Source organism: Primulina eburnea, chromosome 1 (assembly GCF_022965805.1).
Source record: "Primulina eburnea isolate SZY01 chromosome 1, ASM2296580v1, whole genome shotgun sequence".
In the NCBI taxonomy this organism is placed as follows: Eukaryota; Viridiplantae; Streptophyta; class Magnoliopsida; order Lamiales; family Gesneriaceae; genus Primulina; species Primulina eburnea.
The window spans coordinates 12926747-12998835 of record NC_133101.1 but is presented as its reverse complement, the minus strand read 5'-3'; the positions used below and the strand labels follow the sequence as shown (position 1 = coordinate 12998835).

Sequence of the window (72089 nt, the reverse complement as noted above, 5' to 3'; positions counted from 1 at the left end):
GTAAATTTTCGGGGGAAAAAAAATAAAACCTGATTTGCGCGAAGATATGCAGCTCCACGTAACGCTGGAAGATCGTACCGACGAGCAAATCTTCGAAATAAATACGAAAAAATGTTAGTACAAAATTAAAAAAACGAAACTTCGAAAAATTGATAGAGTTTAACTACTACTAGAGATAGACGAAAAATCGTTTAAGAAAATGTCTTCGAACCTCGGTATATATAGAATTATAGCGACGGTTTTTAATAAAACCGTCGCTATATAGCAACGGTTCAACCAAAACCGTCACGATAATAGCGACAGTTTTGGTAAAAACTGTAACATCCCAAAAATCTGAAGGTCCACGTGAACCACGTGCAAGCAAATTATTAAATTTCTTTGGTATTTGATTAAATTATTTTAAAGAATTAAATGCATGTCTATTTCATCAATTTATGTTTAATTATTTTTATGCATTTCATGCATAATTCATGCATAGTAGAATTTAATTCATGAAATTTTAAAATTTCATGCATTAAGATTTTTTAAGTTGCATTTCACGCTCGAACGAGGAACGGAGACCGGAGAATTTTCAGGAAAATTATTTTATTACACGATTTATATTTATAAATTAATTTAAAGCGTTTGTTAGTGTATTTTTCAAAAATGGGAATTTTTGGGTATTTTTACCCGCAGGATTTTTATTTTTATCGGTACGTAAATTTTATCGAATCGGGGGACTTTTTAAGGGTTCGGCTAATATTTTCAAAATCTTTCCAACACGAAATATTTTTCGATAGCGTGTTTGGATTTAATGGGCCCACTTTTAAGCTTATTGAGCTTAATACTCTTTTAAACTTTTAATTAAATAATTGAGGGCCCATTAACCATTTGTTTATTATTTATTAAAGCTCCTAAGCACTAATTAACCCTAAAACTCGTTTAACCTAAACTAAATTCTCTCCACTCAGCCTCCCACCCCTTCCACTCATCAGCCTCCTCGTGAGTGCTACAGCAAGGGAATTCGGTTCTTCTTTGTTCTTCAAACTCAAGCTCATTCCTTCGAGAAATTTTGTACCAAGAATCTTCAGGCACGTTGTGTACCTTCATTGCTGCATCATCTACGCTAATTAATTGCTTTTATGCGTGTCGTACTTGCGTTCCTTCATGTTTTCATCGGTAGCTTCGTTTTCTTTCATGCATGCGTTTCATTTGTGCAACTCACGGTTTTGTTGTTGTGGCTTGCAAGGGCTGTCGGCTGCAGTGGTTAGGGACAGTATAAAGGTCGGGGTTTCAAGGTCAGTAAGGTGGAATCACGTTGGGGGTGGGAGCGTGCTTAGGCCGAGAGGTGTAGGATGGAAGGGTTTTCTCGCTTTTGGGTGGTGAGCGAGGGAGAGGTCGAACCAGCGGCACGAGGGCTGAACCGAGCCACGTACTAGGCCCTGGTGGGCTGAAGACACGGCTGGGAGAGGCTTGACAGCTGCTTGATCTGTTCTCATAGTGGTTCGATCAAGGTCAAGCGCTAAGGGGAGTCTCGGGTGTGATCTTTTGGTTGTGTTGCGGTTCTACACAGGATTTGTACAGCTGCCTCTCGCTTTGGTTTAGCTTAGTTTAGCAGGTCTCTTATGGTCTTAAGGGTGAGATTTTAAAGGCTGGAAATGGGTGATAAGAAGTGGACCGAGGGATTGAAGGGGGTGGAGCCATGTATAGGATGAATGATAGTGCAAGTGGGAGTGGCCGAGATTTTATTTCACTTGTTGGACCATCAGCCGTAGGTTTAATGGCATGAAGATAAGATTTTAGAATCACTATAGTGTTTTTAAAATATGATAAAAAGTTGGGAAAAATTCGGTTAAGTTTCGATTCGATTCGGGTTAAAATCGGGACCCCGGTCCAAGTTTTAAAAACGAATTAGATAAGTTATGATATGGGCTCGAATTTACTTCTAAGAATATTTTATTAATGTTTTGGGACATTTTAAGGAGTTTGGTAAGCTTCGGGTCAATTTTAGAGGACCAGGGTTAAAACGATAATTTTTTGGTTTCCAGGGGCAAAATGGTCATTTTGCACCCGGGGAGAGATTTTGGTCCTGGCAGCGCCCTGAGCACAAATCATGATATTTTTAAATGTTCATGCATCACGTTTACAATTTTTACGCTATTATAATAATTATGGTGCATGCTTGGTTTAAAGGAATTAAGAGAGAAAAAGTAAGAAAGTGAAGAGCACTCCGTCTCCGCCGCGCCGCGTCGTTATTTCGTTTGTTTTCTGTCAAAACAAACCAAGGCATGTTTATATCTTCTTTCACTCTTCAATCAAGCCATATAGGTATTTTTAAATATCGCAAGTACATGATTTTAATGCAAGAAGATCGAAATTTTTCATATTTAATGATGTTATTTAATTATATCCCGTGCAAAATATTCATTTTGAGATTTATGCGATATTGCTTGGGGTCACTTTACTATCTTGGGATTATTATTTCATCCGGTCGCCAGTTACCGGTCAGTTCAGTTCCCGGTCAGTTCAGTTACCGATTAGTTTCACCCGGTCGCCAGTTACCGGTCAGTTTCCCCGGGTCGTCAGTTACCGGCCCGGTCGTCAGTTACCGGTCTGTTCAGTTCAGGGACCACTTGCGTAGACCATAATCTCACCAAAAAAATTATTACAATTTATTTCATTACAGGGCCTTAAGGAGCAAACATTTTCACTATGATTTTCAGCTCAGTTATGCACGTATTATAATTAATCATGAAACGATATTTTACGTTTTGCCTCACGACATGATATTTTCACTTGCATGCGATTTTATTATTTATTTACTCGTTATTTACGATATATGCATGCTGAGTCTTTAGACTCACTAGACTTGATTGTTGTAGGTATTGATGATCTCAGGACCGAGGGCGGGGACCAGTGAGCCAGCTCGAGTCGGCAGTAGTTGAACCCGAGGACCTCATTTTAGCATTTATTTTTTTAATTCAAACCAAGTTTTTATGTTGCTGAATTATTTTTAAGTCATTATTTTGCAAACATTAGATTTCTTCCATTGCTATTTTGAATATCAAACATTATTTATCAGTTTAACTTGTGATTGAGACATTTTAATTATTAAAAAAGAAAATTTTAATTTTCCACAAATTTTCAAGTAAGGATTTCAGGCCTTTACAAAAACCGTCGCCGATCTAGATCGACGACGGTTGTTGCTTAACCGTCGTTATTATGGCGACGGTTTATGCCAAACCGTCGCCGATCTAGATCGGCGACTGTTTTATTAAAACCGTCACTATTATAGCGATTGTTTTCCTTAAACCGTCGCTATAATAGCGACAATTTTTAATAAAACCGTTGCTTGTCAAAATAAGAGACGGTTTCCTAAAACTGTCGCTACAAAATAATGATGGGTAGAATACAAGACCGTCGCATAATGCGACGGGTAAAAAATCCGTTGCACAAAATAACGACGAGTTTATCAAACAGTCGCAATATTAGTGATAAGTGTAAGATTTTCACTTATTTTAGATTAAATTCCATTTTGAATTATGCTTGTTTCGAACAGAATTATGCGTTTTTGGTTTGTTTTGCTTGTCATTTCAGGAATGGAGAAAATAGCGGACACAAAGCCGAGTAGAGACAAGAAGACATAGCGCCATAAAATCCTCGGACAGAGCATCGCGCGCGCCCGCGCGAGATCACGCGCAGCCGCGCGAAATGATGTGCAGGATGATCGACAGTGGTGCGCGCGCCATAGCGCGACTTCTCGCGCTACCGCGCGCGCATTAAAGCAAGAGGAAGACCCGAGAGCGTGGCGCGCCAGCGCCACTACAAGCGCTATCGCGCGCGCACACCCGAGACAAACGCGCCCTCGCACTACTTCTTGCGCGACCGCACGCGCACAAACACGGGCAGATGAGCAGCACGGCACGCGCAGCAGCGCCCGAAGTCGCGCCACCGCGCGCACGCCGCGTCCAGAAAATGTATAAATTCGCGAATCGTCTAGGTCAGAGGGGGGCAGCCGTTTTGGTAGAGAAAACACCTCGGAGGGCTGGAGAAATCAAGAGACGAAGATCCGGAACGCGAAGATCGATCGCAGATACGAAGAACGACGGATCTAGACACAGAGACGACACTTCGGATTTGTCTTTTATCTTTCGTTTTTATATTTTCGTGTAACTCAATGTCTGAATCTTCAAACATGCATTGTGTTTATTTAGATTTCGTGATGAACTAAATTCTCATTCTGGAGAATGACGTAACTCTGTTGAAACGATGATTTGACACCGTTATTTATTGATTGAATTCTGCTTTCGTTTAATTGTGTTCTCTGCGTTTACTGCACTGCAATTTACTGGCCATAAATTGTTTGTTGTTTGATTAATCTTATAACTCGGGAGAGGGACTAGGATTATAGATCATTAGAGACATATCGTTGAATGTTTATAGCGTTCGGAAGGCGTATAACTTTAGCGAGGCTTAGTAAGAACATTGTATGCGCTTATCTATGAAACGTAGATTCTGATTAGGAATAATTGAATCGAAGTTGATAGATACACTTTATTCGTCACTTGGGAAAGGGGGAATAAAACAATCTAAGTGTTCTTGGCCATTATTCGATTGGAATTCAGGATTATAAATTAAACCGTGAATAATTATCGTGGAAACTTTGTGAAGTCATGTCTCTAGATACTTTCCCTCATTTTTATTTCTCAATCCGGTGACTTAATTTATTCTTTGCTTTCAATTAATTCGTTTAAACAAACAAAACTGATTATTGACTTTTCTAAATAAATTTGAGGCTATTTTAATTACAAGAATTGATATACATTTTTATACACACTCCTCGTGGGATCGATACTTGTACTCAAAAGTACATTTTACTATAACTTGACATCGTGCGCTTGCGAGCAGTTAAGAAAACGCGCAACAAGTTTTTGGCGCCGTTGCCGGGGAGTGTCAAATTTGAATTTATATCAGTATTGTTACCAATTAGTCTAGATTTTAATTTAGAGCCTTTATTTTTATTTTATTTTATTTTATTTAGCGATTCACTCATTTTTCTCTGTGTGACAGTGCATGCGAAGATCGCAAAGCCCTGACTTACTTATCTTTGATCCAGAAATCGAAAGAACTGCACGGAGGCTAAGAAAAGCTAGAAGGGAAGAAATCCTAGACATGGCTGAGAACAGAGAGAATGACAGACATATGCCGCCAGAGGTTATACCGATCAGAGATCACTTCAGACCAGTGATCGATGCACATTATTCTGGCATTGCTCGGGGGACCATAAATGCCAACAATTTCGAGATGAAGCCTGCCCTGATCAATATGGTTCAACAAAATCAGTTCGCTGGAACTGCCACTTCTGATCCTCACGTTCATTTGAGGACATTCCTGGAGATAACAGATACGGTAAAGATTAATAATGTTCCTGATGATATTATTAGACTGCGTTTGTTTCCGTTTTCTCTCAGGGATCACGCAAGAGGATGGATCCAATCACTGCCGTTAGGAAGCATCACGACATGGCAAGAGCTGGCAACGAAGTTCCTTTCTAAATATTTTCCACCTGTGAAGTCTGCACAATTAAAGATTGAAATCAGCACTTTTAGACAGACAGACTTCGAGCAGTTGTATGAAGCTTGGGAAAGATATAAAGAGTTGTTGCGGAGGTGCCCGAATCATGGCTTTGAAGACTGGGTACAGATTGAGCTTTTCTATAATGGGTTGAATGGTCAAACTCGGACAACAGTAGATGCAGCGGCAGGTGGCACAATCTTTGCCAAATCTCCTGCTCAAGCCTATGATTTGCTTGAGCAGATGACTATTAATAGCTACCAGTGGCCGTCTGAGAGGTCAAGAGTACAAAAGACTGCTGGAGTTTATGTTGTGGATCCTATCACATCACTGACTGCACAGGTTTCGGCATTGACAGCACATATTGCAGCGATGAACAAGCCAAGCCAATCTACATCTGATGTAGCATTGGTGGCTGCTGCGGAAGAGCCAGTTGTGGAGGAAGCTCAGTACATCAATAACAATCGTGGCTATGGAGGATACCGAGGTAACCCTCCCCCTAACACTTATCACCCTGGTTTGAGAAACCATGAAAATTTTTCTTATGCAAACAATAAGAATGTGTTGAATCCTCCACCGGGGTTCATCACATCAAATGGGGAAGGGAAGCCATCATTTGAGGATTTAGTCGGAACGTTTGTTGCTGAATCTGGAAAGAGAATGTCTAGGACTGAGTCTAGGCTTGACAACCTAGAAACCCACATGGCAAGTATTGGTGCTACTTTGAAAATCCTGGAGTCCCAAGTTGGGCAAATAACGAAGCAACTCACATCTCAACCATCAGGTGCAGTGCAAAAGAATGCAGACCCAAATCTGAGAGAGGTGAATGCTATTTTTATGCAGCATGAGGAGATTGGAGTGGTAAGCAAAGAACAGAAAGTTGATCAGCCAACTCCAAGCAAAAGGAACCGAGGTAAGAAAGGTAAGAGATATGATTTTGATCAATGCGTTGATATTTCTTTACTTCCCTACCCCCAAAGATTTTTACAATTGAAGGCTGATTTTCAAAAGAAAAAGGGTCTTGAAGATCTCAAGAACCTACACTCTAACATTCAGTTTGCAGAGCAGGAAGAGGTGGCATTTAATGGAGGAGATGATAAGGAGAAGCAAGGAAATCTCCCTCAGAAGCTACAAGACCCCGGAGAATTTATAGTACCATGTGAAATAGGGGGTAAATTGGTGGAAAATGCTATCTGTGATTCAGGAGCGAGCGTGAATATAATGCCAAGTTCTCTCTACGAGAAACTTGGATTGAGCAGGATAAAGCCCACAGGACAGAGCTTGCAAATGGCAGATAAATCGGTCAGGACACCGCTGGGTGTTGTGGACGATGTTGAACTTAAGATTGATAAAATAAGGCTTCTAGCAGATTTTGTGGTACTTGATATTGAGAACAGTCAGAACGTTCATGTCATTCTAGGACGACCATTATTGGCTGCCGTTGGAGCTATTATTGACGTGAAACGAGGAAAGATGACCATGGAAGTTGAAGGTCGGCTGGTGGAAATAAAGGCATCCAAGATATCATACGATCCACCATGAACAGGATTGGTATAGTCGGGCTGGTGACGTTAAACCAAGCGCTGTGTGGGAGGCAACCCACAATTTATTTTCTTTAGCATTCATTTTGTTTTTATTATTTTATTTTATTTTACGTCCTTAGTTGTTAATTTTACCTACCACCAGATCTATCACCGCCGCAGCCCATGGAAATGGATGACTCAGATGCTGCGGACAACAACTCGAGCGCCCGAGTTTTGACACTCGTGCGCGAGGTATGTGTTGTCATGTTCTTTATTTCTATACATCGAGGACAATGCATACTTTAAGTTTGGGGGAGGGTAAAATTGTGTTGCTTGTTAGAATTTTTCTGCAAATTTTTTTTAATTTTTTTTGTTTTATCGATCAGTAGTTAGTTTGATTTTTTTATTTATTGCATGCTAGATTTGATAGGAAAAGTCATGGATAAGTAAAACGTGTGGACGATGATGATAATTGAATTGTGGTCATGAGATTTATATGTGTTCATGAGAACCTAGGAGTCACAAATATTTTGCACTGTCGTGTTTATTGATACTATTGTTTCTTAGAGACAAGTTGTATGTCTGTGATGCCAAATAGACGACAGATATCTGATTCTTGGTAATTCTTGCATGACATTGATTGACACTTTCACAAACACAGAAATGATCTAGGCAGTTTTTCACAATACCCTTCGGCCTGTGTTCTTTGTTTACTGTCAATTGTAGCCCTTTGAGCTTAAAAGTTAATTGAGATGCTTACTTTTTCTTCGTGCACCTATTTCATATATCATTTTGATTGAAAATTGCATGTAACTAGTTTGTATGAGATGATTAATGGATTGACGGTAATCTAGAAATTGTTTGAGCACTTTTTGAGGCGAAATACGGATAATATGTGACATAGGAATGATTTAGGCGATCTTTGAAACCATTGAGCCTTCGAGCCTACCAAATGAACATGGAATATCTCTAGTGTCCCAATTTGAGCTTACTAAAAATCAAGTGGTGTGTGTCAATGACATACAATTAGCCCCCACTTGTATCTATTCTACATCCCACAACAACTACCTAATGAAGCCGATACACTTATTTTCCTACCTGATTTTGAGAGAAATAAATTCATTGGTGGTGTAGTGATTCAAAAGCTCCTTGAAAAGAAAAAGAAAAAGAAAAATTGAAGTGAGCAAAGAAGGAGTTGAAAATAGACAAAAAGAAAGAGAAAAAGTTCAATCAAAGAAAATATAAGAGAGATGAAGATATGAATGAAAAGAAAACAATAAGTGGATGGTGAATGAAAAAGAAAATGAAAAAGAGTGAAATTGATGAAAAGTTGATTATTTCTCTAAAATTTTGAATTTCATACCTTTTATTGTAGCCGTGAGCCGTGGCCTAACGTTACAAGCTTACAAGACCTATTAACCTTGTCACATTTATCCAATATACTAGTGGAGAAAAGTTGTTCAAGTTAAGCCTATGGATACCTGAAAAACATAGTCATCAAGTGTAGACTTTGATCACTTGCTTGCAAGCATCTCGTTGTGTGATTTCATCTTTGGTATAATTTCGTTGAATATTCATTGAGCCAGTTAATCACCAATAAAGTCCTATGTGATCTATGAATGTGAATTTGTATTTTGATGAAGTGTGAGTTGAACTAAACAGAAGATTTCTTGATTCTGTAAGGCGAATGGGCATTATTACTCTATCTGAGCATTCGATGGGCTAAACGAACATTGACATATCACACACACACGCGACTCTTGGAAAATCGTGAAGTACATGAAATTAGATGAGTCGGAGGTCAATATTACTTTTCGCTTATCCATGACTGTAGTAGTTTGCGTTATTTTTTTTTCTCCTTCTTTATTATCTTTTATTCTATTTTGCTCGGGACTAGCAAAAGTTCAAGTTTGGGGGGTTTGATAAGTGCAAGATTTGCACTTATTTTAGATTAAATTCCATTTTGAATTATGCTTGTTTCGAACAGTATTATGCGTTTTTGGTTTGTTTTGCTTGTCATTTCAGGAATGGAGAAAATAGCGGACACAAAGCCGAGTAGAGACAAGAAGACATAGCGCCATAAAATCCTCGGACAGAGCATCGCGCGCGCCCGCGCGAGATCACGCGCAGCCGCGCAAAATGATGTGCAGGATGATCGACAGTGGTGCGCGCGCCATAGCGCGACTTCTCGCGCTACCGCGCGCGCATTAAAGCAAGAGGAAGACCCGAGAGCGTGGCGCGCCAGCGCCACTACAAGCGCTATCGCGCGCGCACACCCGAGACAAACGCGCCATCGCACTACTTCTTGCGCGACCGCGCGCGCACAAACACGGGCAGATGAGCAGCACGGCACGCGCAGCAACGCCCGAAGTCGCGCCACCGCGCGCACGCCGCGTCCAGAAAATGTATAAATTCGCGAATCGTCTAGGTCAGAGGGGGCAGCCGTTTTGGTAGAGAAAACACCTCGGAGGGCTGGAGAAATCAAGAGATGAAGATCCGGAACGCGAAGATCGATCGCAGATACGAAGAACGATGGATCTAGACACAGAGACGACACTTCGGATTTGTTTTTTATCTTTCGTTTTTATATTTTTGTGTAACTCAATGTCTGAATCTTCAAACATGCATTGTGTTTATTTAGATTTCGTGATGAACTAAATTCTCATTCTGGAGAATGACGTAACTCTGTTGAAACGATGATTTGACACCGTTATTTATTGATTGAATTCTGCTTTCGTTTAATTGTGTTCTCTGCGTTTACTGCACTGCAATTTACTGGCCATAAATTGTTTGTTGTTTGATTAATCTTATAACTCGGGAGAGGGACTAGGATTATAGATCATTAGAGACATATCGTTGAATGTTTATAGCGTTCGGAAGGCATAATAACTTTAGTGAGGCTTAGTAAGAACATTGTATGCGCTTATCTATGAAACGTAGATTCTGATTAGGAATAATTGAATCGAAATTGATAGATACACTTTATTCGTCACTTGGGAAAGGGGGAATAAAACAATCTAAGTGTTCTTGGCCATTATTCGATTGGAATTCAGGATTATAAATTAAACCGTGAATAATTATCGTGGAAACTTTGTGAAGTCATTTCTCTAGATACTTTCCCTCATTTTTATTTCTCAATCCGGTGACTTAATTTATTCTTTGCTTTCAATTAATTCGTTTAAACAAACAAAACTGATTATTGACTTTTCTAAATAAAGTTGAGGCTATTTTAATTACAATAATTGATATACATTTTTATACACACTCCTCGTGGGATCGATACTTGTACTCAAAAGTACATTTTACTATAACTTGACATCGTGCGCTTGCGAGCAGTTAAGAAAACGCGCAACAATTACCGACGGTTTATGAAAAACTTCATAAACCGTCGCTATTATAGCGACGGTTTTAATTTAACCGTCGCTTAATTTGATAAGCGATGGTTTTATTTAAAACCGTCGCTGTTCAAGAAAAACCGTCGCTATAATAGCGACGGTTTTAATAAAACCGTCGCTATGCTTTCCGATTTTTTTGTAGTGACAACCCATATCAAATATATAATATTAATTAGGAAATTGTAATTATGATCCTATTTATTTGTCTATTTTTTATTTTAGTCTTCTAAACTGTCAAATTTCCATCTTAGCATGTTATCTTAGTTTCTTTCTTCTTATTTTCTTTTTGCAATTTTAGTTTTTTTCTCACACAGTGTTAATGAAGTGTTGACGCAACGTTACATGACGATGACGTCTACATTGTCACATTAAAACTTAGTGACACAGCAAAAATATTTTTTGATCCTGAGTTGACTGATCCGATAAAAAAAATATTATCGTGTGTTCCAAAGAAAATTTCTTTGATACCTAGCATGATTTTGGTCATCATGGTTTAACATCTCGGAATTAGTTGGAGAATACTACTCACTAATCGATGAACTAGTTTTTGATTTAGAAAATGAAAACATAGCTTTCTTCTTTCTTCCTTGAACTTTCATTATAAAACCAACATGTCACGCCCGAGACCGAGGCGTATGGTATATGATTTCTTCTCGGTTTGGAATTTGACATTCTCACCCCAACAATTTACCATTGCATGAGTCTTGGCTAAACAATCCATTCTCAGAATGATGTCAAAATCCACCATTGAGAGTTGAATCGAGTCGGCATTGAACGTATGCATATTGTTACTCATTTTATAGTCTCGATGTAACTCGAAGGTTTCGATAGCCTTACTAGTAGGTGTTGCTATCCTGAAAGGTTTAACAAGCATTTTAGGTTTAACCCCTAATTTCTTAGTGAAACTCTTAGATATAAAAGAATGTGTGTCACCACAATCAAACAACACATAAGCAGGTAAATTTTTTTATTAGAATAGTAACTTCTAAAAAAAACTAGTGAAGATCCCTCTAAGTTGCTAAATCTCGAGTTCGAGGTTACTCATGGTCTTAGATTGGGTCGCCTTTTCTTGCTCAAACTTTGTCAAAATTATGTTCGAAAATGGTTGCAACATGCTCGAGATTTTAGAGAATTTATGCTTAAATCGGTGTGATCTTCTTTGTGCAAAATGGTAGGGTTACTTATATGTGAGGAAGAAAAGTTTTTAGTCACGATTCTATCCCTTAAATGCATCATTGATGAGCATAAATAGACCAAAAAGTAAGCTTGTTACCAAAAATAGAGGATGTCAAATCTGATGAGACACTGATTACGCCTATAAATTAGATTTTAGGTCGTTGATTGATGGTTAATATACTACCTCGAAAATAATTGTCAAGGATATGAATGAACTGGTCCTTTGGCAAAATTTGACATCTTATCACGTTTTGTATATTAGGATCTCAGTCAGATTATGATCATGTTGGCTCTAATATCATTTAAATGTAATGTCTCGAGACCTAGGTGTACAGACACATTCGTTTTTAAAAATCACATAATTTTAAAATAACATGCTCGTAATGCAATATATAACCAAACCAGTTTATAAAATAATCCGTCATTGTCTTTACAACATGAAAAAAATCAAATAGTGCAGAAGAGTAAAACTTAAAACGTAAAATGACAATTGAAATATGAAAATAATCTTTCTTGGAAAGTGGCTTCTTCACCAGCTCCAGACGTCTCATGATTTGTCCATCAACTTGTTTGTTGGTATTGCATAGGGAGAGAGGTAAGGGTGACTTAATTGGGAAACACTCAGCAAGTGGGGCTTGTTCGGATATATATAACAAATACATATATTTTTTCTAAACGTAACATTTCTTAACGGAAGACATAACGTATCATAATCATATCCTGAACATGAAGCATTGAAATTTCATCTAATTTCCACGATTTTACTAATATATGTCCCCTATATGTTAATACTCAAGTGACGAGGCCATACAATGATTATAATCTCATCATATAGAGGTCATATAACAGTTATAATCCTACCATATAACGGTCATATCTTATAATAGCTTTCCAAATTTTTATTGAATTATATCAATGTTTGGAACATATAAAGCTTAGACAAGACATAAACGAATAAATCATGCTCAAACAAAATTGTTCAAAAATGGAACATAAAATATCATACGTGTATAGAATATCATACGTGTATATACTTTTTTAATACATAAGCCCGATTACTTTGGTCTTTCTTGATTCCAAACGTGAATATGAGTTGCTAGATTGTAGTTCAAATATAGTATTTGGTTGCTACTAGAAATTTTACTCGAAAATGGACAGAATAATGCCACGAAATCTGCTGCTGAAAGCCTCGAATTCGGCAGTTTTTCTTCTTGAATTTTTGTGAGGTTTTCGGTGTTCTTTTATCTTGGTTTGATCTCTTACTTATAGTTTGGATCTTACTTATAGTTGGGAAGAGAGAAGTTGAGCGGATGCCTTAGTGAACGTTTTAAGGCTTTTAAGCAGCTTATTTAATGCTATAATGTAGCCATCAATTGGGTGTTACAATATGAATACGGACATGGCTTAATTTTTGAGATTTTTCATTATAGGTTGTCATCAAGTCATTGAATGGGTTCAAACTTATTGGATGTGCCCAAAATTTCGAGTTCTTGGGCTGTAGTATTTATAAATTTTTGTGTCCTTCACACAACCTATTAATGAATATATAATTCAGTCTTCGGAAAATTAATCGACAAAATATACCATCCGAGCAGATCCTATATACGGTTTCTAGCTTATACATATCATCAGCCACAATGCATCTGCTCCTATGTATGTCGATACCATACTGAACTCGCCATCTGATGACCCTCGTGTAGTCGATAAATGAGTCAAAGTCTAGCACTAGTACGTAGATCATCTATGTTGTCTCGGATCAAAATACTAATGATATAAAACCTTAACTGCAGACTAATCTACTCGATAAATAATAACCAATTGGAAAGTCGGATTGAAGGTTGTCCAGTGACTCATCATATGATCACACATCTGTATGATTGAATATCTCTATGCACATACCAATGAAACGTGACCTATAACATCACATATATGTCTCGAAATAGAGTGACCAATGTATACCTTATTTTTTAATCAAAATTGGATAATCGTTTTTTTTTTCCGACGAAATTAAGGTGTAAGACTTGTCATACAAAAGTACAAAACAAATGTTTTTTTTTTTGACTTTTACCCCATCATATATTGATATGAAGATTTCATTCCGTGGATTCATGAATGATTTCAACTTTTGTCAAATTTTTGTCTACCTTTTCCTGAACTAATAATGTTGCAAATCATTAATGAATCAAGTCTTAAAAATATTTTTTTAGAAAAAAATCATAAAGAAACTAAATATTGGGAAAAAAAATATATTATCAGTATATAGTATACATATGATTTATGAGCTAAATTATTTATATATTATATTAAATAAACACCATGTGTATGTCGGCTAGTTTAAGTGTAAAAATAAAGTTAAATCATTGGGATACTTTTGCACGCATGTGGAGATTTTGTGTGCTTACACGAATGAATCAGTTGGAATATGTGAAAAAGTCGTTTAAAGATGAGAAAGTTATTCTTTGATAGATTCGGATAAACATTAAATTATACAGTCACAAACACAAAGCATGGCAGTGGAGGTGTCACAAGGGGTTTTGTGAAAAAGTTGATTCCTTTTGATAGATTCGTAAAAACATTAAAGTATATAGTCACAAATCACAACACGTGGCAGTAGAGGTGTCACAAGGGGTTTTGTGTGACAAAGTGTGTAGTAGGTGGAGGGATGACAATGGGGTGGAGTTGGGTTTGTTATCTCCATCCTAGTCTTCGAATTACATCCCTACCCATATACCTGTCACGATCTTCGTTTTTTCGGGTTCGGGTTCGGTTCCCATTTCAAAAATATTAATGGGGCAACACGGCGTGGGTACAAGGATTCCCCGCCCCGATCCCCATTTCGAGTTTTCCCCGTAGGTCTCCAAATCCGTGGGAAAAATTTTCATCTCTAAGTAGGTGTTGGTGTTTAAATTTATGGAAAATAACTTTTTTAATCAGCCAATATTGTTTATTTTGAATTTTAGTTTATTAACATGTTAAATTTTGGTCATTGTACACTAACTATCGGTGTTCAGTTATTTTGGTTAAATTGCTGATGCGACGCTGAATATATTAACTTTTTCGACATCATATCAGCATTCTTTTTAATGTTAGTAAATTTTTTGTTCAACTTAACAATTTTCAATGTAAGATCAATATTTTTTGTTTCAATGTCACAATTTTCAATATAAAATCAATACTATAAAGATAATTTTCTCAACTAAACACATAAACTAAGCTTTACAATAATGACATTCTATTACAATTAACTATAAAAAATTGATTTTTTTAGCATTTTTATCTGCAAAGTGATAAACCAATATTTCATAAATAGATTTTTAAAATTGGAAGGGCATAAAGGCATCGTGAAAAAAATTAGATGTGCCAACTTTGAAGCTCGTCTTTGACAACACATGCAAAACCAGTAATATTTAGCAGGACAAAGTTGCATAGATACAGAACATCGGTGTAGCTTATGGGTTTGATTAACTCCATTGCCATTCTTCACTCCCGAACAAATGGCGTATTCTATTGATTCAAATGGCACAATTGCTGAACAAAAACTGCAATGTTCTTCATATTCAAAACTCTTCTCCTGTTAATAAAGCAAGAATGGAACCAGCCTTCAGCTAATAGATTGATACAGTATCTTAAGATGCTATTCTATGTATGTGTACATGAATGAACCAAAAGAAGTTCAACAAAGATAAGAACATCATGAATTACCTCTTCTTAATTTTACCAAATTTGGCAGCAAGAAATTTTAAATCATCCTCGACAATTTTCTCATGAAGTGAGATATAGTGCTCCAGTTGTGGCCATTCATCAGGACGCCAAAAGCCAACATCGCAAAAATTTGTTGGCACATCTGACAGAAGATCTAAAATGGCAGAAAAATATAAACCAACAAGTCTTCTCCGTACTTCATTTTCACAGCACAACTGCAACTCCTTCCATACATTTGTCTATTCCTCTATGGCACTACTGAATCTTTCCAAGTCTTGGTGTTTTCTACTCTCGCTCACCTCATCATTTTTAAGCACAACATGCCTGATGATTACATTGATGAGGTGCAAATTACGGGTTGAAAGAGTGGGCAAAATTTTAAATGCCGTAGACAAGAACGTAATACAAATACCAAAATTGGATCCAAAATAAGATGTCAACCATTTCTGCAGAATATGCTCTACATAGTTTGGTATCGGCTGTTTGAAAGACATGAGGGCTGCCACAATTTCCCAAATGTTCAGAAGCCCACTGAAACTCCCACACAGACTCAAAGACCATAATATGTTTTTTTCCCACCAAATTAATTCTACCTCAGGGAAACCGGAAATGATCCGAAATCAATATCAAAACATATATTGGAGGAAGTGTCCAATTGCTGCCCTCCAATCCACAGGAACTCGATAGCAGCTTTCTGAGTTCTGTAAAATTACAATAACATTTATTGGTCAATCAAACATAGGTAACTGTTTGAACAGTTAGTTCTTATTGCTTCCATTTAGCTTTGACTAAATCATCAAAATTTTCTTTTAAAGAAATGTTGGTGCTTGTTTGTTGCAAGCATCTATCCACATGGCAGTTGCTATTTCATAATTTTTTACCAGAAAATATAATTTTAAAAGTTCACCTTCCCTTGTACATAAGATTTAATAAATCAGAATCAAATCTTTGAGCCTGCAAATAACAGACACCAAACTTCTTAGAACTAGATTTAAGTACAGGGGTATCAATGACATCTATTCAGCATAAGGTAAAAGGTTACCAAGTGTAAGAAAAGGATCAAGAGATTCCATTGCTTAGAGTCATTTCAGTCAACTAAGCTCCTTTTCCTAGGTATTATTATATGACTACTGTTCCGGAGAGATGAAATTTCGATCTTTCTATTTTCCTCTTTATTTTTATTTTCAGTAATTTTCTTTATTTTTGTAAAGGGCAAGAAGCAAGATATTGATCAATCTCATCTATTAAGTAAAAATTCAATTTTTTGGATGGTATGTTATCTAAGAGTTTTCTCAAAATGCTATGAATAGAATTCAGTTTTTTCTTCAAATCTTGAATCGCTACATCGAGTGAGTTTATTATTTTGACTTAAAATTTGATAAGAGAGAAAAACTAGTACAATATTCAGGATAAGTTCATGGACATTCCAACTATAAGAGAATGGACGGATGAAATATGATACCACAGCAATTGCCAAGCTCCCATGAGATACTGCCAGACCAAAGCAAGAATCATATACATATGGAACCTGCAGAGAAAATCTAGAGTCTATTGGAAACAAATATGCAAATTTAAAACATAAGTAAACATGAAAAATTAATGCATACATCCAGGGAGCTATTCAAACCAGGAGTATTTGAAGGAATGTGTATTTCCCTTAGTGCTTTCCCGACTAAATTCCACGCTTTCATAGAGTTGTCCTGTAATACATGAACTGATCAAATAATCTGGAGGGCTACCAAGCTTTTCAACCTCAAGGCTTTCTGCTTGAGGCATTACTTGATAACAAAAGCAATTAACATGGATTTTTTAATTTTTAATATCTGTTGAACTAACACTCCCTTAATACTAAAATTCATATTTATATCAATAAAAAACTTCCTTCAATATTTATTACCTGGCTGCAGCTGTACAAGCAGAGTCCATCAAAAGCCCAAGCTAAACCAGTGACCTGATTGTTATTTTACAAGATAAATCATATGCCATTCCATATGCCAAAAAAGGTGTTGAGAACTTACAATGTGGTCATGCGCACTATAACAGCCAATTATTTCAAATTCATGGCTGGTCATATTCATGGTCCACACTTCAAATGATCCGGATCCTTTACCAATAGCCAGGAAAAAATTTAGTGGTGTTTGCAGGGGGGCAGTAAATGAAAGTATGGAGACAGGTGCTGAATCAACAGTAATAACTTAATTACACGAGCAATCACAAGTTCCAAAATAAGATATAATCAAAGTAGATGGTCTAAATTTGAAAGGATAAGTAGCAGACTTTTAGCAGGATATGCTGACCTCCCTTAGCAAAGAAAATGAAGCATGAACAGTTTCAAATGACTTCAGCAGTTCCTTAATATTCACCTGCCAAATCTTCACTCTATAAACAAAAAGAAGAGGATAGTCACAAAATTAAATGTTATAATCAAATAAAAGGTAAACCTTATATGTATGTGTGTGTATAATTCAGTAGTTCTAACCCATGTCAAGCAAATGTGCTAGACTTTTGGCTTCGAAAACAGAAAAAGGTTAATTAGTTACTTACTTCCCTTTAAAACTTCCCGTCGCTAAAAGAAGTTGAGGTTTTGAAATTTCAGAGCCATATAAAGCCCAGCAAATAGATGTGATGCATGTATCATGTGCCTTGAGAAAGCCACCATTTGATGATTTGCATGGGAGTTCAGGGGTAATAATGGAATAACTCTCTGGTGCATCAATTCTCCAGAATGAAATTAGACCACATTTCAATCCAGTAGCAAGAATAGAGCAGCAGCCCGATGAGTTATGAGGAATAGAAACCCAATCTTCAGATGTCCTCAGAATCGATGACCAAGCCACAATAAGGGGTGTTAGCATTGCATTGCGAGAAGCATATTGTTGTGCCGTTATTAGTTGAACATTGCATTCTTTGATCTTCAGAGGTGTCCCTTCAGAAACAGATATGGGAATAATTTCCCATGTATTGTTTTCTTTTACATTGTCAAGTTTTTTTGCAGCAACCTAATAAAAATATCAACACATTCAATGTAATGGCATATATCAAATGCACAACTTTTCAAATTGAAATCACATCATGTAGCTGCATTGAAGCTGATTTAGTAAGTATGGAGGTTCATGTCATGGAATAAAATGATAAAACTAAATCAGATAGTGAATGCAGTGCGCAGTACATTAGTTTCATTCTGTCTCCTTCCTTTTCTTTCTTTTCTTAAACTAGATACAAGTGGCTCATTAGGGCATTCAGATTCAGCATTATCTCGACTCCCTATCACCTGTATAAAGAAAAAACACAAAGAATAGTTGGAATTCATATCAGTACCCAGCATTGCTAGCAAGACCTACAGGAGACCAGGAAATTGACCTAACACATGGCCGTGTATCCCGCGACACATGCATTGGCAACAAGCAACCAGAGAGAAAATCTATCCCTGTGACAAAATGAAAACAAAATCAAATGCAGTGACCTGAGAAAATAAAAAGTACTTGAAACCTCAACTCAAAATTAATTTTCATTTGCACTGTAAAACCACAAACCCAGAAATCCAAATGGCATCCAAATTGTGTACATACATACATACAACGAGCTCATTCAAAACTATGAAATTCATTTTTTAATATGATTCTACGTACCTCCAGCATTTATGACACCAAAAAAAAACACTTGCTTGGGAGAACAGAAATTACACGTCGACATCCAGATCCAGAAGGTTTAGTAGGATTCTAACCAAGTGAACAACAAGCATATACCAGTGATTCGAAGGCTAAATCAAACAGTATAAAATTAAATCCTAATTTGAAAAAACAAATAAAAAGTAAGGTAATATGAATTATATAGACCAACTACTATAAGATTCTCTATCAAATTCAAATCAGACCCTGTATTGAACTCCAACATAAAACAGCTTCCAGACCAGTTATGAAGATCAGGTAGATTAAAATGTAAGCATAAATTTGGCGTTTAAAATTCAATAACAATGCAAAAATCTTCGGCTAAAAAATAAGCATGCTATTCAGAAATATTATTACATTATATGCAATCAATTGATTTAGTAGTTGTCTTTCCTAAGTCATGGGATCAGATCCCATCAGGTGGATCACAGAATACTGGACTCAGAATCAGTGGTCATTGATTCTTGTTCATGTCAGTGCATGGTTAATAATGTCATCTGCATAATCCTCACACTAACAGAATCACTTGACAGCCCAAAATTCTTGATCAACTAAAAACTCAGCTAGAACAGATTGAATGTCAGGATACTTCTGAACTTGAGCAATTTCAATATTGAGACTCAAATGCTAGACATCGTATCAGTAAAATTTCATCAAATCAATTCAATACTAAAATCAGCAAACTTTTAAAAGTTAACAATTACCAGGATCGTAACGAGGCTACCAGAAGCGACCGCCACCAGATTCTCTTCGGACCAAGCAACAGCGTTCGGATAACAAAGCGCTGATACGAGCACCGCTGCTTGGAAGCGGGAAGACATTGTTGAAGAGAATTGAAACAGAAAGCAGAGCGGTGTTTGATAATTTTGGAGTGAAGCGGATTCGATGCTTCGACCTAATTTGTGAAACAGCTCGAATAGTCCAAATCGAATTATACCATATAACCTACATGTATTTGTATTTCCTAGACTAGACTAGAAGACTAAAAAAAATCTTCTATTTTATATTATTAGAAAAAATAAAAATATTTATTTTTATGTGGATTTATGGATTTCTCGCTTAGAGGGAAAAAACAATGGATATTGAGGAAGCAACAAGCATTAAAGAAATGAAGTTGAAACATTAGTCAATCTCATGCATTACCCAATTTAGGGGTGAGTAGAAACCAAAGCCAAATCAAATAGTTGGTTTTGTTTTTAGTCGATCGATTTATATTGGTTTTAAAATTAATCATATCGAAAAAATTGGTTTTGTTCAAAGTTTTGGTGAAAAATCCTAACCGAACCAATTTTATAAATATATAATATTTTTAGTTATATACATATTATTTTATTTTATGTCATATAATTGATATTATGAAAGTTTGATGATTGGTATTGGTGGCACATTTTATAAAGCTAAAAAAAATTGACCATTATCCCGTTCAATCTTCACAAGTATTTATTGATCTTCATTAATTTTTTGGAAAAAGTTAAAAACTTCGAGCAAGAAATCTTGGATGCGAGTGAATTTACTCTTACCAAATACCCAAGTTGGATAAACATAAAAGATAAATGTCTTTCTTTCTTTAAAGTGTGATAATGGATGATATTAAAGCTATTTCTAAAAGTTGAACTATTGAAAACTTATATTTATCTATTTATTTTGAAAATTTAAATTATGATTATAAAAAGTCAAAATATTTTATTTAAACGAAATTAAAATTTAAAATTGAACATCCAATGGTTCGCGACGGTATTGAAAAAGTCGTCGCTATATTAAGCGACGGAATTGAAAAAGCCTTTGCTATATTAAACGGCGATTATTTTAAAAAAACCGCCGTTTAAGAAGCGACGGTTTGTAACCATAAAATGCATAAAAAAACTACTACGCAAAAATTAAAATTATGTAGTAAACTTTCGGGGAAAAAAAAAATTAAAACCTGATTTGCAGCTCCACGTACGCTGGAAGATCGTACCGACTAGCAAATCTACGAAATAAATACGAAAAAATGTTAGTACAAAATTAAAAAAACGAAACTTCGAAAAATTGATAGAGTTTAACTACTACTAGAGATAGACGAAAAATCGTTTAAGAAAATGTCTGCGAACCTCGGTATATATAGAATTATAGCGTCGGTTTTTAATAAAACCGTCGCTATATAGCAACGGTTCAACCAAAACCGTCGCGATAATAGAGACAGTTTTGGTAAAAACCGTATAGATCGGCGACGGTTGTTGCATAACTGTCGCTATTATGGCGACGGTTTTGCAAAAACCGTGCAAAACCGTCGCCGATGTAGATCGGCGACTGTTTTTTAAAACCGTCGCTATTATAGCGATGGTTTTCCTTAAACCGTCGCTATAATAGCGACAGTTTTTAATAAAACCGTCGCTTGTCAAATTAAGAGATGGTTTCCTAAAACCGTCGCTACAAAATAACGACGGGTAGAATACCCGTCGCACAAAATAACGACGGGTTTATCAAACAGTCGCAATATTAGCGACAGTTTTTCTTGAACCGTCACTATTCTAGCGATGGTTTTAATTTAACCGTAGCTTAATTTGATAAGCGACGGTTTTATTTAAAATCATCGCTATATAGCGACGGTTCAAGAAAAACCCTCGCTATGCTTTCCGTTTTTTTGTAGTGACAACCCATATCAAATATATAATATTAATTAGGAAATTGTAATTATGATCCTATTTATTTGTCTATTTTTAATTTTAGTCTTCTAAATTGTCAAATTTCCATCTTAGCATGTTATCTTAGTTTCTTTCTTCTTATTTTCTTTTTGAAATTTTAGTTTTTTTCTCACACGGTGTTAATGAAGTGTTGACGCAACGTTACATGACGATGACGTGTACATTGTCACATTAAAACTTAGAGACACAGCAAAAATATTTTTTGATCCTGAGCTGACTGATCCGATAAAAAAATATTATCGTGGGTTCCAAAGAAAACTTCTTTGATACCTAGCAGGATGTTGGTAATCATGGTTTAAGATATCGGAATTAGTTGGAGAATACTACTCACAAATCGATGTACTAGTTTTCGATTTAGAAAATGAAAACATAGCTTTCTTCTTTCTTCCTTGAACTTTCATTATAAAACCAACATGTCACGCCCCGAGACCGAGGCGTATGATATATGATTTCTTCTCGGTTTGGAATTTGACATTCTCACCCCAACAATTTACCATTGCATGAGTCTTGGCTAAACAATCCATTCTCAGAATGATGTCAAAATCCACCATTGAGAGTTGAATCGAGTCGGCATTGAACATATGCATATTGTTACTGATTTTATAGTCTCGATGTAACTCGAAGGTTTCGATAGCCTTACTAGTAGGTGTTGCTATCCTGAAAGGTTTAACAAGCATTTTAGGTTTAACCCCTAATTTCTTAGTGAACCTCTTAGATATAAAAGAATGTGTGTCACCACAATCAAACAACACATAAGCAGGTAAATTTTTTTATTAGAATAGTAACTTCTAAAAAAAACTAGTGAAGGTCCCTCTAAGTTGCTAAATCTCGAGTTCGAGGTTACTCATGGTCTTAGATTGGGTCGCCTTTTCTTGCTCAAACTTTGTCAAAATTATGTTCGAAAATGGTTGCAACATGCTCGAGATTTTAGAGAATTTATGCTTAAATCGGTGTGATCTTCTTTGTGCAAAATGGTAGGGTTACTTATATGTGAGGAAGAAAAGTTTTTAGTCACGATTCTATCCCTTAAATGCATCATTGATGAGCATAAATAGACCAAAAAGTAAGCTTGTTACAAAAAATAGAGGATGTCAAATCTGATGAGACACTGATTACGCCTATAAATTAGATTTTAGGTCGTTGATTGATGGTTAATATACTACCTCGAAAATAATTGTCAAGGATATGAATGAACTGGTCCTTTGGCAAAATTTGACATCTTATCACGTTTTGTATATTAGGATCTCAGTCAGATTATGATCATGCTGGCTCTAATATCATTTAAATGTAATGTCCTGAGACCTAGGTGTACAGACACATTCGTTTTTAAAAATCACATAATTTTAAAATAACATGCTCGTAATGCAATATATAACCAAACCAGTTTATAAAATAATCCGTCATTGTCTTTACAACATGAAAGAAATCAAATAGTGCAGAAGAGTAAAACTTAAAACATAAAATGACAATTGAAATATGAAAATAATCTTTCTTGGAAAGTGGCTTCTTCACCAGCTCCAGACGTCTAATGATTTGTCCATCAACTTGTTTGTTGGTATTGTATAGGGAGAGAGGTAAGGGTCACTTAATTGGGAAACACTCAGCAAGTGTGGATTGTTCGGATATATATAACAAATACATATATTTTTTCTAAACGTAACATTTCTTAACGGAAGACATAACGTATCATAATTGTAATAGCCGAGCCCGGTGTACGGTACGGTTTAAGCTTTATTTGTTATTGGGTTTTATGATTAGATGTTCTTAGTTGTGTTTTTGGGCTATAGTATGGTTGATTATTATTATCTTGAGGTGTTAGTTGGTGTTGATTGTTCGTTTCAGAGTTTCGGATCGATTTTAGTTTGTTGAGTTTTGATCATTGCCGTGACCAGAGTGCACCCGCGCTCTTAGAGGAGTGCCCCCGCGGTGTACTATTCATGATTTTGGAGTTAGGAAGCCGTGGCACGACCGCACCCGCGGTAGTGTAGGGACCGCACCCGCGGTGAGACCGCACCCGCGGTATTTGCAGCGCCGCACCCGCGGTCATCGTGAATGGATTTTATTTTGGTTGGCCGAAGGCAGAGCGCACCCGCGGTGCTTGTGGCAGCGCACCCGCGGTCTAGGTATGGGCGAGTTTTTAAGTTACTTTTTGGAGTTGTTGGCCATACCTTATCCTTACCTTTCCTCCATTTTCGAGATTTCTCTCTAGAAACAAGGGTTTCCTTCATTTCATTTCATTTCCTACCTTTGATTCTTGGATTTGTTTGGATTTCCGAGTTGAGATCGAGCTTCTACGTGGTGAGAGGAATCTAAAGTAAGTTTTTGGTAGTGTTTTCTTTTGTTTTGGGAAAGAGATGATTTGGGAGTGTTGTTTTGGCTTGATTATTGGATTATAGAGTTGATGTTGGTGTTATTTATGGATTATTGTTGTAGGTGGTGAACCAAGAGTATAGTTTGGAGGTGTTCTATTGGTTTGTAAGTGGAATTTCATCCCTTTGCTCACATGATGTTATATGTATTGTATTTCAAAGGTTTCAAAGTGTTATTCCCTTCGATTGATTCATTGTTATGTATTGATTCCATTGTATATCTATTGGAGGCATTGTATGTCTCATTCATTGAAAAGGGAATACAAGAGAAAAGATAGATTTCCAAAGTGATTGTTTAAATGCTATAGAGAGTTCAAATGTTTTATTGGATTGATAGAAACATAGTCAGAGAATTGCATGCAATTAGTTGATCAACGCCCATAGGCTTATATCCCTCAGAGTTATCGGTTTATATCGATTTGGGATACGAGCACCACAGTCAGAGATACTATTGATATCAATCCAACCAGAGTAAAGAGAAATACCATCTTATTGCTATGTTATTGCTATAGTTATTGCCACAGTATTCATGTTTCAGAGTTGATGGTATTTGTGATTTAAAAAATCATGTTTTACAGAGTATACTATGTATCATTGTTATGTAAGAGTTCCACTTGCTGAGTTTTATACTCATTTCAGTTATTTTCATGTGATGCAGATAAGAGCGACGGACCAGGACGTTGGCTGTGGTCTGAGGTCATATGCATACGAAGATTGGAAGGATGATGTTTTGCAAGCATTTTGGGACATGATCATAGGAATGATTGATTTGCATTTTTGTTAAATCATTTGAATGATCATGTATTTATTTTGTAAACGTTTTATGAAATGTATTTTGAAACTCCTTCAATTTGATAGAAAATTTTAAATTCCGCTGTATTTTAATCGTAACGGGTCAGGGTGTCACATTTAGTGGTATCAGAGCACCGGTTCTTCAGACCAATGCATATGACTTCGTCTACTTTCAACTGTCCGGGTATGTTTTCTTTGCATCTATCTATTCATTGTTATTTGTTGATTGGTGTCTTGTGAGCAAATTGTAGTGTATGCCACCTAAGAGGAAAGCAGTAGAGGGTGAGGATAGTTCTTCCTCAAGAGTTGTCGATGAGTTCGGCAAGTTGCTTAAGGAGCAGGCTAAGGTCCATAGCGAGCAGATTCAGCAGCTCCTTCGATTGCAAGGTACAGGACAGGGTAGAGGACAAGGTAGAGTTCCAGTAGCTCAGGCAGTTGGCACTGATGCTGTCTTTTCTGCTTTCAAGAGAATGGATCCGCCAAAATTTTTAGGGAGCACCGATCCTTTAGTTGCTGTAGAGTGGATCAAGGCTTTAGAAGCGATCTTCGATCATCTCCAGTACGAGGACAAAGACAGGATCAGCTGTTCAGTTTTCATGTTGGTTAAGGCTGCCCGCATTTGGTGGAATGCGACGAAGGTCGGTGTCAATGTTTCGACACTGAAGTGGTCAGAGTTTACAGATTTGTTCTACGACAAGTATTTCCCCGACGCACTTAGAGCGAGGAAGGTTACGGAGTTCTTGGAGCTTCGTCAGGGTGGTATGAACTTTGATGAGTATATTCTCAAGTTCGAGGAGGGTTGTCTATTTGCTCCGTATATTGCTTCGAACGACAAGGATAAAGGTGCTCATTTCATTCGAGGCCTTAGAGCGGAGATTCGACGAGATATCAACATGTCCAAGGCTGTGACTTTCAAGGAGATTGTGTCCAAGACATTGTTGGCTGAGCAGGATGAGAAGGACATCACCAGAGAGAGGCAAGAGAGGCACCAAGCTGTTGTTCAGAGAGGCCAGGGCTCGAATCAGAGGGGCAAGGATCGTTTCAGAGGCAAGGGCAAGATGGAGTCGAGTCCTAGACCACAGCCAGTTCCAGTTGATCCCGAGAAGCCGCTGTGTCCTAAGTGTGGCAAGCATCATCGAGGAGAGTGCAGATTTGGCACTCATTCTTGCTATCGTTGTGGCACTGCAGGCCACATTGCCAGAGATTGTCCTCTCTAGTACTATTTTGATTTCAGGCAGAGTAGCTACGACATTGATAGATACTGGTGCTACTCATTCTTTTATGTCTGAATTGTTTTTGAGATCGTTGGGTATAGTTCCTTCTGTTCTTCCCCTCCAGCTTAGTGTTATTTTGCCTTCGGGGGACGTGTTGTACCCGACATCAATTGTGTATGCGTGCCCTGTTCGTATTGAGGAGCGAGTTGTCTTCGCTGATTTGATTGTTATCCCTATGGTTGCCTTTGATGTTATTCTTGGCATGGATTGGCTTTCGACTTACCGTGCAGTTATCGATTGTGTTGCTAAGACAGTAGCTTTTGCAGATGATGGTCAGGGAGGAGTTCTCGCCAGCACAGGTACTTCGCTGGTCCTTCCTTTTATTTCTTGTCTTGAGGCTGAGAAGTTGATGTGTAGTGGTTGTGATGTATTTCTGGCTTCTATTGTGGATATTGATTTACTGATTAAGTTGAATATAGATGATATTGATGTTGTGAGGGAGTTTGCTGATGTATTCGAGGATGATGTTCCGGGTTTGCCGCCGGACAGGGATGTTGAGTTTGTCATTGATCTAGCTCCAGGTACCATTCCTATTTCTAAGGCTCCGTACAGGATGGCCCCTACCGAGATGAAGGAGTTGAAGACTCAGTTGCAGGATCTTTTAGACAAGGGTTTTATTCGTCCGAGTTCTTCGCCTTGGGGAGCTCCGGTTCTTTTTGTTAAGAAGAAGGATGGTTCTTTGCGGCTGTGTATCGACTACAGGGAGCTCAACAAAGTGACTGTCAAGAATAAGTATCCGTTGCCACGGATAGATGATTTGTTTGATCAGCTTCATGGTGCTACTGTGTTCTCGAAGATTGATCTTCGGTCTGGCTACTATCAGTTGAAGGTTAGGGAGTCTGATATCCCTAAGACAGCGTTCCGGACCAGGTACGGTCATTACGAGTTTCTTGTTATGTCTTTTGGCCTGACCAATGCTCCTTCAGTCTTCATGGATTTGATGAACCGTGTGTTCAAGCCTTATCTGGATAGCTTCGTCATTGTCTTCATCGATGATATCTTGATCTACTCCAAGACCAGAGAGCTTCATGCCGAGCATCTCCGAGTTGTTCTTCAGTTGTTGCGAGAGAAGAGGTTGTTTGCCAAGCTGAAGAAGTGTGAGTTTTGGCTGGATCAGATTTCTTTTCTAGGCCATGTGGTTTCGGAAGATGGCATTGCTGTTGATCCGTTGAAGATAGAGACGATTCAGAATTGGCCTATTCCTACCACTGTATCAGAGGTACGCAGTTTCCTTGGTTTGGCGGGTTATTATCGTCGTTTCATTTCAGATTTCTCCAAGATTGCCCTGCCATTGTCCAATTTGACGAGGAAGACTGTGAAGTTCGAATGGTCCATTGATTGCCAGAGTGCATTTCAAGAGTTGAAGGACAGGTTGACGACAGCTCCTGTTCTTTCATTGCCCAGTGGTTCAGAGGATTTTTTTGTCTATACTGATGCGTCGAAGAAGGGTCTCGGTGCAGTGCTGATGCAGCGAGGTAAGGTTATTGCCTATGCTTCTCGCCAGTTGAAGGATTATGAGAATAATTATCCGACGCACGATTTAGAGCTTGCAGCTGTGGTTTTCGCCCTGAAGATATGGAGACATTATCTGTATGGCGAAAAGTGTGAGATCTTCACAGATCACAAGAGCTTGAAGTATCTGTTCTCTCAGAAAGAGCTCAACATGCGGCAGAGGAGGTGGTTAGAGCTTGTTAAAGATTATGATGTGACGATCAGTTACCACCCGGGGAAAGCGAATGTAGTGGCTGATGCTTTGAGCCGGAAGTCGAGTGCTTCATTGAGTTCTTTCATTCAGAGGCCATTGATGATGGATTTGCAGAGAGAGGAGATTGATTTGGTAGTTCCGGGGACCATTGCTCGCCTTTTAGCGTTGGTCATTCGAGCTACATTGACGGACATGATCCGTAGAGAGCAGACTGTTGATGTTCAGTTGACAGAGTTGAGAGCTAGAGCCGAGGAGAGAGGGAACTCAGAGTTTGGTTTGAATGGAGATGGTTTGGTGACTTTCAGAGGCCGTATTTGTGTTCCTATTGGCGACGATATTCGTAGAGACGTCTTGACAGAGGCTCATACCGCACCTTATTCGATTCATCCAGGCAGCACGAAGATGTATCAGGATCTTCGTCGACTTTACTGGTGGCCAGGTATGGAGAGAGATATCGCTTTGTTCATTTCTCAGTGCCTTACTTGTCAGCAGGTGAAGATTGAGCATCAGAGACCTGCTGGGACATTGCTTTCTTTGCCGATTCCTCAGTGGAAGTGGGAGCATATTACTATGGATTTCGTGACTGGTCTTCCCAGAACGCAGAAAGGTTTTAATTCCATTTGGGTTATTGTCGATCGATTGACCAAGTCAGCCCATTTTCTCCCAGTCAAGACGACGTACTCGATGAATCAGTATGCCGAGGATTACATAGCAGAGATTGTTAGACTTCATGGGGTTCCTGTGTCGATCGTGTCTGATCGTGACCCTAGATTTACCTCAGAGTTCTGGAAGAGTTTGCATAGAGCTATGGGTTCGCGGTTAGCGTTTATTACAGCTTATCACCCTCAGAGCGACGGTCAGTCAGAGAGAGTCATTCAGATTCTTGAGGATATGCTCAGAGCCTGTACTATTGATTATTCTGGTAGCTGGGATTCTAAATTGCCTCTTGTGGAGTTCACGTATAATAACAGTTACCAGGCGACGATTGGCATGGCACCGTATGAGGCACTTTATGGCAGGAAGTGTAGATCCCCTTTGTTTTGGGATGATTTTGGTGAGAGGAAGATGTTGGGACCAGAGTTGGTCCAGCAGACAGCCGATGTTGTTGCAGTTATCAGTGAGCGTATGAATACTGCTCAGTCGAGGCAGAAGAGCTATGCAGATGTTCGTCGTAGACCTTTGCAGTTTGAGGTTGACGATCACGTGTTTCTGAAGATAGCACCTCTCAAGGGTGTGATGCGTTTTGGCAAGAAGGGCAAGTTGAGTTCGAGATTTATTGGTCCCTTTGAGATCTTAGACAGAGTCGGTGACCGAGCCTACAGATTAGCCCTACCGCCAGATCTTGACAGAGTCCATAATGTTTTTCACGTATCGATGCTCAGGAAGTATATTTCAGATCCTTCCCATGTTCTTCGCCACGAGCCATTGGACTTGACGCCGAATTTGACGTACCAAGAGATTCCGGTCCAGATTTTGGATCGCAGAGTTAGAGTTTTGAGGAACAAAGAGATCGGCATCGTTAAAGTCCTTTGGAGGAACCATTTGATCGAAGAGGCTACGTTGGAACCCGAAGATGAGATGAGAGAGAGGTATCCTGAGTTGTTCGTGCTGTGACGTCAATTTCGAGGACAAAATTCCCTTAAGGAGGGGAGATTGTAATAGCCGATCCCGGTGTACGGTACGGTTTAAGCTTTATTTGTTATTGGGTTTTATGATTAGATGTTCTTAGTTGTGTTTTTGGGCTATATTATGGTTGATTATTATTATCTTGAGGTGTTAGTTGGTGTTGATTGTTCGTTTCAGAGTTTCGGATCGATTTTAGTTGGTTGAGTTTTGATCATTGCCGTGACCAGAGTGCACCCGCGCTCTTAGAGGAGTGCCCCGCGGTGTACTACTCATGATTTTGGAGTTGGGAAGCCGTGGCATGACCGCACCCGCGGTAGTGTAGGGACCGCACCCGCGGTATTTGCAGCGCCGCACCCGCGGTCATCGTGCATGGATTTTATTTTGGTTGGCCGAAGGCATAGCGCACCCGCGGTGCTTGTGGCAGCGCACCCGCGGTCTAGGTATGGACGAGTTTTTAAGTTACTTTTTGGAGTTGTTGGCCATACCTTATCCTTACCTTTCCTCCATTTTCGAGATTTCTCTCTAGAAACAAGGGTTTCCTTCATTTCATTTCATTTCCTACCTTTGATTCTTGGATTTGTTTGGATTTCCGAGTTGAGATCGAGCTTCTACGTGGTGAGAGGAATCTAAAGTAAGTTTTTGGTATTGTTTTCTCTTGTTTTGGGAAAGAGATGATTTGGGAGTGTTGTTTTGGCTTGATTATTGGATTATAGAGTTGATGTTGGTGTTATTTATGGATTATTGTTGTAGGTGGTGTACCAAGAGTATAGTTTGGAGGTGTTCTATTGGTTTGTAAGTGGAATTTCATCCCTTTGCTCACATGATGTTATATGTATTGTATTTCAAAGGTTTCAAAGTGTTATTCCCTTCGATTGATTCATTGTTATGTATTGATTCCATTGTATATCTATTGGAGGCATTGTATGTCTCATTCATTGAAAAGGGAATACAAGAGAAAAGATAGATTTCCAAAGTGATTGTTTAAATGCTATAGAGAGTTCAAATGTTTTATTGGATTGATAGAAACATAGTCAGAGAATTGCATGCAATTAGTTGATCAACGCCCATAGGCTTATATCCCTCAGAGTTATCGGTTTATATCGATTTGGGATACGAGCACCACAGTCAGAGATACTATTGATATCAATCCAACCAGAGTAAAGAGAAATACCATCGTATTGCTATGTTATTGCTATAGTTATTGCCACAGTATTCATGTTTCAGAGTTGATTGTATTTGTGATTAAAAAATCATGTTTTACAGAGTATACTATGTATCATTGCTATGTAAGAGTTCCACTTGCTGAGTTTTATACTCATTTCAGTTATTTTCATGTGATGCAGATAAGAGCAACGGACCAGGACGTTGACTGTGGTCTGAGGTCATATGCATACGAAGATTGGAAGGATGATGTTTTGCAAGCATTTTGGGACAGATCATCGGAATGATTGATTTGCATTTTTGTTAAATCATTTGAATGATCATGTATTTATTTTGTAAACGTTTTATGAAATCTATTTTGAAACTCCTTCCATTTGATAGAAAATTTTAAATTCCGCTGTATTTTAATCGTAACGGGTCAGGGTGTCACAATAATCATATCCTGAACATGAAGCATTGAAATTTCATCTAATTTCCACGATTTTACTAATATATGTCCCCTATATGTTAATACTCAAGTGACGAGGCCATACAATGATTATAATCTCATCATATAGAGGTCATATAACAGTTATAATCCTACCATACAGCGGTCATATCTTATAATAGCTCTCCAAATTTTTATTGAATTATATCAATGTTTGGAACATATAAAGCTTAGACAAGACATAAACGAATAAATCATGCTCAAACGAAATTGTTCAAAAATGGAACATAGAATATCATACGTGTATATACTTTTTTAATACATAAGCCCGATTACTTTGGTCTTTCTTGATTCCAAACGTGAATATGAGCTGCTAGATTGTAGTTCAAATATAGTATTTGGTTGCTACTAGAAATTTTACTCGAAAATGGACAGAATAATGCCACGAAATCTGCTGCTGAAAGCCTCGAATTTGGCAGTTTTTCTTCTTGAATTTTTGTGAGGTTTTCGGTGTTCTTTTATCTTGGTTTGATCTCTTACTTATAGTTTGGATCTTACTTATAGTTTGGAAGAGAGAAGTTGAGCTGATGCCTTAGTGAACGTTTTAAGGCTTTTAAGAAGCTTATTTAATGCTATAATGTAGCCATCAATTTGCTGTTACAATATGAATACAGACATGGCTTAATTTTTGAGATTTGTCATTATAGGTTGTCATCAAGTCATTGAATGAGTTCAAACTTATTGGATGTGCCAAAATTTCGAGTTCTTGGGCTGTAGTATTTATAAATTTTTGTGGCCTTCACACAACCTATTAATGAATATATAATTCAGTCTTCGGAAAATTAATCGACAAATTATACCATCCGAGCAGATCCTATATACGGTTTCTAGCTTATACATATCATCAACCATAATGCATCTGCTCCTATGTATGTCGATACCATACTGAACCTCGCCATCTGATGACCCTCGTGGAGTCGATAAATGAGTCAAAGTCTAGCACTAGTACGTAGATCATCTATGTTGTCTCAGATCAAAATACTAATGATATAAAACTTTAACTACAGACTAATCTACTCGATAAATAATAACCAATTGGAAAGTTGGATGGAAGGCTGTCCAGTGACTCATCATATGATCACACATCTGTATGATTGAATATCTCTATGCACATACCAATGAAACGTGACCTATAACATCACATATATGTCTCGAAATAGAGTGACCAATGTATACCTTATTTTTTAATCAAAATTGGATAATCGTTTTTTTTTCCGACGAAATTAAGGTGTAAGACTTGTCATACAAAAGTACAATACAAATGTTTTTTTTTTTTTTGACTTTTACCCCATCATATATTGATATGAAGATTTCATTCCGTGGATTCATGAATGATTTCAACTTTTGTCAAATTTTTTTCTACCTTTTCCTGAACTAATAATGTTGCAAATCATTAATTAATCAAGTCTTAAAAATATTTTTTTAGAAAAAAATCATAAAGAAACTAAATATTTGGAAAAAAAATATATTATCAATATATAGTATACATATGATTTATGAGCTAAATTATTTATATATTATATTAAATAAACACCATGTGTATGTCGGCTAGTTTAAGTGTAAGATAAAGTTAAATCATTGGGATACTTTTGCAAGTGTGTGGAGATTTTGTGTGCTTACACGAATGAATCAGTTGGAATATGTGAAAAAGTCGTTTAAAGATGAAAAAGTTGATTCTTTGATAGATTCGGATAAATATTAAATTATACAGTCACAAACACAAAGCATGGCAGTGGAGGTGTCACAAGGGGTTTTTTGAAAGAGTTGATTCCTTTTGATAGATTCGTAAAAACATTAAAGTATATAGTCACAAATCACAACACGTGGCAGTAGAGGTGTCACAAGGGGTTTTGTGTGACAAAGTGTGTAGTAGGTGGAGGGATGACAATGGGGTGGAGTTGGGTTTGTTATCTCCATCCTAGTCTTCGAATTACATCCCTACCCCTATACCTGTCACGATCTTCGTTTTTCGGGTTCGGGTTCGGTTCCCATTTCAAAAATATTAATGGGGCAACACGGCGTGGGTACAGTGATTCCCCGCCCCGATCCCCGTTTCGAGTTTTCCCCGTGGGTCTCCAAATCTGTGGAAAAATTATCTCTAAGTAGGTGTTGGTGTTTAAATTTATGGAAAATAACTTTTTTAATCAGCTAATATTGTTTATTTTGAATTTTAGTTTATTAACAGGTTAAATTTTGGTAATTGTACACTAACTATCAGTGTTCGGTTATTTTGGTTAAATTGCTGATGCGACGCTGAATATATTAACTTTTTCGACATCATAGCAGCATTCTTTTTAATGCTAGTAAATTTTTGGTTCAACTTAACAATTTTCAATGTAAGATCAATATTTTTTGTTTCAATGTCACAATTTTCAATGTAAAATCAATACTATAAAGATAATTTTCTTAACTAAACACATAAACTAAGCTTTACAATAATGACATTCTATTACAATTAACTATAAAAAAATTGATTTTTTAGCATTTTTATTTGCAAAGTGATCAACCAATATTTCATAAATAGATTTTATTAGAACTCATTGATGTTGCGGAATATCACGAACCGGAACCTTCTTGTGCATTCCAAAAACTTCTAAATAGGTGCTCTGTAGAGGTTCAAGAACTTCTAAAACATTCTCCATATTTCATCAATTAAGAGTTTTCGTGAAATCTTTTGTGTATAGAATAATCATTTAGAATAGTGTAGAATGGAATTAACTAGAATAGTCACTAGTTGAAAAATCGCTTTTTACTTCGCGTATTCAATGAAGTAATAAGGTAGTTAATTGCCGAAATATATGGACGTGAAGTAATAGATGTACCTTTTACTTCACATAATAACCGAAGTTGTATGATTGAAAATACTGAAGTCTTTTACCGATTTTCGAAGGAAAACCGGTCCAGAATTGGACCGGTGCCGAAGTAAGAAATGTGTTTTACTTCATCGATTATTGTAACTAATGAAGTAATATATTATATATAACTTCGTCTTAATTATTATTTAGCGAAGTAGTTTATAATATTTTACTTCATTATTTACAATAATCGACGAAGTAATTCATCTGAAAGACTTCGTAGTTATGTATTTTGATGAGGTAGTAGACACAAACAACTTCACAATTTATCCTATTTATCGAAGTAAATATGATCTATAACTTCAGCATTTATCCTATTTGTTGAAGTATTTTATATTATGTTACTTCACAATTTACATTTAGTGACGAAGTAAGTGGTTCGAAATACTTCAGTAATTTGTATTTTGGTGAAGTAATTGCGCAAAACAACTTCGTTTTTACAGAACAATGTTGAAGTAAATTAATTCTATCACTTCGTCTGATTTCTTATTGACGAAGTATTTAATATTATGTTACTTCACAATTTGCAAATAACAACGAAGTAATTTACCTGTTACACTTCATTATATTTTATTTTGATGAAGTAATTGTTAAAAAAAGACTTCGCAATATATGACTTAATACACTAATATAATTAAATTCATAAATTATCCATCTAAAAATGATTAATATCCACGAATCCACAATTACATATTCATCAATCCACAAATAACCCAAAAATGTATCCACAAAACAAAAAGTATATCCAAAAATCCACAATGACAAACAAAATATTTATCCCAACATACACCATCCATCTAAGCACCTACATAGGAGTAAACAAATTCACTCCATTCACTTCTGACCTCGTCATATTGACATTGGGTGTAATATTTGTTCTTGATGCATCCTGCAAACTGAAATTTGAAAAAGAAAATACATTAGATTCTTCTATTTCAAATAAAAATTGATAGATATAAAATATATCAGTACTGATAGAGACAGGTTTTATTTGAAAGTACGAACTTATTTCATTTGAATCTTGAAATAACACCGGATAAAAATTCATAACATGTCACCACTCTCCAAGCTGAGATAGCGCCTGTTGTTTCCATCTAGTCTACATCCATTACAGATTACCCCAAGTGCATGAAGACAATTGCACTTACTAAACCAGAGATCTTAATCTCTGTTGAAGCCAACACAAGAAAGAGATTGGAAAAGAATAATGCAGCTCACGAAAAAACATATTACAGAAATCAGAAGGAAAATTGTCAAACGACAGCTGTATTGTTTTATTCTACACCAACATGAATCAAATTAGGCACTTCGAAACCTTAAAAAAAAAATTTCCAGCATATTTATTACAATGGAACCTACACCTTCAAGATGGTTATTTGCATTTACATTTGCGCGAGGACAGATATAGACCAAAAAAACAGGAAAAGACAACCAGATCACCTTAAACTCCAACAAAATCTGAATCAACCCAACTTCTTGTTTCAAGAAGCAAAATCAACTTAAAAGTAAGAACAGGTTGAATTTGTGCCACTTGGAAATGATACAAGAATCTTGAAAAAAAGACAACACTTACAGTCCAGAATCATACTCCCGTATATGATTTCCGAGCTTCAAATTTCTTGATAAAACCAACAACCCACCAAATAAAACAAATGAAAAGAAAGTATTTTAACCAAAACATATATCAGCAATAAACAGAATAAACATAAAAGCTTAAGATTACAACACAGAAGATATGAAAATCAGGAACAAAATTTCCTTTTTTTATCACTAATATAAAATATATCACAATGACAACAATTCATCTCAAGCAATTATCTCAACAATAAAATATATCCCAATTGCAACACATTATCTCAACAATAAAATATATCACAATGGCAACACATTATCTCAATCAATCAACAAATTTATCCCAAGAAGAAACTCACCATCTTCTCCAACTGTGGATCATCGCAATCGACTATCTCTTTCATGTACCTCATCACACAATATCCACATTCAACCGAACCACTTTGTTTCAGATTACCCTATAATGGAATTGAAAAGTTAATGCAACAATCACAATCTAATTAATAACCACTACCAATTCATGTATTCATAAATAAGTACGATACATACCGTCAATATTTTAAAACCTGGCCCTTTAAAAATACCCTTGGAGGCATTGTACATCTTCACCCCACTAAATTTTAAAAAGTAAGAAGTTAATTTTTTGCATATTTATAAGTTAATGTATTCAAAATCAACATAAGCTACTACCTACTTTGTCACAATAATAATTTTGTGATATGATAGGTCGCACTATACGATACATTTACACTTACCTGCGAGGCGGGAATCTCGAATTTTGATTTTGTTATAGTCTCGTACAAGAGGATATACCTTTAATCATCAAGCGCACCGTTTTCGTATTGAATTATATAAAATAAAGATCGACAAAATATGGAAATTATAATACCGCCAAGCCAATTCAGAAACGAGTTCTTCGGGTGCTTCGGGCAGGACCTAAGAATGTTCCCAGAGTTATATTCAACAGGGAAAAAAAAGAAGAGAAATAAGCATATTTATATATTGAGTAATTTACCTCATCTTCATAAGGGTTGCAGTGATCTCTAAACCACAGCCTCAAATATTCCTACCAAAGATTTAGAAAATAAAATTATAATGGACATAAGGATGTAATGGCTCTAAATCAGGTCACCATCATGAACCTTGTCGATGTTTTCAGGCTTTAGACCATTTCGAAACCGCTCCTCGTATGAATCAGCGATCCAATACCTACTTGAGTCAGGTGTATGAACCTAATGTTTGACAAATTAAAAAGATACATTATTCAGTGAATGCATGCCATTGATTGAGCATTGACATACATCTATTTCAGGTACAAGCATAAGACAAATAACCTCATCAATCAAAACCACTGAACCATCAGATCCCTTTCCAAATTCATATTTGGTATCAACCAAGATCAGACCATGTTCCAAGGCAATGCGCTGCCATACCAAAAACATAAACTTTATGGACGATTAAAATATTATGAACAATAAAACACCCAGTGCATGAGCGAAAACCTGCTATAAAATGAGACTATTATGTTTAGATGATGCTTAATTGCAAGTCAATCTCAATAAGCAACAAAAACGTAGGAATTGCGTGAAGGAAAAAACATGAAAATTTCAAAAATAAGCATCTGCCCATACTTAAATAGCTTTAATGCAGCCTCGCTTGCTTCATCATAGTCAGCTTGAGTCATCATTCCCCGCTGAACAATCTGTCACGCAAATCACGAACATGAGCAAATGTACACGAACAGGCATAATTAGATGTTTTAAGTTTGTATGAATGGCAGGCTTGGTACAAATCAGCCTCTTTCATTTTGAAAATAAGGAGATGCTTCTAACTAGAAGTCCTTTCCCACAATATTGCTTGTAATTAAACAAGGAGAATGGTTGAACCTTCATGGATCCCTCCCTACAAGGATCTTCTTATGCTATGGACGACATTTAAGCATCTCCATATGCCAAAATTTGGCACAATCCGGTATTCATTTTTTTCTTTTTTTTTTTAGCATCAATTCAGTATGTTTTGGCACAAAAGTTTGATAAGATTTGACTTTTGTTCAAGCATACACAACTAAAAGAAGTCCCTTGTCTTTCAGTTTCAATCAAAGAATTATTTGTTTGTAATTCTCTTCACGAACAAAGCAAGCGATTGAATTCCACGGTTAGAGATGCTCTTATTTACCTAAAACACTATTTTTTGAATGTCGCCCCCTCAAAACCGTCAATCCATCGGATGACAAATCATCTGCATGATATTTTTTGGGGAAGTGACATTGTCTCGGTGTTGCACGGAAAAAAGTACATTGAAATACATAAAGGTCCTAAGAGCGGGATAGTTTGTGGATCTAGACATTCAAGAAATATAAAAATATTGAGGGATATTGGAAGCACACAAGCATAATTAATTAAAGTTAGAAACGATTAAACAATTTACTAAAAGAAGAATATAAACAGTTCAAGACATGCAAACCTCTTTGGGAGTTGTGGGAACATCATGATCTACGTCTTTAGTGGTCGGTGTGAGTATATTTGCTGGCAACTTTTGGTTTTTCACCAAATCTATAATAGATAAATGCAGAAGTGTCAGTTAAAAAATTAGATTAAATCGTCTATTCAATCCCAAGCCTCACCATCAGGAAGAGCATTTCCGCAGTAGTTCCGAATGCCTTTCTGGTAGACAGTCCAAAGTGATGTATCGGTACTTCCAGTCACATAGCCTCTAACTATGAACAAGAAGCATTGTCAATTGGCATTCCAGGTAGATAATCCAAGATAAAAAGAGAGGTATAATAACTCTATTTCGTGCAAGGAATAGGGCTCTGCAAAAGGCTTATAACTCACCCCCAAACACTGGCTGCTACAAGAAAAAGAACATTAATTGAATTACTCACCAACAAATTCAACAGGAAATACAACACATTTTTTTTTTGCAATAATGACGTTTCTATCTGGAGATGAAACAACTGCATTAGGAATTATGTGCCGAGTTTCATTAAAACCACCACAAACTTGTTTCATTGAGCACCTGCAGATATCAATAGGCAATAAAAACCTAAAATAACCTTGTTACTGACTTAAAGCTCAGTGCAGACAAAACATAAGGCATGGACTCGATCACACTAGGCACTACAATTACCTGACCCTTGAAAGGGATTGAAGCAAGAACCCTATCGAAAGCACTTTGCCTGTCAGTTGTGACAAGTATAAGATAGTCTCCACAGTCATAAATATCTCTAACCTTCAAAGATTACATTTTTCTGTTCAGCAAGAATCATTTCTCAATGGGTCCTGTGGAGAAATACGAAACAGTAAATTCACCTTGCCTCTGGTCTTGGATTGAATACCAGGAACTGTTAAATGGAAATGAGTCTCGGACAGGCAGCTGGAAAGCGAATCTTTGATCGCATTCATCAACTGATTCTTCCGATCGATACTGGTCAAGGCTTCAAAAGAGCACGGCGGCTGGCCTTCCATTGATGATGCAGATAACTTAAAACTTTTGAGTAAAATTTTTCGATTTGCAGATGATGATGATAGGAATCTTGATGAATCAAAGTTACTTTGGAGAAAGGGGTTTTTTGCGGCTAGGTTCATGCATTGACACTCGGCCATTCTTTTGCGCTTATGTTGGTGTTGGTGGTTCGAAACGAACGGCGGTGAGTGGAACGGCGGTGGTGTTAGGGTTAATTTTGAAGGAAAACGTGGATCGATCGAATGAGCTTGCATACGTCTCTGATCGAAGGATATATGATATAAACGATATTAAATATTTAATTAAACTTATCGGTTCATCTTATTACTTCAGTATGAACTTATTTTCCTTATTTTTTACTTCATCAAAATTGATATACCGAAGTAAAATATAATAAAAAAATATAGTGAAGCCCGTGTTTTTAAACATCCGAAGTAAAATATATTATTTTACTTCGCTTGTGTTATTACTGAAGTTATTGGTAATGTATTACTTCGTAATTTATTATTGTCGAAGTAACGCCTGCCGAAGTAAAATCCGATTTTTCTACTAGTGAGTGTAGATCTTAGAACCTCCTAGAGAGTTGATATGTATCGCTTTCATTGTAGAAAGCTACTAGTATAAATAGGATTAATATAAATAGGGTGAAGCTCTTATTGTAAACTACAAAGTTTTCAAGCAATATAGCATTTTCTTTCAAAGTTTTCTAGAAGCATTTTTACTTAAGTCACTTGCACACAAGCACCAAAGGACTTTATCTATGCAGCTTACATGGGTAAACAGATAAAGTAAATATCATAATTGTACAAAACTGTAAAATATTATTAAAATAAAGATCGTTTTACATTAGAGCCAATAAAAACCCAAGCCACAAGTTGGCTCGCTGGACACCTACTCTAACAAATACAAAATACTAGGAAATTCAAATATCCAACCATATTTTTCCTACCAATTAATAGAATAAACATCCTTCCATGGTAGTTATTATGTATAGGACATATCAGTGGATTTTCACAGAAGCACCGCAGAAGGAAAAATTGGAAACACAGACCTGCTGACGGAGATAGAGGCCTGTCATAAATCATAGATTGTAAGGGGCTGCTGACTGAGGATTTCAGTCGAGAGGGCGGACTTTTCATTGACAGTTTTTAAAGAGGAATTTCGTTATACTGGAGATGGGGAGAGTAAATATTCAGGCTGTAATCTTTGTAGAAGTATCCCACATAAGGGACAACATGGTGAGAAAGATTTCTTGAAGGCTGAAGATTCGAATAAATATTTAAAATTGGAAGGGTAAAAAGGCATCGTGAAAAAAATTAGAGGTGCCAACTTTGAAGCTCGTCTTTGACAACACATGCAAAACCAGGAATATTTAGCAGGGCAAAGTTGCATAGATACATAACAACGGTGTAGCTTATGGCTTTGATCAACTCCATTGCCATTCTTCCCTCCCGAACAAATGGCGTATTCTATTGATTCAAATGGCACAATTGCTGAACAAAAACTGCAATGTTCTTCATATTCAAAACTCTCTCTCCTGTTAATAAAGCAAGAATGGAACCATCCTTCAGCTAATAGATTGATACAGTATCTTAAGATGCTATTCTATGTATGTGTGCATGAATGAACCAAAAGAAGTTCAACAAAGATAAGAACATCATGAATTACCTCTTCTTAATTTTACCAACTTTGGCAGCAAGAAATTTTAAATCATCCTCGACAATTTTCTCATGAAGTGAGATATAGTGCTCCAGTTGTGGCCATTCATCAGGACGCCAAAAGCCAACATCGCAAAAATTTGTTGGCACATCTGACAGAAGATCTAAAATGGCCGAAAAATATAAACCAACAAGTCTTCTCCGTACTTCATTTTCACAGCACAACTGCAACTCCTTCCATACATTTGTCTGTTCCTCTATGGCACTACTGAATCTTTCCAAGTCTTGGTGTTTTCTACTCTCGCTCACCTCATCATTTTTAAGCACAACATGCCTGATGATTACATTGATGAGGTGCAAATTAAGGGTTAAAAGAGTGGGCAAAATTTTAAATGCCGTAGACAAGAACGTAGTACAAATGCCAAAATTGGATCCAAAATAAGATGTCAACCATTTCTGCAGAATATGCTCTACATAGTTTGGTATCGACTGTTTGAAAGACGTGAGGGCTGCCACAATATCCCAAATGTTCAGAAGCCCACTGAAACTCCCACACAGAATCAAAGACCATGATATGTTTTTTTCCCACCAAATTAATTCTACCTCAGGGAAACCAGGAAATGATCCGAAATCAATATCAAAACATATATTGGAGGAAGTGTCCAATTGCTGCCCTCCAATCCAAAGGAACTCGATAGCAGCTTTCTGAGTTCTGTAAAATTACAATAACATTTATTGGTAAATCAAACATAGGTAACTGTTTGAACGGTTAGTTCTTATAGCTTCCATTCAGCTTTTGACTAAATCATCAAAATTTTCTTTTAAAGAAATGTGGGTGCTTGTTTGTTGGAAGCATCTATCCACATGGCAGTTGCTATTTCATAATTTGTTACCAGAAAATATAATTTTAAAAGTTCACCTTTCCTGGTACATGGGATTTAATAAATCAGAATCAAATATTCGAGCCTGCAAATAACAGACACCAAACTTCTTAGAACTAGATTCAAGTACAGGGGTATCAATGACATCTATTCAGCATAAGGTAAAAGGTGACCAAGTGCAAGAAACGGATCAAGAGATTCCATTGCTTAGAGTCATTTCAGTCAACTAAGCTCCTTTTCCTAGGTATTATTATATGACTACTGTTCCGGAGAGATGAAATTTCGATCTTTCTATTTTCCTCTTTATTGTTATTTTCAGTAAATTTTCTTTATTTTTGTAAAGGGCAAGAAGCAAGATATTGACCAATCTCATCTGAAACATAATATGAGAGAAGTAAAAATTCAATTTTTGGATGGTATGTTATCTAAGAGTTTTCTCAAAATGTTATGAATAGAATTCAGTTTTTTCTTCAAATCTTGAATCGCTACATCGAGTGAGTTTATTATTTTGACTTAAAATTTGATAAAATAGAAAAACTAGTACAATATTCAGGATAAGTTCATGGACATTCCAACTATAAGAGAATGGACGGATGGAATATGATACCAAAGCAATTGCCAAGCTCCCATGAGATACTGCCAAACCAAAGCAAGAATCATATACATATGGAACCTGCAGGGAAAATCTAGAGTCTATTGGAAACAAATATGAAAATTTAAAACATAAGTAAACATGAAAAATTAATGCATACATCCGGGGAGCTATTCAAACCAGGAGTATTTGAAGGAATGTGTATTTCCCTTAGTGCTTTCCCAACTAAATTCCACGCTTTCATAGAGTTGTCCTGTAATACATGAACTGATCAAATAATCTGGAGGGTTACCAAGCTTTTCAACCTCAAGGCTTTCTGCTTGAGGCATTACTTGATAACAAAAGCAATTAACATGGATTTTATAATTTTTAATATATGTTGTACTAACACTCCCTTAATACTAAAATTCATATTTATATCAATAAAACACTTCCTTCAATATTTATTACCTGTTTGCAGCTGTACAAGCAGAGTCCATCAAAAGCCCAAGCTAAACCAGTGACCTGATTGTTATTTTACAAGATAAATCATATGCCATTCCATATGCCAAAAAAGGTGTTGAGAACTTACAATGTGGTCATGCGCACTATAACAGCCAATTATTTCAAATTCATGGCTGGTCATATTCATGGTCCACACTTCAAATGATCCGGATCCTTTACCAATAGCCAAGAACAAATTTAGTGGTGTTTGTAGGGGGCAGTAAATGAAAGTATAAAGACAGGTGCTGAATCAACAGTAATAACCTAATTACACGAGCAATCACAAGTTCCAAAATAAGATATAATCAAAGTAGCTGGTCTAAATTTTGAAAGGATAAGTAGCAGACTTTTAGCAGGATATGCTGACCTCCCTCAGCAAAGAAAATGAAGCATGAACAGTTTCAGATGACTTCAGCAGTTCCTTAATATTCACTGCCCAATCTTCACTCTATAAACAAAAAGAAGAGGAAAGTCACAAAATTAAATGTTATAATCAAATAAAAGGTAAACCTTATATGTATGTGTGTGTATAATTCAATAGTTCTAACCCATGTCAAGCAAATGTGCTAGACTTTTGGCTTCGAAAACAGAAAAAGGTTAATTAGTTACTCACCTCCCATTAGAACTTCCCGTCGCTAAAAGAAGTTGAGGTTTTGAAATTTCAGAGCCATATAAAGCCCAGCAAATAGATGTGATGCATGTATCATGTGCCTTGAGAAAGCCACCATTTGATGCTTTACAATGGAGTTTAGGGGTAATAATGGAACAACTCTCTGTGCATCAATTCTCCAGAATGAAATTAGACCACATTTCAATCCAGTAGCAAGAATAGAGCAGCAGCCCGAGGAGTTATGAGGAATAGAAACCCAATCTTCAGATGTCCTCAGAATCGGTGACCAAGCCACAATAAGGGGTGTCAACATTGCATTGCGAGAAGCATATTGTTGTGCCGTTATTAGTTGAACATTGCATTCTTTGATCTTCAGAGGTGTCCCTTCAGAAACAGATATGGGAATAATTTCCCATGTATTGTTTTCTTTTACATTGTCAAGTTTTTTTGCAGCAACCTAATAAAAATAGCAACACATTGAATGTAATGGCATATATCAAATGCACAACTTTTCAAATTGAAAGCAGATCATGTAGCTGCATTGAAGCTGATTTAGTAAGTATGGAGGTTCATGTCATGGAATAAAATGATAAAACTAAATCAGATAGTGAATGTAGTGTGCAGTACATTAGTTTCATTATGTCTCCTTCGTTTTCTTTCCTTTCTTAAACTAGATACAGGTGGCTCATTAGGGCATTCAGATTCTGCATTATCTCGACTCCCTATCACCTGTATAAAGAAAAAACCCCAAGAATAGTTGGAATTCATGTCATTAATTGTTATGTCATCAAGAATATTTCATCTAGAAAAGTATATGGGGATATGCAAGAAACGGTAATCAGCAAAAAGTTGAAAGATAGAACCAACTCACATCTAAACTTTCTGAAGATATAATTTGAGACTCTCCGAAATTGATCTTGGAAAGATAATTATACATCATCTCTGATATGTCCATAACCTAGAAAATTTCAGATTATAACTTTAGCAAATGTGTGAAAAACAAATATTAAATTTAGGAATCACAGATAACATACTAGTTATGAAGATCGGGTAGATTAAAATTTAAGCATAAATTTGGCGTTTAAAATTCAATAACAATGCAAAAATCTTCGGCTAAAAAATAACCATGCTATTCAGAAATAATATTACATTATATGCAATCAATTGATTTAGTAGTTGTCTTTCCTAAGTCATGGGATTAGATCCCATCAGGTGGATCACAGAATACTGGACTCAGAATCAGTGGTCATTGATTCTTGTTCATGTCAGTGCATGGTTAATAATGTCATCTGCATAATCCTCACACTAACAGAATCACTTGATAGCCCAAAATTCTTGATCAACTAAAAACTCAGCTAGAACAGATTGAATGCCAGGATACTTCTGAACTTGAGCAATTTCAATGTTGAGACTCAAATGCTATACATCGTATCAGTAAAATTGCATCAAATCAATTCAATACTAAAATCAGCAAACTTTGAAAAGTTAACAATTACCAGGATCGTAACGAGGCTACCAGAAGCGACCGCCACCAGATTCTCTTCGGACCAAGCAACAGCGTTCGGATAACAAGGCTCTGATACGAGCACCCCTGCTTGGAAGCGGGAAGACATTGTTGAAGAGAATTGAAACAGAAAGCAGAGCGGCGTTTGATTATTTTGGAGTGAAGCGGATTCGATGCTTCGACCTAATTTGTGAAACAGCTCGAATAGTCCAAATTGAATTACACCATATAACCTACATGTATTTGTATTTCCTAGACTAGACTAGAAGACTAAAAAAAATCTTCTATTTTATATTATTAGAAAAAATAAAAATATTTATTTTTATGAGGATTTATGGATTTCTCGCTTAGAGGGCAAAAACAATGGATATTGAGGAAGCAACAAGCATTGAAGAAATGAAGTTGAAACATGAGTCAATCTCATGCATTACCCAATTTAGGGGTGAGTAGAAACCAATGCCAAATCAAATAGTTGGTTTTGTTTTTAGTCGATCGATTTATATTGGTTTAAAAATTAATCATATCGAAAAAATTGGTTTTGTTCAAAGTTTTGGTGAAAAATCCTAACCGAACCAATTTTATAAATATATAATATTTTTAATTATATACATATTATTTTATTTTATGACATATAATTGATATTATGAAAGTTTGATGATTGGTATTGGTGGCACATTTTATAAAGCTAAAAAAAATTGACCATTATCCCGTTCAATCTTCACAAGTATTTATTGATCTTCATGATGTTTTTGGGAAAGGTTAAAAACCTCGTGCAAGAAATCTTGGATGCGAGTGAATTTACTCTTACCAAATACCCAAGTTGGATAAACATAAAAGATAAATGTCTTTCTTTATAAAGAAAAAACCCGAAGAATAGTTGGAATTCATATCATTAATTGTTATGTCATCAAGAATATTTCATCTAGAAAAGTATATGGGGATATGCAAGAAACGTTAATCAGCAAAAAGTTGAAAGATAGAACCAACTCACATCTAAACTTTCTGAAGATATAATTTGAGACTCTCCGAAATTGATCTTGGAAAGATAATTATACATCATCTCTGATATGTCCATAACCTAGAAAATTTCAGATTATAACTTTAGCAAATGTGTGAAAAACAAACATTAAATTTAGGAATCACAGATAACATACTAGATTCCAAATTCATGACATTTATTATGCATAAGCAACAAAATCGTAAATACAACAAACTGAAGGGCTATGAAATTCTTTTTGAAAGAAATGTTGATTAGGTATTGCCTCTCCAAACATAAAAAAAGCCTCCAGTTCTAACACAACAAATTTACACATTAGCACAAATATGAATCTACTCATGGGCTCATAGCCAACACAGAACCAACAGTAAGAACATAATTAAGAGCATCTATAGACACAAGAATTGAAACAATTCCATTGCTAAAATTTTCACCATTTTTTTTGGTTCAGGAAGATTATTAAAGTGAAGAGATAGCAAGCTCGAACCATAATTTTGGTCCTGCCACCACTACTTCCTGAAAGCTTCATTTATAAAATACTTGATACCTCAATCCATTCAGCCGAAAAATCACAGAAGAGAAAGCGGTAAAGTTTGACGCGTCCCCCAGTGGTGCAAACAGCAAGCAAACAACTGCACGATTCATAGCAAAATGTAGAATTAATTCAGGGAGGCAACTTGCGTTGCATACTCAAACAAAAACTTCGATCAGGGGTAATGGTATCAGTACCCAGCATTGCTAGCAAGACCTGCAGGAGACCAGAAAATTGACCTAACACATGGCTGTGTATCCCGCGACACATGCATTGGCAACAAGCACCCAGATAGAACATCTATCCCTGTGACAAAATTAAAACAAAATCAAATGTAGTGACCGGAGAAAATAAAAAGTACTTGAAACCTCAACTCAAAATTAATTTTCATTTGCACAGTAAAACCACAAACCCAGAAATCCAAATGGCATCCAAATTGTGTACATACATACATACAATGAGCTCATTCAAAACTATGAAATTCATTTTTTAATATGATTCTACGTACCTCCAGCATTTATGACACCAATGGAAAAAGGCTTGCTTGGGAGAACAGAAATTACACCTCGACATCCAGCTCCAGAAGGTTTAGCAGGATTCTAACCAAGTGAACAACAAGCATATACCAGTGATTCGAAGGCTAAATCAAACAGTATAAAATTAAATCCTAATTTGAAAAAACAAATAAAAAGTAAGGTAATATGAATTATATAGACCAACTACTATAAGATTCTCTATCAAATTCAAATCAGATCATGTATTGAACTCCAACATAAAACAGCTTCCACACAAGTTATGAAGATCAGGTAGATTAAAATGTAAGCATAAATTTGGCGTTTAAAATTCAATAACAATGCAAAAATCTTCGGCTAAAAAATAAGCATGCTATTCAGAAATATTATTACATTATATGCAATCAATTGATTTAGTAGTTGTCTTTCCTAAGTCATGGGATCAGATCCCATCAGGTGGATCACAGAATACTGGACTCAGAATAAGTGGTAATTGATTCTTGTTCATGTCAGTGCATGGTTAATAATCTCATCTGCATAATCCTCACACTAACAGAATCACTTGACAGCCCAAAATTCTTGATCAACTAAAAACTCAGCTAGAACAGATTGAATGCCAGGATACTTCTGAACTTGAGCAATTTCAATGTTGAGACTCAAATGCTATACATCGTATCAGTAAAATTGCATCAAAGCAATTCAATACTAAAATCAGCAAACTTTGAAAAGTTAACAATTACCAGGATCGTAACGAGGCTACCAGAAGCGACCGCCACCAGATTCTCTTCGGACCAAGCAACAGCGTTCGGATAACAAGGCGCTGATACGAGCACCGCTGCTTGGAAGCGGGAAGACATTGTTGAAGAGAATTGAAATAGAAAGCAGAGCGGCATTTTATTATTTTGGAGTGAATCGGATTCGATGCTTCGACCTAAGTTGTGAAACAGCTCGAATAGTCCAAATCGAATTACACCATATAACCTACATGTATTTGTATTTCCTAGACTAGACTAGAAGACTAAAAAAAATCTTCTATTTTATATTATTAGAAAAAATAAAAATATTTATTTTTATGTGGATTTAGGGATTTCTCGCTTAGAGGGCAAAAACAATGGATATTGAGGAAGCAACAAGCATTGAAGAAATGAAGTTGAAACATTAGTCAATCTCATGCATTACCCAATTTAGGGGTGAGTAGAAACCAAAGCCAAATCAAATAGTTGGTTTTGTTTTTAGTCGATCGATTTATATTGGTTTTAAAATTAATCATATCGAAAAAATTGGTTTTGTTCAAAGTTTTGGTGAAAAATCCTAACCGAACCAATTTTATAAATATATAATATTTTTAATTATATATATTATTTTATTTTATGTCATATAATTGATATTATGAAAGTTTGATGATTGGTATTGGTGGCACATTTTGTAAAGCTAAAAAAAAAATTGACCATTATCCCGTTCAATCTTCACAAGTATTTATTGATCTTCATGATGTTTTTGGAAAAGGTTGAAAACCTCGAGCAAGAAATCTTGGATGCGAGTGAATTTACTCTTACCAAATATCCAAGTTGGATAAACATAAAAGATAAATGTCTTTCTTTCTTTTAAGTGTGATAATGGATGATATTGAAGCTATGTATATTACCAAATTTGACCTTAAAAGCTAACTTATTAACATAATGAAGTCGTTAATTCAGAGATTCGAATCTTCAAGAACATATTTTGGCGCTGCTTGGTGTCCAAATAAATCGGGTCCCAAAGGCGCTAACACGCATTTTGTCTTAGGTTTTGATTCAAATCAAACACAATCGTTTGGACTCAGAAATCTAATTTTAATTTTTTTTTTGAAAAAAATAAAATAATTTATGGAATAAACATTTTTATAAATGAAAAGGGTATTCATACTTCATACACATTAAAATATTAAGATAAGATAGTTAAAGATGTAAAACTATATTAACAGACTTACATTTTAATTACCAAAACAAATAACAAAATATCATTGTCATGAAATTAAATTATTATTAGATGTCATATTTCGATCTACTGCCTAGAATGAATTTGATGACAAATCCACGTCCCAAATGCATTATATACACCGAACTCGAAATTAAAACGAAAGATATTTTATATTGCTCGTATATATTCTTTTACTTAAATTTCAAATCATTCAAACACAACTTTAGTGATTTGATATTTGAGTAATGCAATGCAATTTTGATATAATGATAACAAAAATAATATAATATTTAGGATTTAAATAGTTTAATCAAGAAAATTATTTAATTAAAATGACAGCACACTTTGTATATTTCTTTTTTTTTTCCGGAAAAATTTGGAAATGAAGCCAGATTTCTCATTTTCCCGGAATAAAACACCTCGGCCAGCCAGGCGTAATGGCACAGTTCTAACTTTACGCCTCCATTCTTCACATACTACATTTGAGCTCCTTTGCATTTCATCTGGGGTTTCTCTATTATATATGCGTGATCGTTCGTTCTCTAGGTGTTTTTTTTTTTTGAATCTAATGGGCAAAGATTGTTCGCTCATACGTTTTCTGGTCTGAGGTGGTGAAATTAATCATGGAGGAGAGTATGTTGTGTCAGTGGAGTGTAATTCGATCCTTATTAGCTATTCTCCAGTGGTGGGATTTCAATGTCACCGTTATTATCATCAACAAATGGATCTTTCAGGTGGGTGTCTTTTTAGTCCGCGGCTTTCACACGACATCAAAAAACAGCGTGAATTATTTAAGGAATCGTTTTTGAAGTTTTTGTGCGCTGCTAAATTTGCAGCTTCATTTCTTTGTTGGTTGTTTTTTTTTTTTTTGTGTTATTTGTCTGTGTCGTTGATTTTTGTTTTCGAAATTTTGATTATACTAACGTGGTTCTGTTTAATAATTTTGTGGCAGTGCAATCTTGTAATTGTTTTTTGAATCGTCCTTTCAATTCGAGGGATGCTTTTGTCAACCGTGAGTTAGGAATGGCCTTCGCATTTTCCTTTTTTTACACACGTGTAAATACATAGAACAGGCTGGTCTATGACTCTCTGTTGTCTGTGTTTATTCTCAATTTTCGAAGTGGGATGAGGAATTTTGCTCGTTTATGGTTTTTAAGCATATTACTATAAAATGCTGTTGTTATGGTCAACTTTTATCATGGCTACCATGGTTTTCTTTTGTTCGTTTTGATTCTTGAAAGTTAAGTGTGGTCATTAATTTCAAGTTGAATTATCTTAGCCAATAGATTCGAGAAACTCTCAAAATTGTGCTTGGAGTATTTCTTTAAGAGCTCAAATAAAAAATTTTAAAATGAAATTTTGCCTCGTGTGGATGCCCAACTTAATGATTATTCATCTATACTTCTATGCAGTTTCATGATCTATTTATTTTAGATTAATTTCCACTGCGACAATTTTAAATAGTATAAATGACGGTGTGATTGTATTTTGGTTATTAAAATGCTACTGAATTTTTGCTGTTATGATGATCTTGAATGTGAATGTGATGATTATTATTGCTTACCAGATCTTCCATTTTTTTTTGCCTTGACAGAAACTGGATTTTAAGTTTCCATTATCAGTGTCATGTATTCACTTTATATCTTCGGCTATAGGTGCATACCTGGTAATTAAAGTGCTAAAACTGAAGCCACTCATTCTGGTTGACCCCGAAGATCGCTGGAGGAGGATTTTTCCCATGTCGTTTATATTCTGTATCAACATAGTTCTGGGAAACGTTAGCCTGCGTTATATTCCTATTTCTTTCATGCAAACCATCAAGTCTTTCACCCCTGCAACAACTGGTGAGTTTTTATTCCTGCCAATTTTAGGCAATATGAAATAATGATGATTTGATGCATAGTAACCTCAAATTTATCGCTGTATTTAATCATTTTGATATCATTGCCTCTATTTTGTAAATTAAGTCAACTTTCTCGTTGTTATGTCAATAAAGACTTGTACTCACAATGCCTTTAAAACAGTTATCTTGCAGTGGCTTTTCTGGAAAAAAATATTTTGACTGGAGAATTTGGGCTTCTTTGATTCCAATTGTTGGAGGTATTTTAGTCACTTCTATGACCGAGCTGAGTTTCAATGTGTTGGGATTTTTTGCTGCTTTATTTGGCTGTCTTGCTACCTCTACAAAAATGATTCTTGCAGAGTCTTTGTTGCATGGATACAAATTTGATGGGTATTTACTTTTTCGTAATCATGTTCTTCCTCTTCCAGATTGCTTTCTTATAACCTACCATCGTTCTTTTACATGTATCTCCTTCCTAGCTTAAAGTAGCTGAGGAACTATTTGTTATCTATCAACCTTCCTAAAACCAGTAGTAGTACAACAAGAGAACTTCAATGACACGTACAGTGAGAGTAGAAAGAAATCTATCTTTAAATTGTTTTCTATTTTGCATGGTGCTGAACTGAGTCGAAATTATATGTTTCGATTTACTTAATCGTGTCAAAAGATGAAAACCAACAAATATATTTGGTTTTACCAAAACATTGAAGTCACGTGTGCAGTAAATTTCCATTCAACACTCATGCACCTCATTTAATATAAGTGATTCGTTGGTTTATAGAGTGCATTCAGTTCCACTTTTGCATGATTATTCAAAATTTTTGAAGATTTTGCACGCCCTTTTTTATTAATTACTTGGAAATCGAACTTACCAGTAAATGGAATAACTGTAGTAGGCTACCATTTTCATCTGTGGATTTTTAATTAACCCAACTCATTCATTGACCTTTTGTGATCAAATATCTCCTTTTTCTCCATGAAACAGTTGGTGTTTTTACACATCTTCGTGGTTACCTTGTAGAAGAAAGCAATATCTCATGATCACTCTTTTTTTTATATCATTCTGTTACTCATTGAACCACATATGACATATCCATCTGTTCCCCGCTTTTAACCAAGGACTTTTATTGAGTGTTGTTATAATTGAAAGTTTGATATATCGGGTTCATTCTGGACTACTGTTATTTCTGGAAGCTTCTCAGAGAGCATTCTTGAGGATCAATTGTTTGGCTCCAATGTTCATGTTTTGATCAAATTTTTTATGCTTTCAGCTTGTTATTCAAGAATAAAATGAAGCAAGAACATTGCTTATAACAAAATTGACACACAAAAATTCAAAAAATTATTCATTTGAGGTTGTGGAGCAACCATTATATCTCCCCTTGCCTTCCTGTTGCATCCGTCCTTAGTGTTCACAGAATCACCTTAATTTTTTTTTCCACTATAATAGCTTGTGTTTTGAGAAAGTTTTTGGCTGGCTTCAGCATAAACACAGTATACTACATGGCACCTTTTGCGACCATGATCTTGGGCATACCAGCTATGCTGCTCGAAGGATCGGGAGTTGTGGAATGGATTCGTACATGTCCCTCGCTTTTCTCATCCCTCGTCATCATTTTGGGGTCTGGAGTGTTAGCTTTTTGCCTCAACTTCTCGATATTTTATGTAATACACTCCACGACCGCTGTGACCTTCAATGTTGCCGGAAATCTTAAGGTACGAGCCTCTCATTCTTGAGATTTACTGGATGTATTTTTATATGTATATTTCCCGTGTTTTTCCAACGCTGACAAGTTTAAATTCTTTGAAGTATGACAAGCTGGACTACAAATTTCTATGTAATGCTATCATCCTATATTGGTATTTGAATTGAAATCTCGTTTCTTTGTTTCATCTCAAGGTGGCGGTGGCTGTTACATGTTCATGGCTGATCTTCCGAAACCCAATTTCGGCGATGAATGCAGTTGGATGTGCTGTAACACTCATTGGATGTACCTTCTACGGGTACATTAGGCACATACTTTCACAAACACCCGGAACCCCTCGTACACCTAGGATGCCTCGGACTCCAAGAGGTATGACAGAGTTGATTCCATTAGTTAATGAGGAGTTGGATGATAAAGTTTGAGTCGAGCTTCTTGAGTTATGCTGGACAGGAAGTGGAGGGTATACTTTGTGTAGAAAGAAAAAGGAAAAAAAATCAATACAGTTGAATCGAATCTGGCTAGATTCACCTTTTTCTCAGCTTAATCTTCTTATAGCCTCTATTTAACATTAGATTAATGCGAGATTTCGGTATATCTGATAAAACTTCTCAGAATATTCAGTTAATCTCACATGTTCCACCATAAACCACCAATCACATAACTTCTTAGCACATTAGTCAAATCTTTGCACTATTCATCAACAGGGCATTTATTTAAATACAAGTAGCAAATATCTCTAGTAATTTTAATTAATTTATTTCTTTTTTAAAACACGTGTAGACAAACAAGGTGCCGCATATCGCCTATAGAAATCAATACTTGATGATCCGGTGCTTTTCAATATATAACTGGTTGGTAGTATATATATTGCATAACAAGTTACAGATTAATGTTACGCCGAGTCTTGATACATACCAATGCAAATATTGTACAGAATTATCTCTACGTTACAAAGATATTATGGTGATGATAAGGTAGCCGCCGACTCCCCCGCTCTGCTTCCTCACTCCAATGGTAAAGCATTCCAAAGTATTGATGCATTGCTCCACAAATTCCTCCGTACAGGCCGTCCAATTTGGAAGTACACAAAAGTAACAAGTTAGCGGAGGAGATTGTAAGATTAACTTTATTTAAGTCGTCATATTTGACTGGGTAAATAACGTTCTTGATTTGGTTGAAAAATAAACTATTTTTTTTTATATATATATCGATTCGCTTTAAAAATTAAAACTATTATATTGAATTTAAAAAACACTGTTTGAATGGCTTCCTTCACCGCGTTTCTCAAAAAAATTTCACTGGCCGGCTTTTTAGGAGTGGTGGAAAGAGTGTCGCTCCTTGCGGCCACTTGGGCCACAATACTGTTAGAGTAGGTGCACATCGAGCCAAGTGTTGGCCGAGTGTTCACAATGAAACTCTATGTATAAGCAATCTTTATTTTAATAATATTTGAAATTATTACTTTGGCACATCTTTATCTGTATACCCATGCTAGTTGCATAGATAAAGCCCTTGAATATACAAATAGTAGAAAGAATATGAGATGCTCATATGATGAGTATCATGAAACTCATATTTGTAATACTGTATATTCTAAACGGTTCCTAGTCGATTCAGCCGCCACTAAGAAGGATATAGGCCGCTCGAGTTAGAGACTAGTATCTGCGATGTGAGTACCATGTTTCATTGGTAGGGGACATTGTGATGTCCGAACATGCAGATAGGTGCTCCTTGTAGAGTGCACTGAACAACCCTCCATAAAAGGACTTTCCAAGTGGTTCTCACTTATCGAGTGGAAATGTCCTAGTTTATGGTTGTACAGAATTAGTCCTTATGACCCGGGACAACATTGAGACTCTATGTGCTAGAATTACACTTTGACTTGTTTACCGACTCTTATGGGGTCATCAGGTGGCAAGGTTGGGTGTTCTGTCGAAACACATAGGAGTCGATGCATTGTAGTCGGGGATTCACCGCTTACCTTCGGGTATGGATATCCTATGTGTTATCATGTGTATGTAGGTCGAAATCTCTGGCCAGAGTATGGTGGTAATTATGAAAGGGTTTCATAGATTACACCATCGATGCAACTACGACATGACACATAGTATCGATTCATTGACAACTCTCGATAAACCAATGGTTGTCGAATCGATCGGGATATATGAGTTGAAGGGACCGTACTGTACGCTAACCATAATTGAATGGTTCTTGCAGGCACTATCATTTGATACCTAGGGAATCATGTAAGCGATGCTGCTAGGCGTTTAACATGATTGGTTGGGTACTATCAGACTTGAGTTCTGACGTTCTTATTATCAAGGTGTTGATAAATAAGAATGGAGCAATTGGGGTATGCTCATATAAGGACATGTTTAGTCCGAATCACATAGAGATGTGAACCCACGGCTAGTTGTATCAATGAACCATTGAGGGCCACACAAGTACTAGCTTTCGACCGTGTGAGCTAAACACGGGCCTAGGTCCAATCCTAGGGTAAATGCACGGGATGCAAATGCAACTATTACATTAGCTTCCAATATTTACATGTTTTCGATCTTCATAATCATCATGGCCACCATCTTCCAATCTTGATCATCCACTATACTAATATTTACAAATAAATATCCATGGCAAATAGGGATACATCTCATGGGGTGGGAACGGGCCATAAACCAAGCCCACTTTATAAATTGATAATTATTACAATCATTCAACACAAAATATCCTAGCATACACCTAGCAAATTGGGCTTGGGCTTTTGATCATCCTTCATGCATAATATCACATATCATACACCATCAATTAATTATCACAATAATTAATTGATCCAATATTATATATCTTGATCCAATCACTAACCGCCACGATTATAAATTAAATTAACTAAGTATACAAACACCTTTGTCTACTTTCTAATTAATTTATTTATAACCGAATTTCTTGTAAATCACAATTTACTATAAATAATTAAAGTCCAACTTAAATTATTTATTTCATGAGAAAAATTTAACACTCCCACTGACCCTCTTATACACATAGGGTTCCTCAGGATTCTTAGTAAATCAAACTATTTGATTGTACTGTCGAATCTGAGGTTCCAACTCCTAGATGCCTGCTTTAGATCATAAATAGATCTCTGAAGTTTGCATACCATATGCTCACTTCCGATAGATGTAAACCCTTCAGGTTAAGACATGTAAATAACTTTCTTAAAGTCCCCATTAAGAAAGTCCGTCTTGACATCTATCTGCCATATCTCATAATCATACCATGCAGCTATGGCTAGCAAGATCCTTATGGACTTGAACATTGCGACTGGGGAAAAGGTTTCCTCAAAGTCAACTCCTTGTCTTTGAGTATATCCTTTTGCCACCAATCGCGCCTTGAAGGTCAATACCTTCCCATCCGTCCCAAGTCCCTATGGGAACAATTCCCTCAGGTGGATCCACAAGATCCTACACTTGGTTCGAATGCATGGAATTCAACTCAGATTCCATTGCTTCAAGTCATTTGGATGAATCGGCATCAGATAACGCTTCCTTGAAGGTCCATGGATCACATCCATGGTTAGGCTCATCATGGCCCTCTTCAAGAAGCTGACCATACCTCATAGGTGGTCTCGAGACTTTCTCGTATCTTCTAGGAGCTTGTATCTCCTCTCTTGGCTCTTCGGGTGTGGGTTCTTCAATTGTGGGTGTCTCTCGAACCTCTTCGAGTTCTATCATCTCCCATTTTCTATCCAATAGAAATTCCCTTTCCAAAAACGTCGCATTCCCAGAAACAAACACTTTTGTTTCTTGGGGATGATAGAAGTAGTATCCAATTGAATTTATTGGATATCCCACGAAGTAGCATAAAATGGATCAACTATCCAATTTATCTCCCACTACCTGCTTCATAAGCAGGGCACCCCCATATTCTAAGATAAGAATATTTGGGAGGCTTACCCATCCATATCTCATATGGTGTTTGCCTTTGAATGGACATTTAGTGGAATATCTTGTAATTTTAAGTTATAGAGATCGTTTTCCAGTTTACCAGTACCAATCAAACATTCATTCATGTAAATGTTGCAAACACCTTTGCAAAATAAACAAGAATATCCATTTTTATCACAATAGAAATGGAAACAATGTTTTTAACAAATTCGGTACAAACAAAACATCTCTTAAAATAACTTAAAAAACATTGTTCAACAATAAGTAAACATCTCTTAAGGTCTTGGCAGCAACTCTTGCTCCATTTCCATTCCCAAGAAGGTCTCACCTTCTCTAATCCTCTAACTTCTTCCCATCTCCTGCAACACATTACAGAGATGTGATCCACATTAGGTATCCAATACCCAAGAAGTAGAGTTAATTGAAATGTTTACTTAAATTTAGAACATACCGTTTCCAGAACTTTTCTGGGCCAGATATTCCTTGCAATTTCGCCTCCAATGTCCAGGCTTCTTGCAGTGATGACAAACATCACTAGTCTTGTCAGCCCTAACTGGTGTGGCTGCCACAACGGGATTCGGAGATTGCCTCAACAAGGGCACGTTCTTCTTGGGATGTTGGAAAGAACGCTTTTTTCCATTCCCATGTGGATCAATCTTCGTACCAGATGAAGAACCCACATAAAGAACCAACTTCTCTTTCTTGATGGTGGACTCAAACGTAACAAGCATATTCACCAACTCCTCAAGGGTCGGTTCTAGCTTGTTCATGTTGAAGTTCACCACAAAAGGATCAAATGAGCTAGGCAGCGATAAGAGCAACACGTCGGTGGTCAACTCCGAAGGCAAGATCAGATCCATGCCAACGAGCTTGTCCACGAGCCCGATCACCTTTAGGCCATGCTCATGGACCGAGGTCCCATCTTGCATGCGCAGAGTGATCAGCTCCTTGACGGTAGCATGCCTAAGAGGACGTGTTTGCTCACCAAAGAGCTCCTTGAGATGCAAATGAATGTCAGCAGCACTCTTTGCATCCTCAAAACGCCTCTGCAGCTCATCATTCATAGAAGTCAGCATATAACACCTTGATATCAAGTCATGGTCACACCATTCCTTGTAAGCCTGCAATTCCTCAGGATTGCAGTCAGTCGGAGCCTCAACAGGGGGCGACTCAGTCAGTGTATATGCTACCCTTTCCGAATTCAAGACGATTTTTAAGTTTCTTAGCCAAGTGAGGTAATTAGGTCCAGTTAATATGTTTTTGTCGAGTATTACGGATATTGGATTGCGAATCGATGACATCGTCAATTTGTACTGAAAAGTAAAAACAGATAAATGTTGATGACTATTTTAAAATATTTAGTAAGATATGAAGTTTGGACTTTTACTTCATAAATATTTGCTCCCACTGTTTTGACATTTTTCACTACCCTCTAGTGAAAACGGGAAACTCCTTTCCTCAGTAGGTACGTAAGGTCCAATTAGCGAATTATGATCCCGATTATACAGCCAATCACAATTCCTAAAAGGTAGTTTCCCAATTGCATCACAATGCAACCCTTAACGTAAACTTTTGTCTCACGTTTGATTAGGACCCATTATAGACGTCGTTCATCTTCACGTGTCAAGCCTTACCCATCGATGTTGAACCTTAATGGACGGTCGCCATGAGTTCCCTCAATTATCTGAGCCGAAGTCATGGGAGTTCCACGTAGTTCACATCACTATGTCAATGGATGTCACAGCTTTCCGGCACCCAGGGCCCCCTCAATTATCTGCGCCGAGCCCCGAGTACGGGTAGCGTTCATCATGCATCCATTGTCGATGGAAGACAAGGAAATTATAACCAAATTTATAATTCCCCTTTTCGGACTTGATATTAATTTTGAATCTTATTCAAAATGATGGTTTTTAATTTTGAAAGGTCTCATCATTAATTTTATTTTAAAAGCTCGCCATGTTTGATCGTATGTTTGCCGGATTCATGCAACTTTGTTATTATCATAATAATAACGCACATACTCATTATTTATAACATATCATGCATATATTATAAATAGAAAACAGTACAAGGATGATCAATTGCCCCAATACTAATGGCCCGTGTGAGCCAAACACGGGCCTAGGTCCAATCCTAGGGTAAATGCATGGGATGCAATGCAACTAAATTATTACATTAGAATCCAATATTACATGTCTTCGATCTTCATAATCACCAAGGCCACCATCTTCCAATCTTAAGTTTAAATTTACAATTGTTGCACATATTTTCTCATAAAATAAATAATTGAAGTAGGACTTTAATTATTTATAGTAAATGGTGATTTACAAGAAATTCGATTATAAATAAATTAATTTGAAAGTAGACAAAGGTGTTTGTATACTTTGTTAATTTAATTTATAATTGTGGCGGTTAGTGATTGGATCAAGATACATAATATTGGATCAATTAATTATAGTGATAATTAATTGATGGTGTATGATATGTGATATTATGCATGAAGGATGATCAAAAGCCCAAGCCCAATTTGCTAGGTGTATGCTAGGATATTTGTGTTGAATGATTGTAATAATTATCAATTTAAATTGTAAATATTACACCTAAACCTATGGTGGCCGAAATTTCTAGCATAAAAATTTAATTTTTGACTTCCGTTGCGCTTCCGGCCACCGTAACCGGTCCGCTTTCAAGTGGTATCCGAGCTAAGGTTACGGTTTTTGTGTAATATTTGCATAATATTATGTTGAGATCGATTTCTAACCGCTTGAGAATTTTTGGTGCATGGATTCACAAGGGCCGAAAATTTGAAACAAAAAAAAAATAAAAATAATTTTTCGGGGCTGCCCGAGAATTTCGGGCAGCAAGGGGCAGCCCGAGGGGCTGCCCGAAATGTTACAGTTTTTAAATAAAAAAAATTTTTTTTTGTTGTGGCCGGAATCTGGCGACGGAGCTCCGGCGACGGTGATGACGACTAGGGTTTCCAAAAATGTTTTGGACAATCTTAGTGTTCTACTATTTGTATATTCAAGGGCTTTATCTATGCAACTAGCATGGGTATACAGATAAAGATGTGCCATAATAATAATTTCAAATATTATTAAAATAAAGATTGCTTATACATAGAGTTTCATTGTGAACACTCGGCCAACACTTGGCTCGACGGGCACCTACTCTAACAATCTCCCACTTGAAAGGGGATCGGTTATGAGTTAATTTTTCTTGTCTTGGTGTTGCAAAAAGCAAAAGTGAAAAAGTTGCATGCCATGCAATTTTTTAATAAAAAGTATTCTCCAACCTTTCACCTCCCATGCATGCTTTGCATGTGGGATTGTAACCTTTACAAAGCTCATGGACTTTTATTTAAATGTCTCAAACCCATTTGAGACCATTTACCAATTACTTGATTTTACTCAAGCTCACTAGTTTAATAATTATTTTCAATTGGGCTCTACAAGGCCCAATGATATTTAATTAATTCAACACTTGAATTAATTTAATTATTTGGACTCTACTAGGCCTACTAGTGTTTAATTAATTCAACACTTGAATTAATTTAATTTAGTCCATAATAATGTTTATGAAAATCACAATTTTCAAGTATATTATTCACATGGCCAAATTTTAATTTAGGAACACTTCCATAAATTAAAATTTATATTTCTCTCATAGAAGTCATACTTCTATTTTTCTTTACACTTATAAACTCATTTATAAGTCGTTCAACACATTGAACTATTTTCTCCTTTATAGAAGTCATACTTCTAATTTTCCTCACGCTTATAAACTCCTTTATAAGCCGTTCAACACATTGAACTATTTTTACTTCTCAACGGGATCTAGAAAGCTAGTACTTGTGTGGCCCTCAATGGTTCATTGATACAACTAGCCGTGGGTTCACATCTCCATGTGATTCGGACTAAACATGTCCTTATATGGGCATACCCCAATTGCTCCATTCTTATTTATCAACACCTTGACTATACCGACTCTAGCTTCCAAAGCGATATCGATGACTCGAAGTCAACCTCTGGTTTTGTATTCATGCTCTATGGTGCTGCTGTCTCTTGGAAGAGTTCCAAGCGAGACAATACTACGGATTCCAGCACAGAGGCCGAATACATTGCTGCATCAGATGCAGCAAGGGAGGCTGTTTGGATAAGGAATTTCGTCCAAGAGTTGGGCGTAATTCCTAATGGAGTTGCTCCTGTCCCGGTGTTGTGTGACAACACGGGAGCTATAGCTCAAGCAAAGGAGCCTAGGTCTCATCGGAAATCCAAACGAGTATTGAGAAAGTACCACATCCTCGGAGAGATTGTGGAAAGAGGAGAAGTGTCTTTTGACAAAGTCGGCTCCGCCGATAATGTTGTTGATCCACTAGCTAAGCCTTTAACTGGACCATTATTCGACCAGCATCGCAAATCAATGGGTCTAAAGTATATGGGTAGTTGGCTCTAGTGCAAGTGGGAGATTGTTAGAGTAGGTGCCCGTCGAACCAAGTGTTGGCCGAGTGTTCACAATGAAACTCTATGTATAAGCAATCTTTATTTTAATAATATTTGAAATTATTATTATGGCACATCTTTATCTGTATACACATGCTAGTTGCATAGATAAAGCCCTTGAATATACAAATAGTAGAAAGAATATGAGATGCTCATATGATGAGTATCATGAAACTCATATTTGGAATACTGTATATTCTAAATCGTTCCTAGTCGATTCAGCCGCCAATAAGAAGGATAAAGGCCGCTCGAGTTAGAGACTAGTATCTGCGATGTGAGTACCATGTTTCATTGGTAGGGGACATTGTGATGTCCGAGCATGCAGATAGGTGCTCCTTGTAGAGTGCACTGAACAACCCTCCATAAAAGGACTTTCCAAGTGGTTCTCACTTATCGAGTGGAAAAGTCCTGGTTTATGGTTGTACAGAATTAGTCCTTATGACCCGGGACAACATTGAGACTCTATGTGCTAGCGTTTCACTTTGACTTGTTTACCGACTCTTATGGGGTCATTAGGTGGCAAGGTTGGGTGTTACGGCGAAACATATAGGAGTCGATGCATTGTAGCCGGGGATTCACCGCTTACCTACGGGTATGGATATCCTATGTGTTTTTCATGTATATGTGGGTTGAAATCTCTGATCAGAGTATGGTGGTAATTATGAAAGGGGTTTCATAGATTACACCATCGATGCAACCACAACATGACACATAGTATCGATTCATTGACAACTCTCGATAAACCAATAGTTGTCGAATCGGTCGGGTTATATGAGTTGAAGGGACCATACTGTACGCTAACCATAATTGAATGGTTCTTGCAGGCACTATCATGTGATACCTAGGGAATCACGTAAGCGATGCTGCTAGGCGTTTAACGTGATTGGTTGGGTACTATCAGACTTGAGTTCTGACGTTCTTACTATCAAAGAGTTGATAAGTAAGAATGGAGCAATTGGGGTATGCTCGAATAAGGACATGTTTAGTCCGAATCACATAGAGATGTGAACCCACGGCTAGTTGTATCAATGAACCATTGTGGGCCACACAAGTACTAGCTTTGTAAATCCCGATGAGAAGTAAAAATAGTTCAATGTGTTGAACGGCTTATAAAAGAGTTTATAAGCGTAAGGAAAATTAGAAGTATGACTTCTATAAAGGAGAAAATAGTTCAATGTGTTGAACGACTTATAAATGAGTTTATAAGTGTAAAGAAAAATAGAAGTATGACTTCTATGAGAGAAATATAAATTTTAATTTAAGGAAGTGTTCCTAGATTAAAATTTGGCCAAGTGAATAATGTATTTGAAAATTGTGATTTTCATAAACATTATTATGGACTTAATTAAATTAATTCAAGTGTTGAATTAATTAAACACTAGTGGGCCTAGTAGAGCCCAAATAATTAAATTAATTCAAGTGTTGGATTAATTAAATAACAATGGGCCTTGTAGAGCCCAATTGGAAATAATTATTTAACTAGTGGGCTTGAGTAAAATCAAGTAAAGTCTAGTTGGGCTCAAAATGTTTGAGACAATTATAAAGTCCATGGGCCTTGCAAAAGTTGCAAGCCCACTAGGGTTTGCATGCTTGGGAGATCAAGAGTCTTGAATACTTTTTAATAAAATAATGCATGGCATGTGTATCAACTTTTTTGCAACCCCAAGACTCATCCTCCCTCCCTCATTCCTAGACTTGGCCGAAATTGTGCTCTCACTTTTCTCTCAATTTTTCTTCTCTCTTTTGTTCTTCAAGTGTTGGAGAATAAAAGTCTTCTCTTTGAAAAATCCTCAAATATTTCTAGTGCAATATTTGAGGGGATTTACCTAGTTGGTGGTGGGCTTAATTTTGGAGTTGGAGGAGGAGCTTGTAGACTTGTCAACCTTCAAGAGCTAAAGTGTTTACACTTTAGTTGGAGCCATACATCAACCTCAAGAGGTTGATAGGTAAAATTTCTTAAACATCCTATGCATGTTTTTGAGTTTTTGTAAATATTACACCTAAACCTATGGTGGCCGAAATTTCTAGCATAAAAATTTAATTTTTGACTTCCGTTGCGCTTCCGGCCACCGTAACCGGTCCGCTTTCAAGTGTTGAATTAATTAAATTATATTGAGTCTTGTAGAGCTCAATTTAAATTAATTATTTAACTAGTGGGACTTGGATAAATTCAAGTAATGTTTAATTAGTCTCAAATATGTTTGAGATAATTAAAATTTAGTCCAAGGTTTTTAATTTGATTAAAAACCATATAATATACATGCATGGGAGGTGAAAGGTTGGGAGACTACTTTTTGGGTTTTCAATGCAAGGCATGCACCTTTTGCTTTTTGCTTTTCTCACAACCAAGACAAAATCAATTCTCCCTCATTCTTGCATGTGCTTGGACGAAATTTTCAATGTTTCTCTATCAAGTTTTCTCTCATTTTTCTTCTTCGATTCTTGAGGAGAAAATATACACTTCTCTTTGAAAAATCTTCATATTTTTCTAGTGCAAAATATGAAGGGTTCTAGCTAGTTGGTGGTGGGCCTAATTTGAAGGAAAGATTCAAGATCTTGGTGAGCTTGTAGATCTTCATGCCATTCAAGAGCTTTGTTGATTGACAACAAAGTTGGAGCCATCATCAACCTCAAGAGGTTGATAGGTAATATCTTCTAAACACCCTATGTATGACATATGTGTTTTATTGTATTTGCTACACAATTTTAAGGGTGGCCGAAAATTTTGCTCTAAAATTTGATTTTTTAAACTTCCGTTGCGCTTCCGGTCACCGTAACCGATCCCCTTTCAAGTGGTATCAAAGCTATGGTTACGATTTTGTGTAGCAACTACAAGATATTATATTGAGATTGATTTCTAACCGCATGAGACCGAAAATTTGCAACGAAACTCAAGGATTGTGGGGAGTTTTTTCGGGCAGCATGTTGCTGCCCGTGTCGGGCAGCTCGGGCTGCCCTAGGGGCTGCCCGTTTCGGGCAGCTAGGGCAGCCCGAACAGCCCCCCTATTTTATTAAAAAAATTTTTTTTTTTTTTTTGCATGTTGGCCGGAATCCGGCGACGGAGCTCCGGCGACGGTGATGACGGCTAGGGTTTCCAAAAGTGTTTTGGAATATCAAAGTGTCATGGGCCTTCAGTTGTTGGGCCATTGGATGGCTAACATGTTTGTGAATTTTAAATGGGCCAAAAATGTTTTTGGTGAAAAATAAGTTTTTGGGCCCTTAAGTTTAAAATTACAAAAGTTGCAAATTTTTCTCATGAAATAAATAATTTAAGTTGGACTTTAATTATTTATAGTAAATTGTGATTTACAAGAAATTCGGTTATAAATAAATTAATTAGAAAGTAGACAAAGGTGTTTGTATACTTTGTTAATTTAATTTATAATCGTGGCGGTTAGTGATTGGATCAAGATATATAATATTGGATCAATTAATTATTGTGATAATTAATTGATGGTGTATGATATGTGATATTATGCATGAAGGATGATCAAAAGCCCAAGCCCAATTTGCTAGGTGTATGCTAGGATATTTTGTGTTGAATGATTGTAATAATTATCAATTTATAAAGTGGGCTTGGTTTATGGCCCGTTCCCACCCCATGAGATGTATCCCTATTTGCCATTGATATTTATTTGTAAATATTAGTATAGTGGATGATCAAGATTGGAAGATGGTGGCCATAATGATTATGAAGATCGAATACATGTAAATATTGGAAGCTAATGTAATAGTTGCATTTGCATCCCGTGCATTTACCCTAGGATTGGACCAAGGCCCGTGTTTAGCTTACACGGTCCGTTAGTATTGGGGCGATTGATCATCCTTGTTTTGTTTACTATTTATAATATATGCATGATATGTTATAAATAATGAGTATGTGCGTTATTATTATGATAATAACAAAGTTGCATGAATCCGGCAAATATACGATCAAACATGGCGAGCTTTTAAAATAAAATTAATGATGAGACCTTTCAAAATTAAAAACCCTCATTTTGAATAAGATTCAAAATTTATATCAAGCCCGAAAAAGGGAATTATAAAATTGGTTATAATTTCCTTGTCTTCCATCGACAATGGGTGCATGATGAACGCTACCCGTACTCGGGGCTCGGCTCATATTATTGGGGGGGCCTTGGGTACCGGAAAGCTGTGACATCCATTGACATGGTGATGTGAACTACGTGGAACTCCCATGACTTCGGCTCAGATAATTGAGGGAACTCATGGCGACCGTCCATTAAGGTTCAACATCGATGGGTAAGGCTTGACACGTAAAGATGAACGACGTCTATAATGGGTCCTAATCAAACGTGAGACAAAAGTTTACGTTAAGGGTTGCATTGTGATACAATTGGGAAACTACCTTTTAGGAATTGTGATTGGCTGTATAATCGGGATCATAATTCGCTAATTGGACCTTACGTACCTACTGAGGAAAGGAGTTTCCCGTTTTCACTAGAGGGTAGTGAAAATGTCAAAACAGTGGGAGCAAATATTTATGAAGTAAAAGTCCAAACTTCATATCTTACTAAATATTTTAAAATAGTCATCAACATTTATCTGTTTTTACTTTTCAGTACAAATTGACAATGTCATCGATTCGCAATCCAATATCCGTAATACTCGACAAAAACATATTAACTGGACCTAATTACCTCACTTGGCTAAGAAACCTAAAAATCGTCTTGAATTCGTAAAGGGTAGCATATACACTGACTGAGTCGCCCCCTGTTGAGGCTCCGACTGACTGCAATCCTGAGGAATTGCAGGCTTTCAAGGAATGGTGTGACCATGACTTGATAGCCAGGTGTTATATGCTGACTTCTATGAATGATGAGCTGCAGAGGCGTTTTGAGGGTGCAAAGAGTGCTGCTGACATTCATTTGCACCTCAAGGAGCTCTTTGGAGAGCAAAGACGTCCTCTTAGGCATGCTACCGTCAAGGAGCTGATCACTTTACGCATGCAAGATGGGGCCTCGGTCCATGAGCATGGCCTAAAGGTGATTGGGCTCGTGGACAAGCTCGTTGGCATGGATCTGATCTTGCCTTCGGAGTTGACCACCGACGTGTTGCTCTTATCGCTGCCTAGCTCATTTGATCCTTTTGTGGTGAACTTTAACATGAACAAGCTAGAACCGACCCTTGAGGAGTTGGTGAATATGCTTGTTACGTTTTAGTCCACCATCAAGAAAGAGAAGTTGGTTCTTTATGTGGGTTCTTCATCTGGTACGAAGATTGATCCACATGGGAATGGAAAGAAGTGTTCTTTCCAACATCCCAAGAAGAACGTGCCCTTGTTGAGGCAATCTCCGAATCCCGTTGTGGCAGCCACACCAGTTAGGGCTGACAAGACTAGTGATGTTTGTCATCACTGCAAGAAGCCTGGACATTGGAGGCGAAATTGCAACGAATATCTGACCCAGAAGAGTTCTGGAAACGGTATGTTCTAAATTAAAGTAAACATTTCAATTAACTCTACTTCTTGGGTATTAGATACCGGTTGTGACACACATCTCTGTAATGGGTTACAGGTGATGGGAAGAAGTAGAATGCTTAAGGAAGGTGTGACCTTCTAGAGGATGAGCAATGGAGCAAGAGTTGCTGCCAAGGCTATTGAAGATGTTTACTTATTATTGAACAATAATTTAAGTTAATTTGATGAGATGTTTTGTTTGTACCTAATTTTGTAAAAACATTGTTTCCATTTCTATGCTGATAAAAATGGATATTCTTGTTTATTTTGCAAAGGTGTTTGCAACATTTACATGAATGAATGTTTGATTGGTACTGGTGAACTTGAAAACGATCTCTATAACTTAAATTAAAAGATATTCCACTAAATGTCCATTCAAAGGCATACACCATATGAGATATGGATGGGTAAACCTCCTAAGTATTCTTATCTTAGAATATGGGGGTACCCTGCTTATGAAGCAGGTAGTGGGAGATAAATTGGATAGTCGATCCATTTTATGCTAATTTGTGGGATATCCAATGAATTCGATTGGATACTACTTCTATCATCCCCAAGAAACAAAAGTGTTTGTTTCTAGGAATGCGACCTTTTTGAAAGGGAATTTCTATTGGATAGAAAAAGGGAGATGATAGAACTCGAAGATGTTCGAGAGACACCCACAGTTATAGAACCCACACCCGAAGAGCCAAGAGAGGAGATACAAGCTCCTAGAAGATACGAGAAAGTCTCGAGACCACCTATGAGGTATGGTCAGCTTCTTGAAGAGGGCCATGATGAGCCTAACCATGGATGTGATCCAAGGACCTTCAAGGAAGCGTTATCTGATGCCGATTCATCCAAGTGACTTGAAGCAATGGAATCTGAGTTGAATTCCATGCATTCGAACCAAGTATGGGATCTTATAGATCCACCTGAGGGAAAGGTTCCCATAGGGACTTGGGACGGATGGGAAGGTATTGACCTTCAAGGCGCGATTAGTGGTAAAAGGATATACTCAAAGACAAGGAGTTGACTTTGAGGAAACCTTTTCCCCAGTCGCAATGTTCAAGTCCATAGGGATTTTGCTAGCCATAGCTGCATGGTATGACTATGAGATATGGCAGATGGATGTCAAGACAGACTTTCTTAATGGGGATTTTAAGAAAGTTATTTACATTTCTTAACCTGAGGGGTTTACATCTATCGGAAGTGAGCATATGGTATGCAAACTTCAGAGATCTATTTATGATCTAAAGCAGGCATCTAGGAGTTGGAACCTCAGATTCGACAGTACAATCAAATAGTTTGATTTACTAAGAATCCTGAGGAACCCTATGTGTATAAGAGGGTCAGTGGGAGTGTTGTGACATTCCTGGTGTTGTATGTTGATGACATTCTACTCATTGGGAATGATGTAGGAATGTTGCAATCAACTAAGATATGGTTAGCAAATAAGTTCTCGATGCACGACTTGGGTGAAGCATCTTTTGTATTGGTAATACAGATCTATAGAGATAGATCGAGAAGATTGCTTGGTCTCACCCAGTCCACATACATGATACCATCGTGAAGCGGTTCTCGATGGATGAGTCCATAAGAGGACATCTACCAATGTGTCATGGCGTGTCCCTATCCAAGTCTGTCTCCCAAGACTGATGCAGAGATAGTGGCGATGACACGCATTCCGTATGCTTCGGCAATTGGTAGGATCATGTATGGGATGATATCTACACGTCTTGACGTGACTTTCGCACTAAGTGTAGTGAGTAGATATCAATCGAACCCTGGTCTTCCACACTGGAAAGCTGTGAAAGACATCCTCAAGTAGTTGAGAAGGACCAATAAAGTGTTCTTGGTCTATGGGGTGGAGAACAAAAATTGGAAGGCTATACCGACTCTAGCTTCCAGAGCGATATCGATAACTCGAAGTCAACCTCCGGTTTTGTATTCATGCTCAATGGTGCTGCAGTCTCTTGGAAGAGTTCCAAGCAAGACAATATTACGGATTCCAGCTCAGAGGCCGAATACATTGCTGCATCAGATGCAGCAAGGGAGACTGTTTGGATAAGGAATTTCGTCCAAGTGTTGGGCGTCATTCCTAATGGAGTTGCTCCTATCCCGGTGTTGTGTGACAACACGGGAGCCTTAGCTCAGGCTGAGGAGCCAAGGTCTCATCAGAAATCCAAACAAGTATTGAGAAAGTACCACATCCTCGGAGAGATTGTGGAAAGAGTAGTGTCTATCGACTAAGTCGGCTCCGCAGATAATGTTGCTGATCCACTAGCTAAGCCTTTACCTGAACCATTATTCGAGATGCATCGCGAATCAATGGGTTTGATGAATATGGGTAGTTGGCTCTAGTGCAAGTGGGAGATTGTTAGAGTAGGTGCACGTCGAGCCAAGTGTTGGCCGAGTGTTCACAATGAAACTCTATGTATAAGCAATATTTATTTTAATAATATTTGAAATTATTACTTTGGCACATCTTTATCTGTATACCCATGTTAGTTGCATAGATAAAGCCCTTGAATATACAAATAGTAGAAAGAATATGAGATGCTCATATGATGAGTATCATGAAACTCATATTTGTAATACTGTATATTCTAAACGGTTCCTAGTCGATTCAGCCGCCACTAAGAAGGATATAGGCCGCTCGAGTTAGAGACTAGTATCTGCGATGTGAGTACCATGTTTCATTGGTAGGGGACATTGTGATGTCCGAACATGCAGATAGGTGCTCCTTGTAGAGTGCACTGAACAACCCTCCATAAAAGGACTTTCCAAGTGGTTCTCACTTATCGAGTGGAAATGTCCTAGTTTATGGTTGTACAGAATTAGTCCTTATGACCCGGGACAACATTGAGACTCTATGTGCTAGAATTACACTTTGACTTGTTTACCGACTCTTATGGGGTCATCAGGTGGCAAGGTTGGGTGTTCTGTCGAAACACATAGGAGTCGATGCATTGTAGTCGGGGATTCACCGCTTACCTTCGGGTATGGATATCCTATGTGTTATCATGTGTATGTAGGTCGAAATCTCTGGCCAGAGTATGGTGGTAATTATGAAAGGGTTTCATAGATTACACCATCGATGCAACTACGACATGACACATAGTATCGATTCATTGACAACTCTCGATAAACCAATGGTTGTCGAATCGATCGGGATATATGAGTTGAAGGGACCGTACTGTACGCTAACCATAATTGAATGGTTCTTGCAGGCACTATCATTTGATACCTAGGGAATCATGTAAGCGATGCTGCTAGGCGTTTAACATGATTGGTTGGGTACTATCAGACTTGAGTTCTGACGTTCTTATTATCAAGGTGTTGATAAATAAGAATGGAGCAATTGGGGTATGCTCATATAAGGACATGTTTAGTCCGAATCACATAGAGATGTGAACCCACGGCTAGTTGTATCAATGAACCATTGAGGGCCACACAAGTACTAGCTTTCTAGATCCCGTTGAGAAGTAAAAATAGTTCAATGTGTTGAACGGCTTATAAAGGAGTTTATAAGCGTAGGAAAAATTAGAAGTATGACTTCTATAAAAGAGAAAATAGTTCAATGTGTTGAACGACTTATAAATGAGTTTATAAGTGTAAAGAAAAATAGAAGTATGACTTCTATGAGAGAAATGTAAATTTTAATTTAAGGAAGTGTTCCTAAATTAAAATTAGCCAAGTGAATAATGTAATTGAAAATTGTGATTTTCATAAACATTATTATGGACTAAATTAAATTAATTCAAGTGTTGAATTAATTAAACACTATTGGACCTAGTAGAGTCCAAATAATTAAATTAATTCAAGTGTTGAATTAATTAAATTATATTGAGTCTTGTAGAGCTCAATTTAAATTAATTATTTAACTAGTGGGACTTGGGTAAATTCAAGTAATGTTTTATTAGTCTCAAATATGTTTGAGATAATTAAAATTTAGTCCAAGGTTTTTAATTTGATTAAAAACCATATAATATGCATGCATGGGAGGTGAAAGGTTGGGAGACTACTTTTTGGGTTTTCAATGCAAGGCATGCACCTTTTGCTTTTTGCTTTTCTCACAACCATGACAAAATCAATTCTCCCTCATTCTTGCATGTGCTTGGCCGAAATTTTCAATGTTTCTCTATCAAGTTTTTTCTCATTTTTCTTCTTCAATTCTTGAGGAGAAAATATACACTTCTCTTTGAAAAATCTTCATATTTTTCTAGTGCAAAATATGAAGGGTTCTAGCTAGTTGGTGGTGGGCCTAATTTGAAGGAAAGGTTCAAGATCTTGGTGAGCTTGTAGATCTTCATGCCATTCAAGAGCTTTGTTGCTTGACAACAAAGTTGGAGCCATCATCAACCTCAAGAGGTTGATAGGTAATATCTTCTAAACACCCTATGTATGACATATGTGTTTTATTGTATTTGCTACACAATTTTAAGGGTGGCCGAAAATTTTGCTCTAAAATTTGATTTTTTAAACTTCCGTTGCGCTTCCGGTCACCGTAACCGATCCCCTTTCAAATACTTATTTCCCGGAAGGTTCTTCAACCATCTCCGCCGCCGCCACCTCCACCTCGACCGCCCAGGTAACCGCTGGAACTTTCTTGAATTATTTCCCGTTATCCATGCCGTAGGATTAGATATTGCGAGTGGCAATGCCCTACCAACGGTATTTTGTGTGGTGCTGTGGTTGTGCCTCACTCATTAAGGTTCGGAAATTATTTCCAAAGCTTCCCCGAAACGGAATCTCCTTCACATCCAAGATACTGCCAGTATTTTCTTGATTTCAATAAAACAAAAAATTTACACCGCTAAAACTGGAAGCTTCAAGGCCCAAAAGTGCAGACAGTAAGAATCGACCCTCCATGTCGTACCCGGCTCGGTGCGGCGGAGCTTGTGGCCGCTCTGGATGTCACGCGCGGATGAAATCTTCACCGTCGGGTTGTCTCTCCCCGATTTATAATTTTTGTACACAAAGTTTTTCTAAATTCCAAGCCGATTAACGACAGATTTTAATTTTCTGAAATGGGAAACTGGGCAGTTTCTTGCCAAAAAAAAAACTGTAAGTACGGTGACTTTCCGGGATATCGGCGGGCATATATGTCAAGAAAATATTTTGAACAAATTTTCTTCAGTTGTCAAACCTTCCAAAAAAGAGCGAGCCCATTAAACATTGAAGGTCACTGTACACTCTCAGGTCCCAAAAAATCTTGAAACTGATATTCCAGAAAAAAAAACTTGCTAAAAATGGAAAACCTAACCCACAAGATGATGACAGAAATCCAGGCACGGCGGAGCAGCGGGGAACAAGGCGGCCGGAAAATCAGAAGCTAATGAAAGTAGAGCTTCTTAAAGCAAAAAGTATACTGAATGGAAACTGCCTCGAAGTTTTAGTATTTGTTTATATCATACTAACATAGTCCAGCTGTAATGGATCACACTATATTTAATATAGTACACGGTTCTTTGTCCAGTATATGGATTACTATGTTGGGTTGTGGAAAGAGAAGGCCGACATACAGGGTGGAAGAATATGAGGAATCATACTATCGGAGTGAGGATTCACTTGAACTAATTAAATATCCCACGCGATCACTGAGACTTCCCCATTCAAGATTATCTGGCTTTTGGTTTTTATTAATTAATTGGAAATCGAACTTACTAGTTTTTTTGATATACAATGCATGTTTTTCAACATGGGGTGGCCTACATGCACATAAGGTGTATCGAGTCCATAAAGAACCTAGATATATTAGCCATATTGTGAAAATGAAAAATATATGTATAAAAGTTTCTTATAAAATAAATGAAAATTGAGATAAATAACTTTTTTCCCCCAAGTAAATGGAATTTGTGTTGTCTGTGATTGTTTATAATGAGTGAGTTTCATTCAAAT

General features: G+C 36.8%; 2 protein-coding genes, 1 long non-coding RNA gene and 2 pseudogenes across 3 annotated transcripts; 1 reads left to right on the top strand and 4 right to left on the bottom strand.

The window, feature by feature from the left end:
• Positions 1-15151: 15151 nt before the first annotated feature.
• On the bottom strand, positions 15152-19042 carry LOC140804449 (uncharacterized). Its single transcript, XM_073160489.1, has 13 exons — positions 18979-19042; positions 18691-18776; positions 18519-18620; positions 17894-18348; positions 17647-17728; positions 17247-17300; positions 16957-17049; positions 16812-16877; positions 16257-16303; positions 15943-16050; positions 15649-15880; positions 15350-15564; positions 15152-15218 (listed from the first exon to the last, which is right to left on the bottom strand). Exons 1-13 carry the CDS (start codon positions 19040-19042, stop codon positions 15152-15154), a joined length of 1671 nt encoding a protein of 556 aa, XP_073016590.1.
• Positions 19043-34679: 15637 nt separating this feature from the next.
• On the bottom strand, positions 34680-35399 carry LOC140827959 (uncharacterized). The gene is made up of 2 exons (XR_012117079.1): positions 34976-35399; positions 34680-34866 (listed from the first exon to the last, which is right to left on the bottom strand). It is a non-coding gene; the product is annotated as an uncharacterized lncRNA (long non-coding RNA).
• Positions 35400-36162: 763 nt separating this feature from the next.
• On the bottom strand, positions 36163-39250 carry LOC140827952 (phosphoribosylaminoimidazole-succinocarboxamide synthase, chloroplastic-like; annotated as a pseudogene).
• A 949-nt stretch (positions 39251-40199) lies between these two features.
• On the bottom strand, positions 40200-47633 carry LOC140804444 (uncharacterized). Its single transcript, XM_073160474.1, has 15 exons — positions 47517-47633; positions 46773-46863; positions 46462-46570; positions 46280-46364; positions 44103-44189; positions 43859-43960; positions 43488-43688; positions 42989-43069; positions 42589-42642; positions 42299-42391; positions 42154-42219; positions 41585-41631; positions 40676-41377; positions 40371-40544; positions 40200-40266 (listed from the first exon to the last, which is right to left on the bottom strand). The coding sequence occupies exons 1-15, from the start codon at positions 47631-47633 to the stop codon at positions 40200-40202; spliced, it is 2076 nt and encodes a 691-aa protein (XP_073016575.1).
• Positions 47634-49112: 1479 nt separating this feature from the next.
• LOC140827944 (UDP-galactose transporter 1-like) lies at positions 49113-53179 on the top strand (annotated as a pseudogene).
• The last annotated feature ends 18910 nt before the right edge of the window (positions 53180-72089 follow it).

What these genes read in the sequence shown, in the direction of transcription:
- LOC140804449 (XM_073160489.1), bottom strand. Translation starts at nt 19,042, where the DNA reads ATGTCGACGTGTAATTTCTGTTCTCCCAAGCAAGTGTTTTTTTTTGGT. An exon ending in GTTTGAATAGCTCCCTGGAT is followed by an intron (nt 16,878 to 16,956) that starts GTATGCATTAAT and finishes TTTTCTCTGCAG; the next exon opens with GTTCCATATGTATATGATTC. An exon ending in TCATTTCCGGTTTCCCTGAG is followed by an intron (nt 15,881 to 15,942) that starts GTAGAATTAATT and finishes TGGGAGTTTCAG; the next exon opens with TGGGCTTCTGAACATTTGGG.
- LOC140804444 (XM_073160474.1), bottom strand. Translation starts at nt 47,633, where the DNA reads ATGTCTTCCCGCTTCCAAGCAGCGGTGCTCGTATCAGCGCCTTGTTAT. An exon ending in AATCCCATGTACCAGGAAAG is followed by an intron (nt 41,378 to 41,584) that starts GTGAACTTTTAA and finishes GTAATTTTACAG; the next exon opens with AACTCAGAAAGCTGCTATCG. An exon ending in GTTGGTAAAATTAAGAAGAG is followed by an intron (nt 40,545 to 40,675) that starts GTAATTCATGAT and finishes CTTTATTAACAG; the next exon opens with GAGAGAGAGTTTTGAATATG.